The sequence below is a fragment of the Choloepus didactylus genome, chromosome X, assembly GCF_015220235.1.
Source record: "Choloepus didactylus isolate mChoDid1 chromosome X, mChoDid1.pri, whole genome shotgun sequence".
In the NCBI taxonomy this organism is placed as follows: domain Eukaryota; kingdom Metazoa; phylum Chordata; class Mammalia; order Pilosa; family Megalonychidae; genus Choloepus; species Choloepus didactylus.
The window spans coordinates 109,194,884-109,266,972 of record NC_051334.1 but is presented as its reverse complement, the minus strand read 5'-3'; the positions used below and the strand labels follow the sequence as shown (position 1 = coordinate 109,266,972).

The window sequence follows — 72,089 nt, the reverse complement described above, 5'->3', positions numbered from 1 at the left end:
ATTCCTTCACACCCTTGCCAAAACTTTTTATTTTCCATTTTTTTAAATAGCAGAATGTTTGAAATGTGCCTTGTGTTGGTATTGATTTGTATTTCCCTGATGTTCAATGATGTTAAGCACCAATTCATGTGCTTTTGGCCTTTTGTATATCTTCTTTGGAGAAATGTCTATTCAAGTCTTTTGCTCAACTTTTGAGTTATCTGTCATTTTATTGTTGAATTTTAGCAAATATTTATATAATCTGGATGTTAAATCATTATAAGATATATGGATCCCAAATATTTTCTTCTATTCTCTATGTTGTCTTTTTAATTTCTGATAAAGCACTTTGATACAAAAAAGTTTTTAATTTTGATGGAGTCCATTTATCCATTTTTTATTTTGTTGCTTTTGCTTTGGGTGTAAAGTCTAAAAAAGTTGCTTAAATCAGGGCTCTGAAGATGTTTACCTATATTTTATACTTTTTGTTCTTATATTTATGTCTTTGATTCATTTTGAGTTTTTTTTTTGTATGAGGTAAAGATACACTTTCATTTTTTGCATATGGATATCCAGTTTTTGCAGCATCATTTGTTGGAGAGACTATTATTTTCCACTGAGTGACCTTGACACACTTGTCAAAAATCAGGTGGTCATAGATATAAGGGTTTATTTTTGACCTCTCAATTCAATTCCCTTGGTTTATATGTGCATCCTTGTGCCAGTACAATACTGTTTTGATTAATCCAACTTTGTAATAAGTTTTAAAATCAAGATATGTCCATCCAATATCATTCTTCCCTTTAAAGAAGTTTTTGGCTATTTGGGGTTATTTTACCCTTCCATAGGAATTTGATGTTCAGCTTTTCCATTTCTGCAAGGAAGGTTGTTAGGGAAGTCACAGACATTTGTTAATCAGCCATCACCCAGACCTCACCTACCCCCACCTCCTTCTCTTAGGAAGTCACAAACACATGGTAATTGGCAATCCTCCAACCTTCTGCTACCCCTACCTTCTTTTCTATTGTGTGCCATTAGACAAACCTTAAACCAGGGCCTGGGAACAAGCAGCCCCAGATGCTTATCAGAACAGGAATTCTCACTGGCAAGCCCCCTCCCATTGAAGTGGGCTCCCTCCCCTTAATCTGTAACAAGAGAGTCCCCTTCCCCCTCAACCGGTAATGACTGCAAAGTAAACATTAAAGCCCTGAGAGGAAGGGGGTGAAAGTGTGCCGTTTTAGGGAGTGAAACTGTGCCGTTTTAGGGAGTGAGACTTGCGGATGTATGCATTAGCCAAGCTAACCATTCCAATAATTAACCATTGCACCAGCCTTGAGAAAATTTCTCAAGGTTGCTAAAGATCTTAAGCACCCATTAATTAGCCGTCAACTCTGCTTTTGTCAAAGTAGCTTGCTTGCATTTTCAGGATGTGATTTCTGCCTATATAAGTCTCAAGCACTCTCCAGGCGGCTGCTGCTTACTAAACTCCCTGCGCGGAGTGACAGGCAGCAGCCGCCAGCTAGCTGACTAATAAAGGCTCTTTTAAATTCCGTTTGGCTGTCTCATACCTTAACTCGCGGGCACCGTAACACCATGAAGTGGATAAAAACCATATTTAAACAGTATAAATTTATCTCTTCTTTAGAAGGAAGTGGGGCACGTGGAGCTGCTATCTATGGACCCCAATGTGGAGCAGTTTGCAACCATCCTGGGAGACCAGCTCTAATGCGGCTTCTTCCCCTGCTCTTTTGGACCCTTTGTACTAACTAAATGACAAGGAGATGTGCCCTTTCTGTACTCTTTATTCATACAATAAAGGGATCATTTGCTGCAAGTTTCTGTTGTGCCTTGAACCTATGATCCTGCAATACACCATTGTAGCAACTCTCTCCACAAAGGCTCCTGGAATTTTTATTGTTATTTTGTTGTCTGTAAATCATTTTGGGTAGAATTGGCATCTTAACAATGTTCAGTCTAATTCATGAATGCAGAATGTCCTTCCATTTGTTTAGGCCTTATTTAATTTCTTTCAGCAATGTTTTGTCATTTTCCATGAACAAGTCCTTTACCTACTTGATTACATTTATTCTTAGATATTTGATTATTCAGATGCTATAAGAAATGGAATTACTTTCTTGTTTTCTTCTTCAGAGTGTTCATAACTAATATACAGAAACACCACTGATTTTTGCATGTTGATCTTGTACCCCACCAATTTGATATATTTGATTGATAGCTCTAGTAGCTTTGTTATGTTTTCATGTTTTCTCTATATAGGGTCATGTCACCTGCAAAAAGGGAAAGTTTTGCTTTTTTCCTTTCCAATTTGGATGCCTGTTTTTAATTCAATTTTATTGAGATATATTCACATACCACACACTCATCCAAAGCGTACAATCAATTTTTCATAGCACCATCACATAATTGTGCATTCATCACCCTCATCTATTTTTTGAACATTTTCCTTGTACCAGAAAAAGTGAAAATAAGAATGAAATATAAAAGTAAAAAAGAACACACAAATCATCCCCCCACCCTATTTTTCATTCAGCTTTTTGTCCCCATTTTTCTACTCATCCATCCATACACTGGATAAAAGGACTGTGATTGAGAAGGCTTTCACAATCACACTGTCACCCCTTGTAAGTTGCATTGTTATACAATCATCTTCAAGAATCAAGGCTACTGGGCTGTAGTTTGTTTCAGATATTTATTTCTAGCTATTACAATGCATTAAAACCTAAAAAGTGTTATCTATATAGTGCATAAGAATGCCCACCACAGTGACCTCTCAACTCCATTTGGAATCTCTCAGCCACTGAAACTTTATTTTGTTTCATTTTGCATCCCCTTTTTGGTCAAGATTGTTTTAGTTTGCTAATGCAGCAGAATGCAAAACACCAGAGATGGATAGGCTTTTATAAAACAGGGGTTTATTTCACTACACAGTTACAGTCTTAAGGCCACAAAATGTCCAAGGTAACACATCAGCAATCGGGTACCTTTACCGGAGGATGGCCAATGGCGTCCGGAAAACCTCTGTTAGCTGGGAAGGCACGTGGCTGGCGTCTGCTCCAAAGTTCTGGTTTCAAAATGGCTTTCTCCCAGGACGTTCCTCTCTAGCAAGCTTGCTCTTCTTCAAAACGTCGCTCACAGCTGCACTCCCTTCAGTCTCTTTGAGTCAGCATGTTTTATATGGCTCCACTGATCAAGGCCCACCCTGAATGGGTGGGGTCACACCTTCATGGGAGTATCCCACCAAAGTCACCACCCACAGCTGGGTGGGGCACATTCCAAGCAAATCTAACCAGCACCAGAACGTCTGTCCCACAAGACCACAAAGATAATGGCATTTGGGGGACACAATACATTCAAACCGGCACATTCCACCCCCTGGACCCCAAAATGACATTATCTTTCCAAATACAAAATACATTCATTTCATCACAATACCACAAAAACTTAAACCATTTCAGTAGCAAAAGTTAAGTACAAAATCCCATCAAAATCAAATATAGGCGTGGTCAGTCCTAAGGCATACTTTTCCTTTAGCTTTGCATCTGTGGATTTAGAACAAGTTATATGCTTCCAATATACAAAGGAGGGACATTCACAGGATAAACATTCCCATTGCCATAAGGAGAAAGAGTAAGGAAAACAGGGTTAACAGGACCAAAACAGTTCCTAAAACCCACAGGACAAACTCCAATAGATTTCAAAGTCTGAGAGTCATTAACAGAACAATGTTGCATCCTTGGGGCTTGAGACAGCGGGAGCCTAACCCTTCCCAAGGGCCTTTTCAGCAGCCCTTTCCTCTCCAAATGCTTAGGTGAGTGCTCCAACATTTCCACACATTGGGGAGACCACCTTCTCGGCCCCACCCTCCTCAAACATCGGGGCTGCTCCCAGATTCCCTTCCATCTCCGGGGCACACGCTCAACCCCTTCAGAACAGTGTGGTGGCAGCCAGGCTCCCCCCAATTCCCTGGGAATGTGCTCCACCCTCTTTGGGACCTCGGGTGGCAAAACTCTTCCAGAGCATCGAGGTGGAATGCCCACCCTCGACCTCCGGGGTAAACTCACCCTTTCCATGCGTGTGGGCTGCTCCACTCTCCCAGCCCAAGGCCTCTTGACTCCAGACCTCAACCTCCATGGCTCTGTGTTTGAAGAAATTTTTCCTGCAATTTGTTCCTTGTCTGTCTCCTCCAGTCCAGACTGGCAGCGGCTCTGTCTATAAAGTTCTCGCAAAAATTCTGTTGGCTTTGCATGAAGCACACAGGGGTCAAAGCCATCAGACAATAGGAGTTTCCACAAATCCTTTCTGGATAATTCCATCTCCAATCTTGGCTTGTACTGAAATGGCGGCTGGGTTCCATGTTCAGTTACATCCTCACGTTGGGCTGTAGCTTCTGGGATTCCACCCACTGGAAGCTCGTAATTTTCAGCTTCTGGTCTCTTTGAACCCAAGAGTTCAGTTCTAAGTTTATCTCTTTCTGCTCGCATTTTACTATAAGCTGCAAGGAGAAGCCAGGTTATGTCCTCCACACGTAGTCTGGAGATCTCCTCAGCTAAGTACTCCAGGTTGTCACTTTTAAATTCTTCCTTCCATCTGACACCAGGACTCAATTTTGCCAAATTCTCTGCCACTTTAAAACAAGGATCACCTTTCTTCCAGTTTACAACAACACATTCATCATTTCTGCTCAAGTCCTCATCAGAAGTATCTTTAGAGTCCATATTTCCACAAACAGTCTCTTTAAAGCAGTTTTGGCCTTTTTTATCAAGCTCCTCACAACTCTTCCAGAAACTCCCCATTATCCATTTAAAAAGCCGTTCCAACATGTTTGGTATTTGCAAACTCAGCAGCAAAAGCACCCCACTCCTGGTACCAAAATCTGTTTTAGTTTGCTAATGCTGCAGAATGCAAAACACCAGAGATGGATAGGCTTTTATAAAACAGGGGTTTATTTCACTACACAGTTACAGTCTTAAGGCCACAAAATGTCCAAGGTAACACATCAGCAATCGGGTACCTTTACCGGAGGATGGCCAATGGCGTCCGGAAAACCTCTGTTAGCTGGGAAGGCACGTGGCTGGCGTCTGCTCCAAAGTTCTGGTTTCAAAATGGCTTTCTCCCAGGACGTTCCTCTCTAGCAAGCTTGCTCTTCTTCAAAACGTCACTCACAGCTGCACTCCCTTCAGTCTCTTTGAGTCAGCATGTTTTATATGGCTCCACTGATCAAGGCCCACCCTGAATGGGTGGGGTCACACCTTCATGGGAGTATCCCACCAAAGTCACCACCCACAGCTGGGTGGGGCACATTCCAAGCAAATCTAACCAGCACCAGAACGTCTGTCCCACAAGACCACAAAGATAATGGCATTTGGGGGACACAATACATTCAAACCGGCACAAAGATGTTCTCAATCCCATGATGTCAGGTCCAGATTCCTCCCCAGGAGTCATATCCCACGTTGCCAGGGAGATTTACACTCCTGGGAGTCAGATCCCACATGGGGGGGGGGTGAATACCTTTTATTTCTATGTTTTGCCCCCAAATACTCTGTCTGGAACAATGTTGAATATCAGTGGTGACAGTGGGCATCCATGTTTTGTTCCTGCTCTTAGGGTGAACATTTCCAGACTTTCACCATTGAGTATGATGTTAGCTGTGGGTATTTCATATGTGCCCCTTAAGGGGTGTTTCCTTTTACTCCGAGTTTACTGAGTGTTTTTATCAAGAAAGGGAGTTGATTTTGTCGAATGCCATTTCTGAATCAATTGAAGTGATCATGTGTTTTTTCCTTTACTTGATTTATGTTTTATATTACATTAATATTCTCACAATGAACCACCCTTGTATTCTGAAGATAAATTCTTCTTGATCATGGTTTATACAGATTAAAATATGCTGTTGAATTTGGTTTGTCTATATTTTGTTGAGGAATTTTACCTCTATATTCATGAGGGTTATTTGTCCTTAATTTTCTTTTCTTTTGATATCTTTATGTGGCCTTGGCATTAGGGTGATTCTGGCCTCATAGAATGAGTTAGGAAGTGTCCCCTCCTCTTCAATTTTTGGAAGAGTTTGAGTAGGATTGGTGTAAATTCTTCTTGAAATATTTGGTAAAATTCACCAGTGAAGCCACCTGGTCCTAAGCATTACTTTATTGGGAGATTTATGACTACTGATTCAATTTCTTCACCTGTTATTGGTCTGTTGAGATCTTCTATTTCTTGTGTCAGTATAAACAGTTTGTGCTCTTCTAGAAATTATGCATTTCATCTAGGTTATCTAATTTATTGGCATACAATTATTTACAGTATCCTCTTATAATACTGTTTATATCTTTGGGCTTCATTGTAATGTCCTCTGTTTCATTACTGATTTTAGTTATTTGCCTTCCTTTCTCTTTTTTTCTTAATCAGTCTAGCTAAATGTTTGCCAATTTTATTGATCTTCTCAAAGAACTAATTTTAGTTTCATTGATTCTATTGTTTTCTTAATTTTCTATTTGATTTATCTCTATTCTAATCTCTGTTATTGACTTCCTTCCATTCACTTTATGTTTGGTTTACTCCTTTTTCTTGTTCTTCCAGATGTGTGGTTGGTCCATTGATTTAAGATCTTTCTTTTTTTTTAACGTAAATGTGATAGCTGTAGATTTCCCTCTCAGTGCTGCCTTTGCTGCATCCCACAAATTTTGATATGTTGTGTTTTCATTTTCATTTGCCTCAAGATAATTTCTAAATTCCTTTTTGCTTTCTTCTTTGACCCATGGATTCTTTATAAGTGTTTTATTTAATTTACATGTATTTGTGAACTTCCATTTTCCCTCTTTTATTAATTTGTAGCTTCATTCTAATGCGGTCTGAGAAGATCTATTAATTAAATATTTTTATGTTTATTGAATCTTGTTTTGTGACCTAACAGATGGCCTTTCCTGGAAAATGACCCATATGGGCTAGAGAAGAATATGTATTCTATTGTGATTGAGTGAACTGTTCCATATATATGTTCATTAGGACTAGTGGTTAAAATCTTCTATTTCCTCATTAATCTTTTGTCCAGATATTTTATCCATTATTCAATGTGGTGTATCAAAGTGTTCTGCTGTTAATATAGAATGATTTATTTCTTCCTTCAAATCTGTCACTATTCAATATGATTGGGAAAGTCATGTGCATCACACTCCCCTTTGTCCAGTGTATGGATGGATAAGTAGAAAAATAGGGGCAAAAAAAAGCACCCAGTGTTATTTTTTACTTTAATTTTTCTTTTTTTACTTTAATTTTTATTCTTATTATTTTTGTGTGTGTGGTAATGAAAATGCTCAAAAATTAATTTTGGTGATGAATGCACAACTATATAATGGTACTGTGAACAATTAAATGTATGTTTTGTATGACTGGATGGTATGTGAATATATCTCCATAAAATTGAATTTAAAAAAATCTGTCACTATTTACTTCACTTATGTCAAGGATCTGACATTTTATATATGATATAATTATATGTAACATATATTTATATATAACGTATGTATAATTGTAATTTCTTCTTCTAGAATTGTCCTCTTTGTCAGTATGTAGTAGCCTTTTCAACCCTTCCTAAAACTCTTTGATTTAAAGTTTACTTTAACTGATATTAGTACAGCTACTCCAGATCTCCTTTTGTTACAATTTGCATGGCATGTTTTTTCTATTCTTTTTCTTTTTTCTTTTTCTTTCTTTTTTTTTTTATTTATCCTTTCTCTTTCAACCTAATTTTGCCTTTGAATTTAAGGTCAATCTTTAATAAACAGCATATAATTGGACATGATTTTTTTTTTTTTTTTTTTTTTGCCATTCTGCTGACCTCTGCCTTTTGACTGGAGGAATTTTTCTGCTATTTAGCCTTTTAAAGTCTTATTGATTGCTTGGCCCTCAATATTTCTACTACTGTATACTGCCATATTAATTTGAATTTTGTCAGGTGAACCATTTTGAATCCCTTCCTTTTGTGTATATTTTTCATATATTTTCTTTGTGATTAATATGGGACTTAATCCTAAATCTATAATATCCTAAATCCAAAACAGTCTCATTGAATTTGATAATAATTTAACTTCAATAGCATATGGAAACTATATTCCTATACCTTTCCATCCCCCACTTTTTTGTTGTATCTCTTACAAATTAAATCTTTATACATTGTGCATACAAAACCAGGTTGATCATTACTTTTTATGCATTTGCATTTTAGAATGTGTAAGAAATAAAAAGTGGAGTTACATAGCAAGACTACAAAACAATAGTGTATAATTATACATGCAGTAACTTTACTGTAAATTCTTATTTCTTTATGCCACATTGATCGAATGTCCTTTCCTTTCAGTCAGAAAAATTCCCTTTAGTATTTCTTGTAGAGGTCTAGTGGTGACCGACTCTCTCAGCTTTTGTTTATCTTGGAATATCTAAATCTTTCAGTCATTTCTTTCAGTCTTGCTGGATATAAAATTCTTGTTCAGCAATTATTTTTTCAGCATTTAAAATATTTTATCCCACTGCTTTCTTTAGTTCATGGTTTCTGATGAGAATTTGGCACCTAATCTAAGAGGATTCCCTTTTTATTATACATTGCATTTCATTTTGCTTGCAGCTTTTAGAATTCTCTCTTTCTCTTTGGCACTTCATTGAAAGCTTGATTAAAATGTGTCTGGGTGTGGATCTTTTTGAGTTTATCCAGTTTGTGGATCAGTGGGCTTCTTGAATGTGTATATTCTTGTCTTTTGTTACATTTGTGAAATTTTCTGCCACTATTTCTTTTAATATTCCTTCTTCCATTTCCTCCTTTTCTTCTCCTTCTGTGAAACACAGAATGCATATATTAATATGTTTTATGGTGTCCCATAAGTCTCATAGGCTCTGTTCATTTTTCTTCATTTTTCTTTTTGTTCTTCAACTTAAGTAATTTCAATTTTCTCATCTTCAACTCCCTGATTCTTTCTTCTGCTAGCTACAGTATTCTGTTGAAACCATCTAAGCTATTTTTATTTCAATTATAGCTGTCTTCAATTCAAATACATCTCTTTTTTTCCTTCTTATGACTTCTATCTCTCTATGAAGGTTCTCATTTTGTTCATATATCATTTTCCTGCCATTCTTTTCTTCTTTCTCTGCATTTTCCTTTAGCTTTCTGAGCATATTGAAGATCTTTTTTAAAGTCTTTGTCTGGTATTCCAAAGCCCAATATTCTTTGTTGATGGTTTGTGATACTTTATCTTATTACTTTGAATATACCACCATTTCCTGTTTGATTGTCTTGGAATCTTTTGTGGTACCCTGTACAGTTAAATATTTTAATTTGCTAATTCATGAATTTAGCCCTTGGGCCATCCAATCCATAAAATTGTATCCATCTAGTGATATGTTAGAGATTTCCTTGAATGCCAAGAACTAACAAAAACAAATCAATGCAAAAAAAAAAAAAAAAAAAAAAAAAACAGAAAACACCTTTCACAGTCTTTTCAAATTGGTTCTGTGTTGACTGGTGCTTTCCTTCAGTGTTTAGCCCTCTTATCAAGTAGATTAGCCCATGTTCAATGCAAGGGGTCCTCTGTGTCTTTTATAAGTGTGAATTTGTCCTGGGCATGCACTCATGACCTTAGATATTCTCCCACTTACAGAGATCCAAATGCCACTTCTGCTCCCTATGGAATAGACATCCCCCTCCTGGGGACTCTATTGTATGTAATGAAGCCAGTAATCCTTTGTTCCAGGCTGCTATGATTTGATTGTTTCTTACACTGCTTTAGCTGTCTGCAAACTGATTTCCATGTACAACTGGTTCTGGTACACTGAGTCAGAAATGAGTGCCAATGTTCAGTCTTTCAGGTTGCCACTCAGTACATTGGAAACTGAATGCTCACAGAAGTTATTGTACACCAAGCATAACAGAGGGGAGAGCAGAAGCCATCTTTGTACCATGCCAGGGAAGGGGTGGGTAGGGGTCAGCAAGAATGCAACAGTCTTCTATCATTTTCTAGTTGTGTGTTTTCACTTGGTGCTTGCTCAGTTACTATAAATCTTTAATTCTTTTTCAGAGCTCAGAGGACAAGTTTTTGCTAGTTGTTCAAAGATTCTGTGGGGGAAAAGATCCTTAGTGTGCTCATGCTGCCATCTTGGTCAACCCTCTGAAATAACAGGCTTTTAAGGAACAATGAGATTTACCTAAGAAGAGCAGGATATCTTATGAATATTGAAAAGGAAGCTTGAAATGCATGTTTATTATCTAGAATTGCCTTATAAATTCAACATAGTATTACTTCAATTTGATTCTTAGTATAATGAAATTATTTAAAAATTTATCTAATGTAGTATAAGATTTTAAAAAGCATGAGTCCAATTTTGGTCTTTTCTTTAAATTTTCCAAGAAGACTTAAATCCAATTCTGCTCAAACTCTTCCAAAATATTGAAGATGAAAGAACATTACTTAACACTACTGAACTCATTCTTTGAGGCCAACATCAACCTCATACCAAAGCTGGATTAATATACCACAAGAAAAGAAAACTACAGACCAATATCTCTTATGAATATAGATTCAAAAATCTTCATAAAAACACTAGCAAACAAGATCCAACATATATTAAAAGAAATATACACCATGATCAAGTAGACTTTATTCCTGTTATGCAAGGATGTTTCAACATAAGAAAATCAACTGATGAAATATACCACATTAACAGAACATAGGAATAAAAACAACATAATCATCCCAATGGGTGCAGAAAAGGCATTCAACAAAATAAAGCACATTTCCTTGATAAAAACACTTAGAAAATGATGAGTAAAGGGAAATTTCCTCAATATAATAAAGGGCATATATGTAAAGGCCACAGCTAACATCCTACTTAATGTTGAAAAATGAAAACTTTCCCTCTGAGATCAGGAACAAGCCAAGGATGCCTACTGTCACCACTGTTATTCAACATTGTACTGGTAGTTTTAGCCATAGTAGTTAGGCAAGAATAAGAAATAAAAGGCATCCAAATTGAAAGGAAGAAGTAAAAGTATCCCTATTTGCTGATGATGTGATCCCATATACAGAAAACCCTGAAAAGAAATCCACAACAAATTTCCTAGAACTAATTACTGAATTCAGCATAGTGTCAGGTACAAAAACAACATCCAAAAACCAGTAGTGTTTCTATATACAAACAATGAGAAAAGAAAGAAAAAAAATCAGAAAATATTTCCATTCACAATAGCTACTAAAAGAATCATATATCTAGGAATAAATCTAACCAATAATATAAAGAACTTGAATGCAGAAAACTACAAAATATTGCTGAAAGAAACTAAAGAAGACAAAAATAAATGGAAGGATATTCCATGTTCATAGATTGGAAGACTAAATATCCTTAAGATGTCAATACTACCCACAGCAATTTATAGATTCAATGCAATCCCAATCAAAATAGCAACAACTTTCTTTGTAGAAATGGAAAAGACAATCATCAGATTTGTAAGGAAGGATAAGGAGCCCTGAATAGCTAAAGCCACATTGAAAAAGATGAATGAAGTTGGAGGACACACACTTCCAAATTTTAAAACTTATTACAAATTCACAGTAATCAAAGCAACAAGATATTGGCAGAAGGACAGATATATAGACCAATGGAATCAAATTGGGAGCTCAGAAATCAAGCCTTACATTTATGGTCAACTGATTTTTGAGAAGGTGGCAAAGACCACTTCATTGGGAAAGAATCATCTCTTCAACTATTGGTGCTAGGAAAACTGGGTGTCCATTTGCAAAAAAAAATGGAGGACCCCACCTCACACCATAGACAAAAATTAACTCAAAATTGATCAAATATCTTAATATAAGAGCTAGAACTATCAAATCCTGGAAGGAAATGTAGGGAAGCATCTTCACAACCTTGTGTTAAGCAATGGTTTCTTAAACTTTACACCGAAAGCACAAGCGACAAAATATAAAATAGATAAATGGGACCTCATCAAAATTAAAAGAAAAAAGAAACTTTTATGCATCAAAGGACTGTATCATGAAAGCAGAAGAACAACCTACACAACTGGAGAAAATATTTGGAAACCACATATCTGATAAAAAGATTAATATCCAGAATATATCAGAAGATCCTTCAACTTAATAACAAAAAGTAAAACAACCCAATTAAAAAGATTGAATAGGCATCTCTCCAGAGAAGATACACAAATAGCCAAAAAATCACCTGAAATTATCCACATCATTAGCCACAAGGGAAATGAAAATCAGAACCACAATGAGATACAATTTCACCCTCCTTAGAATGGCTGCCATTTAAAAAAAAAAGGAAAATAAGTGTTGGAGAGGATGCCAGGAAATAGGAACACTCATTCATTGATGGTGGCAATGTAAAAAGAGGTAGCCACTTTGGAAGGCAGTTTGAATACTCCTCAGAAAGCTAAGTATAGAACTTCCATATGACCTGGCAATCCCACTGCCAAAAATAATTGAAAGCTGGGACTCAAACAGATATATGCACACCCATATTCATAGCACCATTATTCACAGCTGCCACAAGATGGCAGCAACCCATTATTCACCAAGCAAAGAATGGTTAAACAAAATGTGGTATATACACACAATGGAATATTATTCAGCATTAAAAAGGAATGAAGTCCTGATATATGCAACAATATGGGTGAACCTTGAAGACATTCTGTTGAGTAAAATAAGACAGATACAAAAGGACAAGTATTGTATAATCCCACTGTTTTGAAACAATTAGAGTGAGCAAACTCAGAGTCAGAAGCTAGAATATATGTTACCAGGTGATGGGGTGGGGATACGGAATAGGAATTGAAGGCTTAAAATGTACTGGTTTCTTATCTGGAACAATGGAAATGTTTGATGATGGATGGTGGTGATGGTAGGACAACATTGTGAATATAATCAACAGCATGGAAATATATATCTGAATCTGATTAAAGGGGAAATGTTAGACTTGTATATTTGTTATAATAAATTTTTTTTCCAAAAAAATCCAAGAAGCTACACTATACAATGAACCCTACGTTAAGCAATGGACTTTAATTCATAGTATAATTATAACAAGTGCTGTCATAAACTGTAACAAATGTTCTGCACCAATGCAAGGTGTTGGTGGTGAGGTGGTATTGGGAATCCTATATTTTATTCATGATTGTTGTGTAAAGCCACAACTTCTCTATTTAAAATAAAAAGCTTCTGTGGGGGGAAAGAGCACTGGTGTGGCTCATTCCACAATCTTGATGACCCAATTTCTCCTAAGTGACTCTGCATATATAATTTACAACTTGTTGTTTGGCTTAACCTTTTATTTTGGTTATTTAGTCATGCTTGTATATGTAGGTTTATATCATTCTTTTTTTACTGCAGGAGGGTAGTCACTCTTGGATATTCATTAATGTTGTTTTCAGTGCTTTGCTTTACAAACAATGTTCTGTATATCCTAAGATTTGAGTTGCTGAGTCCTAGGTGGGCCCATCTTCAAATTTATCACATACTGCCAAATTATTTTCCAAAGAGACTATATTTGTGCTTGTGTTCTCAGTGCTCTATATATTCAGCAACACTTGGTATGGTCAACCTTTATAATTTTTTTGGCTATTTGGTGAATGAGAAATTGCATTTTCTTGAGCTTTAATTTGCATTTTTCTGAAAAGTCTAAAGCTGAATATCTTTTCATAAGTTATTGTCCATTTAGAATTCCTCTTCATTCAGTTACCTATCAATATATTTCTTCCTTTTCCTATTAGTATTAGATTCTTATGGTGTTGTAATTAGTTCTATATTTGGAGTTTGGGATATTAGTTTTATGCCAATTATAAAATTTCAAATATTTTCTCTGAAATTGTGACATGTTAATTTTGTTTATAGTGTTTTTATTATACACAGCATTATTGTTGGTCTGTTTATCTGTATAAATTTATCTGTATATTTTGTAAGGATTTGAGTCTTCTGTCTTTTCAAAGAAATCTTTCTCTACACAAAGTTACATATGTATATATTTCTTCTAAAAGTTTCAAAGTTTTGCTTTTATATATTGAGATAGAAAATTAACTGGAATAGATTTTTGCATATAGTTTGATGTAGGGGCTTCTTAGGTATATTTTTTCATATTGCTATCCATTTTTCAAAACACGACTTATTGAAAAATTCACTTGTCAAATTTCAGTTATGGCACATCTGTCCTTCTGGACCCTTTATTTGTTTCATTCATATATTTGTCAGTTTCTGAGCCAACAATTCATTGCCATGAATACAACAGTTTTATCTTGATATATGTTAGGGAAAGTTCCTCCCACCTTGTTATTCTTCAGGTTTATTTCATTACTCTAGGTCCATTGTATTTCTATATAAATATAGACTCCAATTTGTTGTGTTCTGCAGGAAAATATATTAGGAATTCATTTTGAATCAAGTTGAATTAAATTTATGAAATGACTTAGGATGACTTGACTTTATGTCATTAATTCTTCCAAATCATGGATGTGGAGTTTGTCTGCATCTATGTAGGTTTTCTATAATGTCTTTCAATAGAATATTAAAATTATCTTTTAAAATGACTGCACATGTGTTTCCAAGTAATTTATTTGGATACTATTTTAAATGACATACTTTTAAATATTACAGTTCATGACCATTTGTTGTTACTGATTAGGAATGCAATTGATTTCGAAATATTGATTCCACATATTGATTCACCAGACTTTCTGAACACTTCTATTAACTCTAATAATTTATTTATAAATTTCCTTGGATTTTTTGTATATGCCATCTTCTTGACTGTAAGTAATGAACAATTTGTTTCTTCCTTTCTAACCTTTATACTTCTAATTGACCATCTTACTTAATTGATTAAGGCCTTCACTGTAATGTTGATTAGTACTGGTCATGGTATGTATCTTTGTCTCACTCTCTCTTTTTTACATGAAAAGTTTCTAACATTTTACTATTAAGCATGATGTTTACCATTAATATTTTAAATTTCATAAATAGATTTTCAAATATTAAATCATTTTTGCATTGATGAGATAAACCCAATTTGGTCATGACCCTTTAATATATGTTGCTGTATTCAATTACTTAAATTTAGTGGATTTTTGCATATTTATTAAGTGAGATTAGTCAGTATTTTTTGTCTTCATAATTTTTATTTGGTGTCAGAGCAAACACAGACTAGCCTCAAAAAATGAGTTTGGAGAAATTTCCTATTCCTCTAATTTCTGAAAGAGTTTTTCAGCAATTTATATGATCTGTTCCTCTAATGTTTATTAGAACTAACTTTTAAAAATCTGGGTCTGTTTATTCACATATTAGGGGGCTAGATGAAAGAATGTTAGCCAATGATTTGATTACTTTAATGGTTATAAGTCTACTCAGTGTTTCTATTTATTATTGACTTAGTTTTGAAGTTATTTTTTTGAGAAAATTGTCAATATTATTTTATGTCTATAAAAGTTTTGACATAAAATTTTCCTAGATATGGTTATGGTTATTATTTTATAACCTCTACTGCATCCATTATTATTCCCCTTTTTCATTCCTGTTTATTTATCCCTTCTCATTTTTTCTTGATATCTTGCAAAAACCCTGTCTATTCATGACTGTGAAAGAATCATATTTTTCATTGTTGTTTCTCCTTATTGCAACACTTTTTACTTCATGAATTTCTGTTCATATATTTACTATTTCCTGACACCCACTATTTTTTAATTTATTCTTTTGAAAATTTTTTTCAATTTTTCAAATTTCATGCCTATCCAATTATTATTTAATACTTAGTATTTTCTAGTACAAGCATTTAAGGCTATAAAATTCTTCTAAATTGTATTCTAGTTGCATTTCATAAAATTTATAAATAGATTTTAATTGTTGTTTAGTACTAAGTATTTTCTATTTTCCATTATGATGTTTTGACCTATGAAATATAGAACTGTTTTGTTTTTCTAAATTCCTAAATGAATGGTGCTATTTTTAGCTATTTTGTTTTCTAACTTAATTGTATCATTGTTGAGAATGTGATCTGTACAAATATTCTTACAAATTTCTTGAAACATTTATGCATTTCTTCATGTTCAATTTTCATAAATAGTGTATGTATGCTTGAGAAATGTGAGTATTTTTTACTTCTTGGTCACAGGGTTCTTCAGTAAGATCATAAGATCAATCTTGTAAATTGTAGTGTTCAAAATTCTATGTCTTTATCTCCTACCATTATTGGTGACTTGTCTGTTCCTTCTTTATAATTAGGTTAATTTTATATAAACCAAATCTATGCTATTAGGTGTATATTACATTTTATAATTATGTATTAGTCCTCTTGGTCCATAAAAAATACCTTTCCTTAGAATTCATTTTAATGAAAATAACAAAGATTAGTAAAGCTACAGCAGTCTTTTTCTTGGTTAATATTTTACTGATATATATCATTAACAGTTCTTTTGCGTTCTTTGTAAAGGATATATGGATAGATTTTTAAATGCAATTAAACAATTTCTGTGTTTTGACTGATACATGTAGTCCATTTGCACTGTTAAGATTATAATATATTTAGATTTATTTCTCTCATCTTATTTTGTGCTTTCTATTCACCCTGAGTTTTTCTATATTTTATCCCCATTAACATTTACTAAAATTTTTTGTGTATTAATTTAATTAGTAATACATATTTCCCTTCTACCATTTTGAAAGTATACTTTGTACTAATTTTATTGATTACACTTATAACACTTATAATGGTAATATGGATACTTCACTTAAAAATTTAATTTTAGTCAATATCCTTTTCATTCTATCAACCAATACAAGGATTTAAAAATACATTAACTTCAATAATCTCTTCCATTCTAGACATTATTTGTGGCCAATATTTTAGTTTTACCTTGTTTTCATATGCCTAATGTTTGTCATTGTCATTATCATTATCATTATATAATCTATAACATCACAATCATTTTATAATACATGTTTTTTAGATCAGGGGTAAAAAAAATGTTTTATGGAAAGGGCCAGGCAGTAAATACTTTTTCAGGTTCATTGGTGATACATCTTTTCTGCAATTACTAAGCTCTGCCATTGTATTTGTATTTCAAAAGCATCCATAGATAATACATAAATGAATAAGTCTGTTTGTGATCCAATAAAAGTTTACTTACAAAAACAAGCAGTGAAGAGTGACCTCATCAACATGCAATATAAGACATCCCCTGGAAAACTCTCCCCTCAGAATCAAAAATAAAATGATAAATCCAACTTGTCTAGAACTCTGGAGGTTGGTAGAGACCGGAGAAGGACTCCACAACACTGAATCAAAGACAAATAAAAATAATCTACAAGATCAGGTAGAAAATTTCTGTCCCAGACTTGCCAGTCCAGTCACCCCCTTCTCACTGAGTCCAATGCTGGTTGGGAGTCACACAGAGGCAGCACGACCAAGGGACTTCCTGCCATGGATACAGACAATAGGGCCACTCATGGCAATGAGTTGAAACCCCACACATATCCAGGAACAGGGAAACAACTTTTCAGAGTCAGTGTGGAACACAAGCTGCTGAGGTATTTTGCATACCAAAGGGCCCCAAGGGGAAAAAGGAGAGGAACCACATGAGAATTGTTGGTGAGACCTGCACACACTTAATCAAGTTTCTGTGGATGGACCACCTGAATGCAAAACACACTTTTTTGGATCAACCTGCCTTCTGGGATTGACTCCATCTACCTCCCTGGGGCAAGGTACCCTAAATGGGAAGAAACCAGAGGCAAAAAAAAAATGTCAGAGAATAAAAAGCAGGAGAAATTGAATCACTGTAAGACAAGACAGTTTCAAGAACTGAAAAGTATAAGGAAAAGGGGGCACTGAGTGAAGGAGAGATTTAAGCAAATCTTAAGACATGGGGAGAAAATTATGCAGAAAAATGAAGACAACATGTCAAGTTTCCCAGAGAAGGGACAGAGGAAAAGAAGCTTTCTCCTGGAGGTGAAACAATTGCACAAAAATGCAATCTTAAAAATTGAACCACATATTCAGGGCAAGAATCAAATGAAGAAGAGTTGAGATAATCTGAACAGTTCAACTCTGGCTACTCTAAAGGCCCAGAATGAGTTGTACAAAGAAGAGACTTAACACAAAGCCAATCAGCAAAAAAACCCTACACAAAGGGAAAAATGGACCTTCAAGGTTAACTGATCAAGGTCATTGGATGACCAATTATCAGCAAAATTTACAAGCCATACTAAAATTGAGGAAGATATGGTTCAGTCAAAGGAACAGATTAAAATTTCAGAGGAGACACAAAATTTGGAATAACTAACCAAAGAAGTTCAAACAAATCTCATAAATCATTCAAGGAGATGAAGGAAACTATGAATACAGAGCTAAAGTATATTAAGAAGAAAATGTCAAAGGGAAATATGAAAAACCCACAGCTAATATACTCAATGGGTAAAGACTGAAAGCTTTACCTCTAAGATAAGGAACAAGACAAGGAAGCCCACTGTCAACATTGTTATTCAACATTGAGCTAGAATTTATAACTAGAGTAATTAGGCAAGAAAAAGAAATGAAAAGCATCCAAATTGGAAAGGAAGAAGTAAAACCATCAATGTTTGCAGATGACATGATCCTGTATGTAGAAAATCCAAAAAATTTACAGCAAAGCAACTACAGCTAATATAGACTAGAGCAAAGTGGCAGGATACAAGATCAACATGCAAAAATTGGTAGTGTTTGTATACATTATTAATGAGCAATCTGAAGAGGAAATAATTTACAATATAGAGAAAAGGATTCAAATATTTAGGAATAAATTTAACCAAGGACATAAAAGATCTATACACAGAAAACTGCAAAAAAAAAAAAAAATTGCTAAAAGAAATCAAGGAAGATCTAAATAAATGGAAGAACATATCGCATTCATGGATTGGAAGACTAAATATAGATAAGATGTCAATTCACCCAAATTCATCTATAGATTCAATGCAACACCAATTAAAACCCCAACAATTTAAGTTGCAGAAATAGAAAAACCAATAATCAAATTTATTTTGAATGGCAGTGTACCCCAAATAACTACAAATATCTTGAGAAAGAAAAATGAAGTGAGAAGTCTCACACTACCTGACTTTAAAGCATATTACAAAGCCACAGTGGTCAAAACAGCATGGTACTGACATAAATTTAGGTATACTGACCAATGGAATAAAATTGAGTGTTCAGAAATAGGCCCTCTATTCTATGGACAACTGAACTTTGATAAGGTCATCAAGTCAACTCAACTGGACAGCACAGCATCTTCAAGAAATGATGCTTGGAGAACAGGGTATTGAAATCTAAAAGAATGGAACAAGACCCCTATCTCATACCATATAGAAAAATTAACTCAAAATGGATCAAAGACCTAAACATTAGAGCAAAGTCCATAAAAGTTTTAGAAGAAAATGTAGGGAAATATCTTAAAGATCTTGTGATAGGAGGTGGTTTCCAGGATCTCCTCAAAATAGAATACCTTAGTGCATAAAAGGACTGTGTCACAAAAGTAAATAGGCAGCTGAAAAACTGGGAGAAAACATTTGGAAATCATGTAACAGATAAGGGTTTAAAATTCTGAATATATGAAGAGATCCTAGAACACAACAACAAATGAGTAAACAACCCAATTAAAAATGGGGAAAAGACATGGGCAGACAGTTTTCTGAAGAGGAAATAAAAATGACTCAAAAACATATGATAAAAGATGGCAGAGTGGTGAGGTCTAGGTTGTAGTTACTCCTCCAGGGCAGTTGGTAGAAAGCCAGGAACTACATGGAACGTAGCCACAGAGGAACTTCAGATTGAACACACTCCATACAACACTCATGAATGTATGGAACAGCTGAGATCAGGTAAATCTGTAAATTCTCAAAGACGGGGGGCCCACATCCCTCCCTGCCAGGCACAATCCCAAGGGAGGAGGGGCAGTCTGTGCTGGGAATCAGGAGGGAGAATGAAAGCTGAAACCATAGATAAACTGAGAGCAGACACCAGAAAATCTGGGAGCAGTCAGCACAGAAGAAAGGAGATAGGGCTAGCAAAACAGCAAAAAATAGAAAACAAATAAAAACAGAGACTTTATGGAGTCAGGTGAACATAATATGGAGAAGGACAGGGCTCAAAGAGAATCAGACACATATGCAATTCCAGGGAGGGAGAGCCCTTGTCTGAAAAGCCAGCTTCTCTGCTTTCTCCATTGCTCCTTAATTGCCCTCAACTCCTGGTCTTTTAGCACTTCAATAGCCCATTAGATCCGCAAGACTGTAAATAGTCCATACTGGGCCCTTCCTTTTTTTTAATTTTTTTTTCTATTTCTAAAACAATTACTCTAAGAAGCCCACTACAGAAAGCCTCAAAGACTTGCAATTTGGGCCCAGGCAAGAGCAAAGCTAAGATAGCTCTGACAGACAAAGCGATAAGACTGGCGGCAAAGAAAGTTTGCTAAACACCATAAATTCCCAGCCATTTTGGGAGCTCAGGTCCCAGGGGTTGGAATTCATTAACTAGCTTCAGTCAGCCATGTCCCAGACTGGGTTAGGGTAACCTGGAGAACTAAAGGCTCCCTGCCTCCTTACACTGGTGGGGGAACTTTGGGCTGGCAAGCACCACCTGCTGGACAGCATAGGAGAAGCACAAAGTCTAAAGGCCTCACAGGAGGGTCTTATTTTCAAGGAAACTCCATACCCTCCTCCTGAGACCTGGGCCCCTCTGGACTAGGAAAACCTGACTGGGGCTGACAATATCTGAGGAGATCACCACACAAAAAGGCTACATAGAGGCAGGGCAAGAAACAGAAAAACAAGAGGTGAAAATCTCTGATCAACTAAACAGAGTCTAAGTTAAAGGTCTAGAGTAAGCTGAACTACACACAAAAGACACAGTACTCCCTCCTCTTCCCTGGGCTTCAGGTGGAATACCCTGGGGCTACAGAATGTGTCTACCCCTTCAATTCAGATCCCCCATGGTCCCTCTCTGCTGTGGACCCACAAGTCCCTGGGATTGGTGGAGGGTTCCTGGCACTTCCATGTGGCACCCCTGCCTCTAGTCTGTGCACACCACAGGCTTCTGTGGAGGAGATGTTTGCACCATCACAAGCCAGCTGAATCCTGAGTTCCCTCAGGGAAGCTCTCAGCCACAGTGATGTGAAGAGGATTCTCCCAGCCAGCTGCAAAGATGGCTACTCTGGGTGTGGAAACTACCCACTTCTGTGATTGTCTGCCTGCTGCAGCAGACTATCCCCGGCATGTGGGCTCTTAACTACAGGTGTGCAAAGGGTTATCATGCACACCAGATACTGAGGTGGGTGCCCAGGGCATGGAAGGCACTCCCCACAGTGCTCAACTGCAGGACCAGCTGCTGGTTCCCCAGCAGCTTTCCGAGTCTTAGACTAACTCACCTCCAAACAGTCTCTTGGTTTCTCCCTACTGTGCTTGACTGCAGTTCCAGCTGCCAGTTTCCCCATGGCTTTCCAGGTCTTAGACTAAACTGCCTCTGAACCAAGTCTCTCAGTTTTCTCCCCACTGTGCTTGACAATGACTCTGGCTCAGTTGTACACATTGGATGGATTGTATGGTGTGTGAATAAAACTGATTGTTTTTACAAAATGAAGGAGTGTTCAAGACATTCACAAATATAAAAAAAAAAATGTGAGATTTCTTCACCCAGATTCCACTTTACAAGAGAAACTAAAGGGAGTTCTTCACATTGAAAGCAAAGGTCAGTAGATTGTAGCTTGGAGCAGTATGAAGAAATGTAAATCTCCAAAAAGTTAACAAATGAATAAATGCAAATCTCATTGGTATTGTATCCTCGGTATGTAAATTTACTATTTCCTGTAAGATTTAGAATACAATGGTATAAGGCATAATCATATTTCTATGTTATGGACATGCAAGAGATAAAGAGATAGTATGTGACACAAACAAAGTAAATAGGAGAAACAGAGGGGTATAGGAACAGAGACAGTATAAAGTATTGGAGTAAAGATCACATTATTTCAAACTAGTAGGTTAATCAGTTAAGCTGTTTAATACAAACCCCAGGGTAACAAAAAAGGATGCATTTCAAATACATACAGAAATAGAAATGAGGAAGGGATCAATCCATTACATCACAAATTATAAACTATACACAAAATAAAGCTGTAATAAAGGAAAAGGGGAAAATTATATAAGAAATACACAAAACAAAAGAGAAAATGGCTGAGGTAAGTCCTGCTTTATCAGCAATTACACTGAAAGTAAATTGATTAAACTCTACAGTCAAAAGCAAAAGAATGGTAGCATGGATAAAATAGTATGCTCCAAATATATGTTATTTATAAAAGACTTACCTTAGACCCAAAGACAGAAATAAGTTGAAAGTGAAAGGGCTGAAAAATATATTCCATGCGAAGAGTAACCAAAAGAGAGATGGTGTAGCTATAGTAATATCAGACAAAATAGATTTTAAGTCAAAATCTGTTACATGAGACAAAAAAGGACACTATATATTTAACAAAAGGGTCAATCCACCAAGAGGAAATAACAATCAGAATCATTTATGTACTGAATTTCAGTACCCCAAATAAAGGAAGAATACATAGAAAAAACTGAAGGGAGAAATAGATACCTCTACAATAATATTAGTTGGGGACTTCAATATGCCACATTCATCCATGGTTAGAACATTTAGACAGAAGATCACTAAGGAAACAGATGACATGAACAATACTACAAATGAACTAGACCTAACAGACATACAGAGCATTTCACCCAACAACAGCAGAACACACATTCTTCTCAAGTCCATGTGGATTATTCTCCAGGATAAACCATATGTTAAGTCACAAAAAAAGTACCAAGAATTTTAAAAGTTTGAAATTATACAATGCATTTTTTCTAATCAAAATGGAATGAAGCTAGAAATCAATGACAGAAGGAAAACTGGAAAATCCACAAATAAGTGAAAGTTAAACACCCAAAGTGTGAGCAACCAAAGAGCAAATAGACAAATGGGATCTCCTCAAAATCAAACACTTTCGTACATCAAAGGACTTTGTTAGAAAAGTAAAAAGGCAGCCTACACAATGGGATACAATATTTGGAAACCACATATCAGACAAGTGTTTAATATCCCGAATATATAAAGCAATCTTACAACTCAACAACAGAAAGACAAACAACCCAATTAAAAAATGGGCAAAAAACATGGACACTTTTCTGAAGAGGAAATACAAATGGCTCAAAAGCATATGAAAAAATGCTCAACTTCACTGGCTATTAGGGAAATGCAAATCAAAACCACAATGAGATACTATCTCACACCTACCAGAATAGTCATTATCCAAAAAACAGAAAATTACAAGTGCTGGAGAGTATGTGGAGAAAGAGGAACACTTATTCATTGCTGGTGGGAATGTAGAATGGTGCAACCACTCTGGAAGACAGTGTGGAGGTTCCACAGGAAGCTAAGTATAGATTTGCCATATGACCCAGCTATTCCATTGCTAGGTATATACTCAAAGCAACTGAAAGCTAAGACACAAACAGACATTTGTAAACCAATGTTTATTGCAGCATTAGTCATGATTGCCAAGAGATGGAAGCAGCCCAAATGTCCATCAATGGACGAGTGCATAAACAAACTGTGGTATATACACATGCTGGAATATTATGCACCTGTAAGACAGAACAGAGACATGGAACATATAATAACGTGGATGAACCTTGAGGACATTATGTTGAGTGAAGTTAGCCAGAAACAAAAGGACAAATACTGTATGGTCTCACTAATATGAAATAGCACTAATGAGCAAACTTTGAGAGTTAAAAGCTGATAACACAGGCTACCAGGAGATAGAAAGAGGGTAGAGATCAGGCATTTGATGCTGAAGGACTACAGAATACTCAGCAGGATTGATTGTATAGATTCAGAATAAATAGCATAATACTGTGTGATGGTAGCGCAATATTGTAAGTACACTGAACAAAGAGGTCTGTGAGTAAGGCTGAAAGAGATGGAATAGGGGAATATATGACACCAGAGGTAAAGATAGGTGATGAAGACTGGGACTGTATAACTTGGCAAAAACTGGAGTGGCCAATGACTGTTACCAACTGTACAAATATAAAAACGTTCTCACATGTGGGAGAACAAATGAATGTCAACCATGCAAAGTGTTGAAAAAGGGATGGTATTTTGGAAAAAACGTATTCAAAGCAAACTGGAGTCTATGATCAACAGTAACATTGTAATATGCTTCCATTAAATGTAACAAAGGCAATATGCCAATGCTAAGTGTATATGAGAGGGGGATATAGGGGAGGAATATGGGATTCTTGGTAGTGGTGTTATTTTCTGTCCTTACTATTATATTGTATTGTATGATGCTTTATTTTTTTTATTTTTATCTTTTTTATTATTCACCAAAAAAAAAAAAAAAAAAACACTTTTTCCTAATAATATGTTCAAGTGCTGATTGTGGTGATAAATGTACAACTATGTGATGATGCCATGAACAACTGATTGTACATTGTGGATGGCTGTATGTTATGTGAATATATCTCTCTAAGATTGTAAGAAAAAATATAAATAGAGGTAAAAGTGCTGGTGAAAACATGGAGAGAGGGATGTACCTATTTACTGTTTATAAGGAGGCAGAATGGTATAGCCTTTCTGGAGGTCACTGTGGTGGCTCCACAAGAAGCTAAGTATGTGGGGCCATAAGGTCCTACAACCTCATTATGGGGTATGTATTTGGAAGATCCGAGAGCAGAGACATGAATGGACACTCGCACGCTGGTGTTTATGGAGGCAATGTTCATGATTTGCAATGGGTGGAGGTGGCCTAAGGGTACACTGACTGAGGAACAGAATGGTGAATTGTGATGTAGGCATACAACAGAATATTGAGTAACTACGAGAAGGAGTGAAGCTGTGAGACCCACAAGGATGTGAATGAATCCTGTAGACAGCATGTTGAGTGAAGTACAGGAGAAACCAAGGGAAACACTATAATGCCTCACCAATATGGACTAACTACAATGTGTAAACTCAGAATTGAATCTTAGAGCACAGCCTAACAGGGAAATTATTATTGTAATGGTCCCTAGATTGCAAGCTCTTACAGCAGTCCAACTTATTCCTGAATTGTAATGGCTATCTCCAAACTCTGAGATGTTGATCCCTTGGTGTATAACCCGACTGGTCTCTGGAGCATTGGGTATCTGTATTACACCTGAAACTCAGAGCTAGAGCTCAGCAGATATGAATATCAGTATTAACACATAAAGCAAGTGTTAAAAAAAAATGCTGAAATAGAGCCCAGACTTCAATTAGTGATATGAATAAAGCAGATCTGGTTAAGACTAGAGCAAATCAGGCCAAAGGGTAAAGGTTGAAACTGACTGTGTTCAAACTTCAACTTCCATGTGAGACCAAGGGAAGATATGTTTATTTGTTATAGGATCTATATTTTCTAAACAATATAACTTCTGCAGTCAGTTTGCTCAAACACTACAATTGCATGGAACTTTGAATAGGAAGTGAGCTATGGTAGGTTTGTATAGATTAGAATGAAGTAGCAACACATCCTAAAGTAATTTGGGTGGAGAATAAAAATATATATTCAGGGCCCCCCTGAAGAGCTGGGGGAGAATGCAGAGGTGTTGGTCTTACTCACCTGGATTGTTGCTGATGTTCTCATGAACACTGGGGACTGACAGCTTGATGTGCTGAGCCCTCTGTCTTGTGGCTGGCCCCTGTGATGTTTGTTGCTGCAAGAAGAGGCTAAACCTGCTTATAATTGTGCCTAAGAGTCTCCCCATGAGTGCCTCTTTGTTGCACCGATGTGGACCTCTCACTTTAACTAAGCCATCTTGGCAGGTGATCTCACTGCCCTTCCCACTATGTGGCACCTGACTCCCAGGGGTGTAAACCTCCCTGGCAACACAGGATATGACTCCTGGGGATGAATCTGGACCCAACATTGTGGGATTGAGAACATCTTCTTGACCAAAAGGGGGATGTGAAATGAAATGAAATAAAGCTTCAGTGGCTGAGAGATTTCAAATGGAGTTGAGAGGTCACTCTGGTGGACATTCTTACACACTATATAGGTAACACTTTTTAGGTTTTAATATATTGGAATAGCTAGAAGTAAATGCCTGAAACTACTAAACTCCAACCCAGTAGCCTTGACTCTTGAAGATGATTGTATAACAATGTAGCTTACAAGGGATGACAGTGTGATTGTGAAAACCCTGTGGATTGCACTCCCTTTATCCAGTGTATGGATGGATTAGTAGATAAATGGGGACAAAACCTAAATGAAAAATTGGGTGGGATGAGGGGGGTGATTTGGATGTTCTATTTTTTTTATTTTTTACTCTGATTCTGATTCTTTCTGGTGTAGGAAAATGTTCAAAAATAGATTGGGATGATGAATGCACAACTATAAGATGGTACTGTGAACAGTTGATTGTACACCATGGATGATTGTACAGTATGTCAGTATATCTCAATAAAACTGAATTTAAAATAAAAAAATATGAAAAGATGTTCAACTTCACTAGCTATTAGGGAAATGCAAATCAAAACCACAGTGAAATATCATTGCGTACCTATTAGAATGGCCATAATCAAGCAAACAGGAAACTACAAGTGCTGCAGAGGATGTAGAGAAAGAGGTACAGTGATTCACTGTTGGTGGGAATGAAGAATGGTGCAATTGCTCTGGAAGGCAGTTTGGTGGTTCTACAGGAAGCTAAGTATACAATTGCCATATGATCCAGTAACTCCATACAGAAAATAAAAATAATTTACTCAAATGAATAGAAGGCTAGGAATTGAATGGACATTTGTAAACTGATGTTTATAGATCATTATTCATGATTGCAAAGAGATGGAAACAGCTCAAATGTTCATCAATGGATAAATGGGTGAACAAACTGTGGTATATACATACAATGGAACATTATGCAGCCATAAGACAAAACAAAGTCATGACACATAGAACAATGCTGATGAAACTTGAGGACTTTATGTTGAGCTAAATTAGCCAGAAACAAATAGACAAATATGGTACGGTCTCAATAAAAAGAATTAACTGTAATGAGCAAACTCTAAGCATTAAAGTGAAGAACACTGGGTATCAGGAGGTAGAGAAAGAGAAGAGATTGGATATTTGATGCTGAAGGAGCAGAGTATGTTCAGCAGGGTTGATTTTATAGATCCAGAAATAGATAGCACAATACTATGTGATGGTAGCACATTATTGTAAGTATAATGAACAAAGTTGAGAGTGAGTATGGTTGAAAGAGAAAGGCTAGGGACATGTATGACACCAGAAGGAAAGATGGAGGATTAAAATATGGGACTGTATAGTTTAGCAAAACCTAGAGTGGACAATGATGGTGATTGTGCAAGTTTGGATGTATTATGCCCCCCAAAATGCCATATTCTTTGATGCAATCTCATGGGGGCCAACATATTAACAATGATTAGATTGGAATCTTTGGATTAGGCTGTTTCCATGGAGATGTGATGCACATAACTGTGGGTAATACCTTTGATTGGATTATTTCCATGGAGGTGTGGTCCTGCCCATCCAGTGTGGGTCTTGATTTAATCACTGGAGTCATATAAAATAGCCCAGTCAGAAGGATCCCAGTGCTACAGCTTAGAGAGACACTTTGGAGATGGCTGTTGAAAGTAGACTTTTGCTAGTCCAGAGTTTGCCTGGGAGAAATTAAGAGAGCACTCCAAGATGCCTAGAAAGAAACATCTTGGAAGAAAGCCAATTTGAAACCAGAGCTCCAGAGTAGATGCCATCCATGTGCCTTCCAGTTAACAGAGGTTTTCCAGACACCATAGGCCATACTTCAGTGAAGGTACCCAATTGTTGATGCCTTACCTTGGACACTTTATGGCCTCAATAATTGACTTTGTAACAAAATAAACCCCCTTTATAAAAGTCAATCTATTTCTGGTGTTTTGCAAAATAGGCAGCATTAGCAAACTGGAACAGTGATTAAATATACAAATATGAGAAAGTTTTTATACGAGGAAGAACAAGTAAATGTCATCATTGCAAGGTGTTGAAAATGGGATGGTACATGGGGAAAATACACTCAATGCAAACTAGGGTCTATAGTTAACAGTAACATTGTAATATCCTTCCATTAATTGTAACAAAGGCAATATACCAAAGCTAAATGCCAAAAAGCAGGAGATATAGGGGAGGGGTATGGGATTGTTGTTGTTGTTGTTTCTCTTTTTATTTTTCTACTCTTAATTTTTTTTTAATTTTTTTCCTCTTCTTTATTTGCAGAAGAAATGGAAATATTCCCATATAAATTTTGGTGGTGAATGCATAACTATGTGAGTATACCAGGAGCTATTGATTGTTCACTTAGGATTGATTGTATGGCATGTAAATAAAACTGCTTAAAAAATAAACAGAAATAAATATGTGCTGCAAAGATGGGGAGACAGTGATATACCTATATACTGTTGGTAGGGAAGTAGAAGGGTGCAGCCCCTCTGGAGGGCAGTGTAGTGGGTCCACAGAAGTCTAAGTATAGGGTTGCCATATGAGCCTGCAACCCTTTATTAGGTATATTCTTGGAAGAACTGAAAGCAGGGACCTGAGTAGGCATTTGCACACTGGTGTTTATGGCAGTAGTATTCACAATTAGCAATGGATGAGGTGACCTAAGGGTACATCAACTGATGAATGGAAGGGTGAACTGTGGTGTATATACACAATAGTATAATTAATGGATTCAAGAAGGAGTTAAGTTGTGAAGCATGTAACTAGGTGAATGAAACCTGAGGACATTATGTTGAGTGAAATAAGCCAGAAACAAAGGGACAAATATTGTAAGGCCTCACTAATATAAACCGACAATGATGGGCAAAAGCTAAGAATTGAATTTGGGAGCATAAGTTATCAGGGGATACAATGTGGGCAGAGATTGGAATCAGTGATGATCCAGTGGATGGGCAGATGCATAATAAAATAAAGAATATATTTATGTATTCTTCCAAGTACATATATATGTGTGTATGTATATATATATATATATATATGTGTGTGTGTGTGTGTGTGTGTGCATATGGGAATAAGTGGTAAGGGATGTGTTTGGGTGTTCTTTTTTATACTTTTTGGAGTAATGAAAATATTCTAAAATTGATTGTAGTGATGAGTGCACAACTATATAATGATACTGTGAGCCACTTATTGTATACTTTGAATGGATTATTTGGGGTGTGAATATATCTAGGTAAAATTGCATTTATTTTAAAAAGAAGACAATGCATGAGAATAGAGAAGAATTTGAAATCATAAAAAGAAACATACAAATTATGGGTATGAAAGACATAACAATGGAGTTTTAAAATATGCTAGTGGCATAAGACACCCAATTTGAACAGGCACTGGAAAGAATTGGGAACTAGACAGAACAATTGAAAATATATGGTCAGAAGAACAGATAGAGAAAAAGATAGAAAAAGTAGAGCAGTTCTCAGGGATTTGAGTGGCCACAGGAATTGCACAAAAATACATGCCAAGGATGTTGCAGAAGGAGAAAAGAAGGGAAAAGGGGCAGAAAAATATTCTAGGATATAATGGCTGAAAATTTTCAAACTCTTATGAAAGTCATAAATATACAAGTCCCAGAAATGCAATGTATTGGAAACAGAATAAATCCTCAATAGACTTACTCTGAGACACATAGTAATCAGAATGTCAAATGCCAAATATAGTGAATTCTGAAAGCAACAAAAGAAAAGTAATTTGTCACATATGAGGGATCCTCAATAAGTCTAAGTGATGGTTTCTAATAAGAAACCATGGAGGGGAAAAGGCAGTGGTAGGGTGTATTTAAGGTACTGAAATAGAAAAACTGCCAGCCAAAATTATTTACCCAGCAAAATTTTCCTTCAAAAAATGAGGGAAAGTTTAAAATATTCACAAATAAACAGAAAGGGAAGGATTTCATCAGGAAAACTGTAAGAATTTCTGATGGGAGTTCTGCAGGTTGAAAGGAAAAGAAAGGAGCAAGTGACTTGTAGTAGTGTGAAGAGATGAACATCTGTAACAGTAAGTAAAGGGTCCATGCAAAACTCAATAGTGTTGTATCTTCAATATACAACTCTGTTCTTTCATTCCTATAAAAGTCAGAATACAATTGAACAATAAAAAGGTGCATTTCCTGATAATGGACACAAAATATATAAAGAGATAATGTGGGACAAAAACAACATAAAAAGAGGAAACGGGGCTATGGGAGCAGGGAACATGTGTGCTATTGAAACCAAGTTGGTATCTTTTCAAATTAGTAAGTTATAGATATAGGTTGTGTAATACAAACCCCAGGGTAACTACAAAAATATATTAAAAACATTGAGAAACACTAATGAGATAAGAATCAGTCAAATACATTGCAAAAGTCAAGTACACAGAAAAGGAGTTTTCAATAAAGGAAAAGACAGAAAGAAAAAAATATGACATTTGAAAAACAAAAGACCAAATGGATGAAGTAAGTACTTTCTTTAGGGTGATGACACTGAATGTCAGTGGACTAAATTCCTTAATCAAAAGAGTTGGCAAATGGAGGCAGGGCAAGATGGCAGAGAGGTGAAGTGTGTGTTTTAGTTACTCCTCTGGGGCAGCTTGTAGATAGCCAGGAACTGTGTGGAACAGATAGAGAAATCTGTGATCAGTCACACGTAATATAACAGTCTTGAACACATGGAACAGCTGAGATCAGTGAAACCTGTAAGTTCTCATGGCCAGGGGGCCTGCACCCCTCCCTGCCAGACACAGCAGACTGTTTTGTGGCTGGTTTCTTGAGGGCGGACATTGGTGCTGGGAACCATGAGGGAGGCTAAACCTGGCCCCAGTTGCAGAACTGATAAACAAACAGACTGCTGAACAAAACTCTATCCATAAACTGAGACCAGACACTGGAGAATCTGGGAGCAGTCAGCCTGGTGGAGAGGAGACAGGGCTAGCAAAAACAGGAAGAGAAAAAAAAAGCAGAGACTTTTGGAGTTGGGCATAAGTGTAATACAGAGAAGGGCTGGGCTCAGACAGAGTCAGGCATATATGCAAATTGGGGAAGCCAGTGCCCTACTCTGAAAAGCCGGTTTTTCTGGTCTCTCCTTTACTCCTCAACTGCTCTCCAACTCCTTAATGTTTTGCATTTCAATAGACCATCAGAACTGCCAGGGAGGAATTAAAGTTGTCTCAGAGTAACTAACCAGTAGGAAGAGATAATAAGACTAAAACACTTTTCTTTAAATAGCCTATACTGAGCCTTTCTTTTTCTTTTTCTTTTCTTTTTTTTTTTTTATCTTTTTCTCTTTTTTTAAAAAAAAACTATTCTAAGTGGTCCATTACAGAAAGCTTCAAAGACCTGCAATTGGCCACCAGTCCCAAGCAAGAGCAGAGCTAAGATAGCTCTGAGACACAAAGCAATAAGTCCAGTGAGGGAGAAAATTCCCTAAAGGCCATAACTATCACAAGGAAAGGAGGGCATGGCCCAGCTCCAGTGGCAGCCCTCCTTTGGGGAACTAAGATGCCAGGGGCTGGAATTCAGAAACCAACTTCAGTCATCCATGCCCCAGACAGGGTTAGGGTCACTATGAGAACTAAAGGCTCCATAACTCCTTACACTGAGGGGTAGGGGTGGGAGCTGTGGGCTGGCAAGTGCCACCTACTGTACAGGAGAGGAAAAGCACAGAGTCTAAAGGCTTTGCAGGGGGGTCTCATTCTCAGGGAAACTCCATATCCTCCCCCTGATACCTGGGCCTCTCTGGACTGGGAAAGACTGACTGGGGTTGACCATATCTGAGGAGACCCTCTCACAAAAAGGCTACATAGAGGCAGTGCAAAAGACAGAAAAAACAAGAAGTGAAAAACTCTGACCAACTAAATAGAACCTAAGTTAGAAGTCTAGAAAAATTGAACTGAACACCAAAGGTATGAGAACACTTAAATAGAAATAGAAGATCTCAACTGGCTTATAACAAGTAAAGACATTAAATTAGTAGTCAAAAATCTGCCAACAAATAAAAGTCCAGGACTAGATGGCTTCACTGGTAAATTCCACCAGACATTAAAGAAGAATTAACACCAATCCTTCTCAAACTTTTTCGAAGAACTGAAGAGGGAAATCTTCCTAACTCATCTTATGAAGTTAGCATTACCCTAATACCAAAAACAGATAAAGACACTAGAGGAAAATAAAACTTCAGAGAAATTTCCCTTATGAACATAGATGCAAAAATCCTCTATACAATACTACCAAATACAATCCAGCTGCATATTAACATAATTTTACACAATGATCAAGTGGGACTTATCCTAGGAATGCAAGGGTGGTTCAACATAAGAAAATTAATCCATGGATTATACTCCCTTTACAGAATGGAGGAAAAAATCACACGATCACCTCAATTGTTGCAGAAAAGGATTTTGACAAAATCCAACACTCTTTCACAACAACACTTAGAAATATAGGAATAAAAGGGAACTTCCTCAACATTATAAAGGACATATATGAAAAACCCATAGCTAACCTTATACTCAGTGGTTCCCTGAGATCAGGAATAAGACAAGGATGCCTGCTTTCACCACTGCTCTTCAATATTGTTGGATATCCTTGCCAAAGCAATTAGGCAAGAAAAAGATTAAACGCATCCAAATCAGGTAGGAGGAAGTGAAATTATATCTGCTTGCAGATGACATGATCTTTTATATAGAAAAATTCAAAGAACTTATAAGAAAAGTACTAGAACTGATAAATTTAGCAAACTTGCAGGCTACAAAATCAACAGGGAAGTATCAATTTTGTTTCAATACATCTCCAAAGAGTTTTTCTTAAATGGAAATTAAAAGAACAATCCCATTCACAATAGCTCATAAAAGAATAAAATACCTAGGTATAAATTTAACTAAGGGGATGAAGGACTTGTACACTGAAAACTATAAAACCTTGCTGAGAGAAATAAAAGAAGATTAAATGAATGGCAAGATATCCTCTGTTTGTGGATAGGAATACAGCATTAAAATGTCAATATTAAATAAAGCTATCTAGAGATTCAACACAATAACTATCAAAACCCCAGCTGCCTTTTTGGCAAAATAGAAAAGCCTATTTTGAAATTCTTATGGAATCACAAGGGGGCCTGAATAGCCAAATCAAACAGCAAAGGAAGAAAAAAAGTTGGATCTCACACTTGCTGATTTCAAAACTTACTTCAAAGCCACAGACATTAAACAATGTGGTACCAGTATAAAAATAGACACAAAAAAATTGATTAGAATCAAAATTTCAGAAATAATCCCATACTTCTACAGCCAATTGATTTTTTACAATGGTGACAAATACATTAATTGGGGAAAGACTGGTTTCTTTAACAAATGTTGCTGGGAAAACACATGTAAAAGAATGAAGTTAAACCCTTACCTTACACCATGTATGACAATTAACTTTAAATAGGGTCTAAAAACAAGAGCTAAAACCATGAAATTTCTAGGAGAAAATATAGGGTGGAACCTTCACATCCTTGGATTTGGTAGTGAATTAATAGATATGACACCAAAAGCACAAGCAACAAAATAAAAATATGTAAATAATGAACTTCATAAAAATTTAAAACTTTTGTTCATCAAAGGACACTATCAAGAAAGTGAAAAGACAACCTACAGAATGGGAGAAAATAATTGCAAATCATATATCTGAAAAGGGTTTAATTTCCAGAATATATAGAGAACTGCTACAATGCAACAAAAATGACATTATCTCTATAAAATTGGGCAAAGGACTTGAAAAGACATTTTTCTAAAGACATTATACAAATGGCCAATAAGCACATGAAAAGATACTCGACATATCAGGAAAATCAAATCAAAACCATAATGAGATGCCACTTCACTCTCACTAGGATGGTTATTATTTAAAAAAGAAAAAGAAAAAAACAAGAAAATAATAAGTGTTGGTGGGGATGCAGAGAAACAGGAACACTTCTTTGGCAGTAGTACTGTAGAATGGTGCAATTACAGTGGAAATCAGTTTGTCAGTTCCTCAAAAATTTGAAAATAAAACTATCATATGACCTGGGAACCCAATGCCTTGGTATATATCCAATAGAATTGAAAGTAGGTGCTCAAACAAATATTTAAACATCAATGTTTATAGTGGCATTATTCCCAATAGTCCATAGGTGAAAACAACCCAAGTGTCCATCAAGTGATGAATGGTTAAACAAAATGTGGTATATGCATACAATGGAGCATTATTCAGCTCCAAAGAATGACTTTTTGATGTATTCTACAATATATATGAACTTTGAAGACATGTTGAGTGAAATAAGCCAAACAAAAAAAGATAAATATTGTATGATCTTACTTATGTGAAATACCTGGAAGAAAAAAACTTCATAGAGTAAGACGGTGGTTTGTAGGTTACCAAGAGCAGGGGAGGCAGTCCAAAAAAAAGTTGTTATAGCTGAAGGGGTAAGTAGTTTCTCCATGAGGTGATGAAAATGGAGGGGCAATGGGTGTCAATAATGGTAGCACAATACTGTGAATATAATTAATACCACTGAATTGTACACTTGAATGTGGTTAAAAAGGGAAAGTATGTGCTCTGTACTGGTTACTACAATACAAAATTTAAAAGAAAATGCAAAAAAAAAAAGACAGTTTGGTATTGGCATAAAAATTGACATACAGACCAATGGAACAGAATTGAAAGTCCAGAAGAAGATCCTCACATCTATGGCCAATTGATTTTTGTAAGGGTGCTAAGTACATGGAATGGGGAAAGTATAGTCTCTTTAACAAATTATATTGGGAAAACTGGATATACACGAGGAAGAATGCACATGCAAAATTTAACTCAAAATAGATCAAGGACCTAAATATAAGTGCTGAAACTATAAAACACTTAAAAGATAACACAGGGGCAAGTCTTCATGACCTGGGATTTGCTAATGTATTCTTAGATATGACACCAAAAGCACAAGCAAGAAAAGAAAAAAAATAGATAAATTTAACCTCATAAAAATAAAAAACTTTTGTGCATGAAAGGACATTATCAAGAAAGAGAAAAGACAACTGATACAATGGGAAAAAAATAGTTGCAAACCATATATCAGGTAAAGGCTTAATATTTGACTATGGAAAGAAATTTTACAGGGCAACAATTAAAATACAAACAATCCAATTAAATTTTGGCAAAGGACTTGAATACAGGCATACCTAGGCAATATTGCGAGTTTGGTTCCAGACCACCAAAAAAAAGTGAATATTGCAATAAAGCAAGTCACGTAGAATTTTGGTTTCCCAATACATATAAAAGGTATGTTTATACTATGCCGTAGTCTATCGTGCATCTTCAAAAACCATGTACAATATCTTAATTAAAATGTGAGCCCATGCTGTTGGAAAAATGATGACTACAGACATGCTTGATGCAGGGTTGATGCAAACCTTCAATTTGTAAAATAAACATGCAATATCTGTGAAATGCAATAAAGCAAAGAACAATTAAACAAGATATGCCTGTAAACATTTTTCCAAGGAAGATATACAAATGGCCAAAAAGTATATGAAAATATGTCTATATGATTAGTCATTAGGGACATGCAAATCAAATCCACAAGATACCACTTCAAACCCACAAGAATAGCTATTATTAAAAATAATGGGAAATAAATTTGGAGAAGATATGGAGAATTTGGAACTCTTGTCCATTGTTGGTGAATATATAAAATGGTGTAGCCACTCTGGAAAGCAATATGGCAGTTCCTCAAAAAACTAAATATAGAATTAACATATGACCCAGCAATTCCACTTCTAGGTATATACTCAATGGATGTGAAAACAAGGATTCAAACAGATACTTGTACAACAGTGTTCACAGCAGCATTATTCCTAATAGCAGAGGTGGGAAAAAAACAAGTGTCCATTAACAAATGATAAACAAAATGTGGTACATACATACAATGGAATATTATTTGGCCATAGGAAATACTGAAGTTCTGAGCGATGCTGCAACATGGTACCTTGAAAACATGCTCAGTGAAATAAGGAAGATACATAAGAAAAAATATTGCGTTACGTCACTTCTAAAAGATGTCTAGAAATAGTGTATTTGCAAAGACAGAGAGTAGATTTGAGGTTACCAGGGAATGGGGAGAGGGGAAAAGGGAGACTGTATGTATAAAAATATACATCATAAAATAAACACAAAATAATATAAATACTGTTCTACGAATAAGTGGATAAATACTTAGTCAAAAACATGAAGGAAGAGGTCCATTGCATGGGAAAAATGATAAATGTTAACAACTGAGAGAGAAATTTGAGCTATTTCAGAATTCTTTTACGACAATGTCCTCCATCAAGTAAAATGATCTTCCAAACTGAAAAATCTGGAACTAACATCATAGAAAACATCATAGAGTTTCTACTTAAAATCCAATAAATGAGGAGGCTGTAAAAAGCTTCTGGTGGCATTAAATGAGTCTCTATGTCCCCCAGAAGCTGCAGATATGATATCAGTGCCAAAGTAAATAACAATTGAAGACTCATGTTAAGCAACAAATAAGCATAATCATTCTTTCCTGAATTTCAAAAATGGAATAAAAGAGAGTTTTCAGAAAATATAGACCAAAATTGCCGGTTTTAACTTCCAATGAGAAATCTAGAAACCAATTATTAAAAAGGTATTTTATAAACATTAGAAAAGAATGGGGATAATCAGTAGTAATCAATATGGGTTCAGTGAGCAAAAAATAGACTAAGCTAAATGGTTCCTTTCTTGATAGGATTGCTAGGTTGCTGGACCAAGATAATGGTTAGATGTTGCATATCTTGATTGGAGCAAAGCATTTGGCAAAGTTTCAGATTATAATCTCATTGTTATACATTGTAATATGACTTAGATAGTTATACAGTTAGGTAGATTGAGAGCTGGTTGAACAGCCTTACCAAACAGCATCAATAAATAATGATCAATGTCAAACTAAATGAAGTCACTTGTAGAGTGCCATAAATTCCTTAGGAGACAGATTATATGTTTGCCTGTTTGGAAAATGACCCTAAACTGGGGGGTTTAACTAATACAAATGTATCAGAATAATCATTCTACATGATATTAACAGACTACAGCAGTAGATGGAATACAATTAGGTAAAAATTCAACTAATACTTTAAACCAAAAGGAAGGATTTTATAAGTATGTTAGAAAGAACTGGATTGATGGCCACTTGTGCCAAAAAAAAAAAGGAAAAGAAAAATATCTGGAGCATTTAATTAGTCACAAACTCCTTATGATCCAGTTTTAAGTTGATGGTAATCATTAAGACTGGTCAAATAGCCTAGTTCTCCCCTCCTTCCAGGTTCATATTAGGAATATACATCTGCACTCTCTTTGAATTTGGGTGAGGACACCTGTTTTGCTTTGGAAACGTTAAGAACCAGTACACAATTTGCCACCTTCCCTTTTCCTGCCTTATTGATCATGGAAGTATGAGTGATAGTGGAATTTCTGTCAGTTTGGGTCTCTGAATGACTGTGATGAGCAAAGTCCTCCCTGTCAATCCATACCGAATATTCAGTTTGATTGAGAAATAAACCTTTAATGCTTCGAGTGACTGAGTTCTTCATTAGTTCAGCATAATGAAGCCTGTACTGACAGACTATGGCCTCTACTCCAATCCCAAAATAAACCAAAGCTAATTTTAGTCTTCTTTATAAAAAGATTTATATAGAGGTAATGATATAAATTAATCCCTCCCTACTGTGCCACATTAAAACACATCTGAATTACTGATTTAATTTGAGTATTACAATTTAAAATGACCTTAAATAAACTAGTATGAGTTCAGTAGAAGGCAACGAGGATGGAGATAATCTAGAAAAAATATACGTATATGAGATGAGAAATTCTTAAAAGAACTGGAAAGACATAGAAACTACTTTCAAGTACTCTGAAGAATAGGAAAAGATTAAAAGAAAAAAAAAGATAAGATGGATTTTGTGTAGGTCCAGAGAGTACAATGTGGACAACACTTCTGAGTTTAAAGAATCCTTTAATGGCTTTCCATTGTCCATAGGATAAAATCTAAGTTCTTCAAGAAAGCACAGAAGACATTTTTAGATACTTGTCACTTGCCTGTTTCTTTAGCCTCAAATTCTACTGTTGTCCCATGATATGCTTTTTTTCAGCAGAACCAAACTTACAAGAGCTCCCAAATGTGTCATACCTTTAGTGACATTCCTTCAACCTGGAATACTTAACCTCTCCCTCTTCAAGAATCAATCCAACTACACCTTCCCACTCCCTTACTTTCTGCCAAGACAGAATTAGCTTCTTCACCTTTCTGTTCCCAGTAGCACCTGTGTACATGAGAAAGCTATAGGAATACAGATTTTGGTATAAGTACATCTTAAAACAATGAGGTTGCTAATAATCATGAAGCTTTGAATTAATTATTACTGAGATTATTCAAGGAGAGACATTTCTACTTAACAAGGGTTTGAATTAGATGACCTCCATTGTCCCTTCAAACTCTTAAGTATTTATGAGGACTTTTGCAACTTGAGGTTGATTGTATTTGGTCCAATGTAAAGATTCCATGGTGAGGTGAAATGTCTTCACCATAAGGAAATATTAGCATTAAATTAGTAGTGTTTAGTGAAGAGTTCTTTTGAAGACCTAATCAATATTCTGATCCATGTGACATTCTGCTTTTTTGAGTTAGTTTTTTTTTCTGCCAAGATCTTTTACATGAGGTGGGAAATATTTTGATGCAAAATTGGCTTTTTTTCTCAAAGTCTAAATAAAAAACAATAGCAAAAGTTTCTTGCATCTCTATGAAGATTTAACTTTTTATTTTGCTATATATCTTAGCCTACCTTAACTCATTTAACCTTAATGTAAATGTCATGAAGTCTGCAGAGCAGAAATTACATAATGATTATGAGATTTACCCAAAGACATGTAGCTAGTTACATGAAGAACTGGACTGGGATACAACTGGTCCCTCATACATCTTCCTAATTATGTTCTTAAAAAAGACACATTATAAGTGGAAAGATATGTTCCTAGATGAGAATACTAAATGTTGTAAAGATTTCAGTTCTTTCCATACTCATTTTTTGGTGTAATGCATTACAATTAAATTACAAATGAGACTTTTTCCCCTGTGGTTTCTTTCTTTTTTGATTTAAAAAAAAAATTATTATTATTATTTTTAAATAAATTCAGTGTTCACATTTCTATAAAGATTTCACACAGTTTGAGGAAACTCTGCCCAGGCAGGGGTAAGTAAGCAATGCTTTTCCCTGCCCACATCTAGTTTAATTACCCACCCTTATACTCTGAGGTGCCAAGAAAAGCGGCAGCCTTGTGGAAGAGTAAATATATGCCTGGCATGCAGTCATGGGCAACGAGGTTAGTAAGCTTTCGAAAAAGCAGAGGGGAAGACTAGCTTACTGCAAAACCTTATTAAAAATTATTCATACACTTAAACGTGCACCTGTCAAGACGTGAGAAGAACAAGAGCTTGGAGACATCTCCACCAGGCCCTGAGGGCAGCGCCCTGGGGTGGGGGGACGCCCTGACTCTTCAGCTCCAAGCAAGAGAATCATCCAGCTTCCCAGTCCACGTCTGAATCTTTCCTCTAAAACCTGTGCGGAGTCTTTGACTGCAGGCACGGAAGCACAAACTTTTGACTTGTATGCAAAAAAGTTACAAAAACAACTATAATATAAAAGTTTTGGTAATATAAGCTCATCTGTTCAAGCCCACCTTGAAAACACGTTAACCGATATTTAGATACTACAGTGAAAAGATATCTTAACATACTTCCTAAAAACATCTGAAGTAATCCACTAAGATTAAGTGTGTAAAAAAAAAATCAATTCCCTTTGAGGGCACTTTGTCCAGTGAATGGGGTGGGGGTGGAGGGGGGTGTGGCGTGGTGCAGAGGGCCGGGCTGGTTAATGCTTCAGCCATTGGTAAGCTTCTATGGAAGCCTTGCTGCGGTCCCCATAGTCATAGAGGAGCTCCTCCCTGGCCTCGATGTCCCAGGACGCAATGATGATGAGATGGGGCATGCCGCGGATGTCGTGCAGTTTGGTCTGGCAATTCCCACATTTGCTGTGGTTGATCAGTTGTCTCAGGCGAGTCGTCTCTCTAGTTGTATCCACGCTGTACGTTTTGCTCAGATACTGAAAATAGTACATTTAGCAGCCCATCGAGGGGTCTTCCGCATACAGAGCCTCCCGCTTATTGGCGTCGGTGATCTCGATGAGGTCCGGGTGGTATTCCACCACAAACTCGCCCGCCCCGGGAGAACTGCTTGGTGGCAATCATTCCCCCGCCTTTGTCATCGATGAAGTCAATCTTCATTCCTTCCTCCGTCCCACTTTCAATCAATTCGTCTATTCTTTTCCTTTCTTCAGACTGTAGCGCAGCTTTGCTCTTCCTGGAGATCCTTCGGACAGGGTAAAAATCCCTGAGTTTGCGGTTCGGTTGGGTTTTTCCTTGAGCTTTTTTCTGAGGGACCTGTTTGCCCTTGACGGGCTTTTTCAGAGTTTGCTTAGTGACAGCTGCATTGGGAGAATCAAAAGACGAGCTGGGAGTTTGGGGAGGTTCTGCTGCTTCAGATGTTTGGTTTGGAAAAGGTGCCAGGGGGCCTATCCTGGCGTCTTTGATCTACTGTTCCACGGACTTCATGGCGCTCAGTGTTGGCGTTCCCAGTGTTTCTTTTCTCTTCTCGCTTCCTGCAGATCGCGGCTATTGGTTTCTCCTGTCATTTGACTTCGTGATGTGCAACTGAAGGGGAGAACGCATTCCAGAGGGGAGAACGCATTCCAGAGCATTTGTTCGTGCTCACGTAGGAATAGATCTTTGATTGCCCGGTAAATACATTCTCCTGCAGCCCAGCCAGCCCCATGGAGGTGCACTCCGCGCCCTTGCCCTAGCAGCCGCCTCGGCCGGGCCACTACGGCTGCAGCTGCTGCTGCCGCCACTACGAGCGCCAAGCGCTGCCGCGGCGCCCCGGGAAGGGCCGGCGGCGCCCCACGTCGCCCCTTTCCCCATGGCCTGCGAGGCAGGGCCCAGCACCTGCGCGCCGCGTCAGCCCCGGGCCAGCCCAGGACAGAGTGACGCAGGCAGGGAGGCGCCCATCGCTCCCGGCCACATTTCTTTTCTTTTTTTTTTTTTTTTGTAACGTGACAGAATTATTCTAAAAATTATTGTGAATAGTAAAAAGGCAAGAATACCTAAGAACTAATTAGGGGGAAAGAAAGAGGAAAGGAGAAATCTATCAGTCATTAAAATTTATTTAAAACATCTGTATTAAAAACAGTATGATACTAGTGAAAGAATAACCAGATCATTAGAACAAATTAGATAACAGAAAACAAACCCTAGAACTTATAAGGAGTATGTGGTGAAAGTGGACTATCAAATTATTGGAGAATGGAAGGATTAATTCTAAAAAATCTGCTTGGGTAATTATCTTTTGAAAAATAAGAGAAAAACACTCACCTTGTTGCTATACAAAATAAACCCCAAGAGAGCAAAAGAGATAATAATAACATACTCAATCCAGAAAAACAGAAATATATAGCTATCAATAATAATAGCTACCATTTTTATTCAGTGCTTACTATGTACCAGAGAGTATTCAAAGAGCCTTACAAATATTATATCATGCAATTATTACCACAACACTGTGAAGTAGGTACTATTATTGATAGTCATATTTTACACATGAAGAAACTGAGGCCCAGAGAGTCAGAAACTTGCTTGAAGGTAGCATAGCTAATCAGTGTCAGGAGTAGAATTTGAACTCAAGCAGGTCTAAGTCCCACTATATTCTACTATTTCAAGTATCTGATTTGGGGGAGAACTTTGTAAAGTCAGGTGCAATTGAAGGATAAGATAAATCTTACTATATAAACATGCAAAACCTTTGTAGAGCACAACTCATAAACAAAGACAAAGAGCAAAGTCCAAAAATCAAAGTAAAATAAGGATTAAAAGAACAACATGGATTGGAGATGAAAAAAACATGATATCCCAAAATGGCCAAGGCTCTTTTCCAACAGAAGCAAGGGTAGAGGTGGGATCCTGTAAAAATGTACAGGGACTGGGATTTTTCAAATTATACATGCACCCCCCCAATCCTGATTCTCTGATATGTGTTCTATGCCTCACCTACCCCCACTTCCTCCCCTCCCACCCCCAACCGGCATGTGTTACCCAACTTCCTTGAGAATCACTGTAGGGTGTAAGACAATTATAAGGAAATGTTCTGTACATGTGAATAGTTCAGATGAAAACACACTGAGAACTGTTGAATAGCATCATGCTGTCTTTACATAACTGTTTTTATAGTCAGCCTGATGTTGGTTAGTGTGATAGGGAAAAAAGGTCAAATTGAAAACACGCTAACCTGGTGGGTTTTCTGATCACCCCTTTCCCCCATCCTACACCCACCATTCATGTACACATTAGCAACTCCATTTAAAATCATAGAATGGCATCACTGATATTCCAGGTACCTCCACTTTCTTTATGTATCTGGGCCATGAATCTATTGCCATGTAGGGCTGAGTCATCATCCTAAGTTAAGAAAGATTTGATGGCATGTGATTATTTATGTAGCCTGGTGTATATCACTTAGATTTGTCTCCAGACTCCACTTCGTAGACTGAAGCATGTTGTGGATGATGGTGGTTGGGATTCACTGTAAGAAGGGGGGAAAGCATAAAGGAACAGCTTTATTAAAAGATTTGAAATATTTTGGAGTATTCACATGCAGAAAAAAATCTACATTTACATAGGAAAGAATCCTTCTCTTCATTTCTACACTGATTATAGGGTGATTCAGGAATACTGAGGAATCCAGAGAACATGCACCATTATGGTATGAATAGTAGTACTGAGCAGATATGCTAATGAATCCTGTCAGAGACAGCAGTGCCCACAGGGAGTTGCTGGTGTCCAGTAGAAGTGATCCTCTCTGGGCACAAGAAAAAGCAGTAGTGTTTATTCTTGGGAGGCTGAAGAGACAGAGCATAGAGAACACAGAAAATACAATCAACCATCGAGAAGATGAACTCATGAGCATATATGAAATGTGCCTAGGAAATTTCAGAGAAGTTGGAACATGAGGGCAGTTAACAAGGAGTCTGGAAGTACTGCATTAGCAGGTCCAGAGAAAAGCCAACAGATCATGGGTTAGAGAGAAGTATATAAATAATCAACAACTTGTTAGTGGGAATTTAGCTAAATAGCCTGTACTACTTTCAACTTTGAACTTAAAATTTAAGGTTCCCGATATTAGGCTCAGCTGAGACATCAAGCAAAATCCTGACTGACTTCTTCCATCAGTATGTGTCCGGCGCTGCCCCGCTCGGTCCCCGGTTCCCGGCCGGCGAGGGGAAACAGGGAAGGAGAGAGAGAGATGCAGACTGCGCGAACTAACCTGGTCATGAATCACGACTCGAACCACACGGCAGTTGTGAAAGCAAGCCCTTTACTACAGCTAGATGAACATTCTGTGTTACTGGTTCCCACACGGGGCACGGCGCCTCGTGGGAGAGCAGCCTCGATGTGGCCGTCAGGCACGGCTCCTTGTGGGCTGTCTCACCCTACCCCGTCCGGGTAAGACCTTTTATACACAATTAACAACCAATAAGCTTCTAGGCTAGTATCGCGTATACAGGATTTCGATTGGTAGGAGCGGGTGGCGGATACATGCGTCACTATGCGGAAACAGGATGCAGGCGCCATCTTGGCTCACTCGATGGGCGGGGGTAACTCTAGAGCAGGCTGCAGCGCATACGCTAGGCCCGATTCGGGAGGCGGCTTTCCACATCTCCCCCTTTCTTATTTATTTTTGACCCAGTGTCTCCAGTGATGAGCGTGCTCCCGTGAACCCAAATGGTTCACAACCTCTTTGGTGCTTTGGGGAGTCTGGACTAGGCCTCAGCCATCCAGCGGCGGAGCCTCTAGCACCAACCAGAATGCTCACGTCATATGGAGACCGGAGAGTCCGTAAGCTGGAAGCAACGTGACTCTCCCTGCAGTGCTTTGCCTGGCAACTGGGGAACAACGACGGGGGCAGGAACAGCAGTAACCAGAGTCGGGGGTGTCACTAGGTGTCTCTGTGCAATGGCTAGGGTCCAGTCTGGCCACAACTAGGACTCTGCCCTAGAGACCCACCTGAGACAAAATTATGACTACTGGTGTCGCCTTTTACACCCGAGAAACAGCCATGCGATTCGCTACAAATTTTGCTCCAAAGCGCCCCACCTGAGGCGACCAGGAAGGGGTATGGTTAATAAATCGGTCACTATCGGGGGTAACAGAGGTGGGAGTCATAGCCATCATAGTGGTAACACGCAATTGCTGCTGCGCTTGAAACAGGCGTTCTAGCAAACATTTAACAACGACTAATCCCACCAATAATCCCACTACAATGAGGATCCAATTAGTTAAATTGGGCCAAGAGAACCAGGAAGAAACACTGTGCAATAGTTTCTGTAGAACCTCGCCTAACCCGGAGAGATCGACTTTAACGGGTTTTAACTTGATCCCCCCAATTGTGTCTAAACTAGATTCCACCTGTTGGGAGAGATTAACAAATTCAGGAAAATATGACCTTTTCAGCCAATCAGAGACTCTGGAAATGCTTCCGGTCACGTTGGCCCTGACAGGAGTGACACAGAGTTTAACCGTAAGCCACCGGGTGTCACATGTTTGCTGAAGCACTCTCCAGAGTCCATCTATTTCCAGTCCAAGTTCATCTATCTCCGCTTGGAGTTTCTGAATGGCCTGGAAATTTAAGTTCAGCATCTGATTGTGGCGGCGTAGCACGTCTCGGGTAAGGTTGACCAAGCCATTTACCGTTTCCATCGTTATGGCGAGCTGCCGATCTGTCCATGCTTGTAGCACAGCCTGCCCGATCGTTGGGACAAACAAAGAGGAAGCTACACTGGCAGCATTCGATAGCCATTCTTTTATGCCTCTTGGACGCCTAGACTTAGAGAAGGGGATATTGTTAAGTGAAACAACTTGAGAAACAGGGCCAACCCAGTCGGTTGCCTTGACGGGGAGCCAGACATAACTTGGGCGATACACTAGGATAGCGGGGCGGCGAGGCATCCGGGTCTTTGGAACGGTTGCAGACTGTAGGAGCAAACCCCGGAAGGAAAAGGCACCTTTGAGTCTCCTTTTTACTCAAGATCCCTTCACAAGACTGGCGGCTCTTCCCTGTAACGTTAAGAAATTCAAGCAAGACTCCCTTACTTAACTCGCCATTACCAGTTTCACAAGTAGCATTCGCCGCAACTGTGGTGTTGACAACCTTGACAGAGAGGTTAGCAAAAGAGAGGATCAGTGTGTCATTGGTGAGGGGGAAGGACTCGTTGAAGCTTGTGGAGGAAATATAGTTCCACTAAAAAGAAAAAGGCAGATTAGAAGGATTGCTATAGGAGAGCAAAGAACAGAGTTACCGATCCTCTTTTTGGGCAACCGCGGGGTGGTCAGTCCTACTATTATCGTCTTGTCGGTCGTCGCCATCATCAGCAGGGTCGGAGGCTTGGTCTAATGGTTCAGGTTGTATATTCGTTGGTGTTTCTGACAGCTGTTCCTTGGCTTCTTCAGGTGATGTCACGGTTCTCACCAGTCTTTCCGGAACCCACACTGGTTGACGTCCTGGTTCCTGGGGAAAAACACAAACAGAGCCTCTGGCCCAGCTGAGCACCGGGTCAGGGCCTTTCCACTGCCCCGACAGGACATCCTTCCAACGGACTAGACCTCTATGCGGAGGACTCGGGGTGGTGTGTTGCAGGGCAGGTGTCATTCCTTGTGAATTTTCGTTTAAAAAATTATATGTGAGCAAGGCTACAGACAGTCGAGCTTTTGGGGACAGGCCGTGGCCTATACCCTCTTTCTGTTTTTTAAGCAAGTCTTTGAGAGATCTGTGCGCTCTTTCAATGATTCCTTGCCCCTGAGGGTTATAGGGGATGCCATGTTTTAATTGGACATCCATGTTGTCACAAAATTTTTGGAAGGATTTACTAGTGTAGGCAGGCCCGTTATCCGTCTTTAACGTCTTTGGCTTACCCCAAGCTGCCCATGCAGCAAGGCAGTGTGCAATGACGTGGGAGACTCTTTCTCCTGGTTCAGCAGAGGCAAATAAAACTTGGGAGCATGTGTCCACCGACACATGTAAGTACTTGATCTTACCATACTCTGAATGATGAGTGACATCCATCTGCCAAGTATCCCCTGGGGTGAGACCCCTAGGGTTGACCCCAACCGAGGGGACTGCTCTCTGCTCTGCACAATTGTTGCAGGCTCGGACAATATCTCGAGCAGCTGCACGTGGTATGCTGAACCGCTTAGCTAGGGTACCTGCATTGATGTGAAACTTGGCATGGAATTCTCGGGCTTGTTGATACGGTACCAGCGTCGGAAAGATGTGCAGCTGTCGAGTGGCTACATCTGCGCTATGGTTCCCCTGGGCCATAGGGCCAGGCAAACCTGTGTGGGCTCTAATATGGGTTATGTAAAAAGGGTGTTGCCTGGTCCATATAACCTCCTGTAGTTTGGCAAAGAACGTCCTTACTGTAGAGGAATGTTTAACAATGCCCACCGTTTCTAAAATTTGTACAGAGTTCACAACATAAGCAGAATCCGAGACGACATTTAAGGGCTCGGAAAGGCTTTCCAGGACTGCAATGATAACCTGCAGTTCTACCCATTGAGGCTTTTGTGGTTGGAAGAGCACTGTTTTAGGAGTGTCCCCCTCCACACAATGCGCCCCTGTTCCAGAGCTGGAGCCGTCCGTGTATACGGTGGGGGCGCCTGCTAGTGGCCTAGGAGAGGTTACTTTGGGAAAAATCACTGGGTGCCGGGTGACAAACTGCAAGAGAGGAGCCTTAGGGAACTGATTGTTAATGGGACCAAGAAATGTACACCGGAGAATGGCCCATTGATCTATGCATCCGGTGAGTATCTCAAGCTGCTGGGAAGAATAAGGCACCCTGAGATTTTTGGGCTGCTGACCGAAATGCTGCACAGCCCTTTTAATGCATTCTAGGGCCAAGTCTGCAACCGCTGTAGGATAGTGCTCTAGGACTTTTTTGGGGGAAACTCCAGGGTGGACCCAGAGCAGCGGCCCCCGCTGCCACAGTACCGCAGTGGGCTGTAATTCTGTCGGCAGCACGCAGGCTTCAAAAGGCTCATCAGGGTCTATTCTCTTCAATGCAGCGCCACTGAGCGCCTGTTCCACCTGGCATAGTGCTCGCCTTGCCTCTGGAGTGAAGCTTCGAGGTGAGTTTATATTAGAATCCCCCTTCAACAGGTCGAACAAAGGTGTTAGTTTGACATTGGGTATTTTTAGGTATGGACGGATCCAATTGATATCCCCCATGAGTTTTTGTAGATCATTGAGAGTGTGTATATTGTCTAGCCTGAGAGACACCTTTTGGGGGGAAACATGAGTGGGTGCGACTTTCGCCCCCAGGAAAGTGGTAATGTCAGTCATTTGGATTTTTTCAGGGGCAATCTCTAGGTTAGCTTCTCTAAGACTAAGGACTAAATGTGACAAAACTGTTTTAAGAAGATCTGTGTCTCTATGGGCTAAGAGAATGTCATCCATATAATGGATGATTTTCACTTGAGGGAACTGCTGCCGAGTGCTAGCTAGCTTCGCAGCGACATACAGCTGGCACATGGTAGGACTATTAGCCATGCCTTGGGGCAGGACTGTCCATTCAAAGCGTTGACAGGGCTCCTCTTGATTACTAGAGGGCACAGTAAAGGCAAACTTAGGGGTGTCTTCAGGGTGGAGCGGAATAGAAAAGAAGCAATCTTTCAGATCTATGATGAAAATCGACCAGTGCTCCGGTAATGCCGAGAGGAGGGGCAGTCCCATCTGAACGGGCCCTAAAGGCTCCATGCAATCGTTAATAGCTCTTAGATCATGTAGCAGTCTCCATTTACCAGATTTCTTTTTTATTACGAATATAGGGGTGTTCCACGGTGACGTGGAAGGGGCGATATGGCCCTTTTCTAGTTGTTCTGATACTAGGGCGTGCAACGCTGCAAGTTTTTCCTGTGGCAAGGGCCACTGAGGCACCCACACCGGAGCCTCGGTTTTCCATTTTAGTTTTATAGGTGTGGGTGGGAATCTCTCCTCAGTGGCCCCTATGAAAAACCCAAGCCTCGTCTGTCAGACTTGGGGGCAGCTTGTATAGGCTCCGCACGTCCGTGCAGTGAAGCTCCTAAACCCTTGCCGGGGGTATACCCCATTTCTTTTAGCAGTCGCTTAGAGGTTGGGGAGTAGCCGCTAATTAAAGTAACGTCCATTTGGGTCAGAATGTCTCTTCCCCACAAAGACACAGGCAGGGCTAATACATAAGGCTGGAAACTGCCTTGGTGTCCTTCTTCATCGGCCCAATGAAGGGCAGCTGCACTGAGCATGGGCGCTGAAATTTGGCCTATTCCTCTAATGGGCTCTTCCGCCCTGCTCGTTGGCCAGGTGGGGGGCCATTCTTGTTGTCTTATGATAGACCGATCGGCCCCTGTATCGAGCAGGCCCAAGAAAGATCTGCCTTGCACCTTAATGGTTAGCATAGGTCGAGACTCCAGGGACATATGGAGTCCCTCAAAAATCGCTCCACTGGATCCGAACCCTTTTTCCCCTCTCTGTCTGATTCTGCTTGGAAAGACTGCATGTAAGCTGGGTAAGAGCAGGAGCTGCGCCAGCTTATCACCTTCTGCAATGACTAAGGTGCCCCGCTGAGATTGAACCATAACTTGGGCACGGCCTGTGAAATCTGAATCTACAAGTCCTGGTATAACTGTTAATCCTTTCAGGGCCGTGGATGCTCTTCCCAATATGAGCCCTACAGTACCAGCCGGTAAGGGCCCCTTGAAGGAGGTCCCTACTAACTGGACACCCATGGAGGGGGTTAGTACGAGTCTGGAGGTGGCACAGAGGTCCAGTCCTGCTGAGCCGGGGGACGCACGAATTTGATCGGATCCTGTGTTGTCGAATGGCATGCAAGGGGGTCCGTCGAAAGGGCGGACCCCCTCTTCCCGTTTTTTGGAATCTGCTCGGGGCGGCCAGAGAGGCGTCTACCCTGCGCATCGAAAACCGATTTACAGTCTTCTGCGCGGTGGGGGCCTTTGTGGCAACGGCCACACGGCCTGGTTGCTGCACCTGGTTCGCCAAACCGTTGAGTGGCAGGGGGTTGACGTCTATTGGGACAATCTCTCTTAAAGTGCCCTGATTGGCCACAGCCATAGCACCCGTTAGACTTTGCCCCTAAGGTTCTCGGGCTTTTTGTAGCCACCTGTAGGGAGCTGGCTAGCATGGCAGCTAGACCTGCATTAGTTAAAGGGCTGCCAGCATCTCTACAGAGCCTGACCCACTCTGTCAAATTTTTTGCTCTGTTTTGTGCCAGGATAACTTTGCACTCCTTGTTGCACTGCTCAAAAATCATTTGCTTAACCACAGTCTCTGCTACTCCTGGATCTGAGAAGATTCTCTCAGCTGCGGTTTGCATCCTGGCTACAAAATCCGCAAATGGTTCTGTGGGGCCTTGGTGTATATTGCTGAGTGAGGCCTGAGCCTCTCCCTCACCTGTTAGCTTTTTCCAGGCACCCACAAAACAGCGGAAGATCTGGGCATAGACCTCTTGTGGGAAACCCGTTTGGTTCTGGGCATGGGCGCCTCTCCCCAACAGCATGTCAGCATTCCACCCGCCACGTCTCCCCGCCGCATTCCTTGCGGCCTGCTCTTCAGCTAACTCCTCAAACCATGCTTTCCAATCTATGAATCGGCCTGACGGCAAGCAAGCACGGGCTAGCTGAAAAATATCTGCGGGTGTATGATTTAGAGCAGAGAGGTTCTCGATCATGTTCAAGGTATAAGGGGCATTGGGGCCATACTGATGGACGGCCTGCCTCAATTCCCTCAATAGTTTGTAATCATATGATTCGTGCCGATTGCCACCTTGGGGATTGATAATAACCGGGTACATTTCTGAGACTGGCTGCGGCTCAAGTGGCTGGTAGCCACCCAGCATGCCAAAAGGTCTAAATGTTGTGAAAGGGTTCCATCTCCAGAAATGTCTCCCACCACTACCTAATGGCAAAGGGTCCTGAGGGCCTGTATACTCGGGCGGGGGGTACGGCAAAGGTTGCCCCTCCCCTGACCGACCCATCGGGGTTTCCGGGTCTGGCAGCAAAGGATAATTACATTTACTGGGCATGGCCACTAGAGGGAGCTCTCGGCAAGGTCCTTTGGTGGGACCGCCCAAGGCGTCAGTTGGGAGCTGGGGTGTCCCTGGGGGTGCAGCGGTAGACATTGGCGGGGCGGAAGGCCGCACGGGTGTGGCGGGAGGCTCCTCCCACTCAATTAGCGGGGATGCTTCCGCCTTCTCGTCAGTATCGCTATCTGACTCTGAGTCAGAGTCACTGGACTCCGGCGGTTTGCCCTTACAGGAGCCGTCCGCTGACGAAACTGACTGGGTTTCTTGGAGCGCGCACCGTGCTTCTTGCAAGACAGAGGACGGGCTTAGGCCGGTAGCCGATTCTAGTTCAAGGACCGCACGGACGGTCTCCCATATGGGTACTAGAATCGGGTCCATACACACGCCCGTCTGGCGCGCTCGGTCTATGTCGCGACCGAGCTTCATCCAAGAGGGTAGGCTAAGGCTGCCGGTGCAGGCAAACCAAGGGGCAAAAGTATCAACATCATCAAGAAAACGCTGAAGGGAGCTTTTCCTGACCGAGATACCCCGTTGTTTCAAAAGGTTCTTTAAGGGAGCTAAGAGAGGTGAACTTCCGGACTGCCCCATGATTGCAGTCGGCACTATACTTCAGTCACTCGGAGAGCTCTTCCGAGTCCCCCGGGGTCACCTGAAAACCCACGGGCCCTAACTATCATGTAATAAGACGCACTCACCTTCTCGCGTTGATCAGGCGCGGGAAGTCCGCCGTAAGCTCGACGCGCAGCGCTGCTCTCCTCACAGAGGGACCGTCGAGAGCGAGGCAGGAGGAGGAGCTTCCCCGTACGGGCCACCACTTGTCCGGCGCTGCCCCGCTCGGTCCCCGGTTCCCGGCCGGCGAGGGGAAACAGGGAAGGAGAGAGAGAGATGCAGACTGCGCGAACTAACCTGGTCATGAATCACGACTCGAACCACACGGCAGTTGTGAAAGCAAGCCCTTTACTACAGCTAGATGAACATTCTGTGTTACTGGTTCCCACACGGGGCACGGCGCCTCGTGGGAGAGCAGCCTCGATGTGGCCGTCAGGCACGGCTCCTTGTGGGCTGTCTCACCCTACCCCGTCCGGGTAAGACCTTTTATACACAATTAACAACCAATAAGCTTCTAGGCTAGTATCGCGTATACAGGATTTCGATTGGTAGGAGCGGGTGGCGGATACATGCGTCACTATGCGGAAACAGGATGCAGGCGCCATCTTGGCTCACTCGATGGGCGGGGGTAACTCTAGAGCAGGCTGCAGCGCATACGCTAGGCCCGATTCGGGAGGCGGCTTTCCACAAGTATGTACACACAAATCACTTTTTATCTTACAAAAAGTGCTTTCTCTGCCATAAGAAAGTCTAACATCTGTTTGAAAATATCATATAAATTGTTAATCTCATGATGATACTGTAGCAGCTGTATCGCAGACCCTCTCACAAAAATGAAGTAGATTTTCAAGCAAATCAAATTTTGATTTAAGTTGAATTTTGGAATTTTTAGAGAAGTGTTTTATTTGTGCTGTTAATGTGTTTTTCACATAGGAAAATAATAGTGGGTCAGTGAATATTTCTGTTTGATGGCTTTGCCAATGCAAAAATCTCAGCATTTCAAATGGTTAATAATCCCAGGAAATTTCAGATTAATTATGTTCCTTTCACACCAATCTATTAAAGAGTTTGAAGTGAAAAATGATTAAAGAGCCCCCAGTGCTATCATTCTGCTGGATTTGTTTTTAAATTGAAGTTTTAAATTAATTAAAAAATATTTGATGAATTTGAAATCTCTTCCAGTAATTGCAAACATGACTTGCTTCTTCATGTTTTGCAAAGATTTTAACATTGCCTTCATATATATGAATGGAAGCTCAAAGAGGGTATTGATCATTCCAACATGAATATGAAGATTCTATTTTGTTCTCCTATGGCTACCCCTTTGCCTTCTAGAAATTTCTATTCTTCCCAAACAATAGTAAAAAAAAAAGGAGAGAGTTTGCTGGAGATAGGAACTTGTATAAGGAGCAAGAAGGATGATGTTTAAGGTTTGGGAAGAAGTTTGTAGGAATATTAAAAAAATACCAAGCAGAACTCTTAAAGCCCTTTCTGCCAATTTCCATGCAGCCCTTCATCCTGGCACCATTCTAATGCCTGCTACTAGCTCTTAAAGCCTGTGGTGGAAAATAGGAAACAGGAGAAGAGGAAGCTGGAGAAATTCAGGTCTAGACTTTCTAAGTCTTACTAATGGAAAAATTATCAGGAAAACATTGCAATAGTGATTGGGCAATTTTTATTTCTTGGTTTGTTGTTTTAAGTGTCATTTTTATTTTTATTTCCTACTTTGATAACACATTTCAACAATCTCTGCTATTTTTATCCTATCAGAGTAGACATTGAATGTGCAGACACTCAAACAGGGAAGCTGGAGAAAAGGAAATAGCCAGAAAAATATTTTATTAGAGGAAAGAGCACTGGACCCAGCTACCAGGAAACAAAGTTTTATTTCCTCATATGCAAAATGTACAAAATAATATTGGCCATATCAGTATTGATATTGTGAAGATCAACTGAATCAACCAAATGAAGGGTGTCCAAGTGTTTTGAAACCAATAAAAATCTATAAAAAGTGTTGCCATATTAAGAAAGAGAGAAAAAAGGGCAGAAGAGCCAAGGGTCTTGACATTTTCCTCGCTCCCATTCAGTTTGAAAAATGTAAGGGGGGCAAATAAAAGTTGTTGATATATTATAAATGAAATTTGAAACTGTTACAGCAGCAACGAGTACACATACACATGCATTCATAGTACTTATATATTTTTCCTATAAATGTTGCCTCTCAACGATCTGTTAACCAGGGACCTTTGAATTCAACTAAGTTTACATTATGGAGAACAAAGGACACCACTCTTGGTGGGGGGGGGGGGGTCATGCTGCTGTTATGTTGGGCCTTACATCCAAGATTTTTTGTATTTTCCTAGTTATGGACTCTGATTACTGATCATTTTAAAAATACTCTATAATGAATGAGCTGTTTCCAGAAGGCTTTAGTTTTTCCCCTGAATCTTTAAAAGCCTCATGTTTCAAAAAAGTTGCACACACCTAATCAACTCAGTCATTCCCAGACACAGGAAAATCCTCTTCATAATGCTTCACATTTTCTTTTTGATATATTATTCTTTGGATACTTCCAACGTAGTCTTCATTGACATTGTCTAAACATAAGTTTTTCTTAAAATATATACACATAGGCCATTTCAAAATTCCAGACAGCAGCATAAATGATGGCATAGAGCATAGACTCTGGAAGCAGATTTAGGTTTATCATCCTAACTCTGCCATGTATCAGCAGTGTGACCTTGGGAAAGTTATTTAACTTCTCTGAACCTCACTTTGGGTGGTGATAATACCTATCTCCTAGGGCTTATGAGGTTCTTTAAAGATCAATATGCTAAATTTATACTGCAGGGTCTGGCACCTAGACGGTAACTGCTAAATGTTATTATTTGAATACTAACTATAGATTAGATTAAATAATGAGCAGGTTTAATTGCTTAACAGATATCCTTGGTAAATAACCCCATTTTTGGATTTAAAATCCATAGTGTCTATTGTTTATATGCATTCATGTGTATCTCTTTGTAGGTGCTATGACTATTAGTTTCTTAACTTTACAGTTCAAATTAGCAGAAAATTATTGAATGTATATGAAGTGATAGTCACTGGTTTAAGTGCTGAGAAATCAAAGATGAATAAGCCAGGGACCTTGCACTTGAGGAACTCTTTATGGTCTAGAAGGGAAATCACTCATTTTATCTATCTTAGTACAGAGAAAAATATTGATGATTATCACCCAAATTATGTCTACATTTTGATAAATGGCATCTAAGATTGCTCTTTATTTGTTAAAGTGTAGAAAAAAGAAAAATATCCACTTTTTGCTTTTCATTAATCTACTTCTATGTGTGCAGACAATGAACATCAGAGGGACAAGGCACTCAAAACATTATATTATAAATTCTCAGCATTTCTTCTGTGTTTTTATTGCTTTTTTACATGTCTTGACATTTTCACGTGAATAAAATATAGTCACATAGTCAAGTTGTTCTCAGGCAGGTCTATAAAGGAAAAAAGTCATCCAATAAACATAAAAAAAGGTAAAGGAAAATGCTAGAATCCAATCCACTGCTGATATAGGTTTGAGTGTTCTTTTTTCACTTTGATTCACTTTGATTAAAACTGCAGGCAATGGTGCATTTGAGGAATATTACTTTGCTGTAGTTATTCACCTAGAAAATATAGAGTTAGACCAGTTATGGTGATCACAGGTCACTCAGCTGCCTTAGATGACTAGAAAATCCTCTAAAGGATAACTGTTTATCTAACTGATCAGATTATAAAGGTGTTCTGTTAGATCCTTGATCTTGGTGTAGGAATTTTAACCCTTTGACAGAGCCCAAGGCTAGTTGTAGGCACCCTTTGGGTATCATTTTAACTGTAGAGTTCTGGGCTGTGAGTGTGGGGCTGGTCCAGGTTCCTTCTGATATAGACCAGAGGAATCCTTATTACTTCACCTCCAGATTACAGCCAGTCTCCAAAGAATCTCGTAGTAGTGTAGGGACTAAGAATGTATATTTTAGAGCCAGGCTGTCTGGGTGTGAATCTTGGCTCTGCTACCTACTGTCTTTGTGAACTTGGACAAATTACTTAACTTCTTTGGACCTCACTTTTCCCAAATGTTTGACAATAATGGACCCTACTTCATAGGATGGTTGTGAGGTTTAGAAGAGTTAATAATCATAGTATGCTTAAATTTATGCCTAGCAAGTGGAAAGTGTTGATGGATTTTATTAGAAGCCTGATTTGGCATTTAATTGAAAATGTTCCTGTCTGGATAAGTAATCAATTTTTAAAAATCAGTTTTAATCTGTCAAGCATCAGGAAGGTATTTGGTACTCAACCTATGGTCAGCACTATGCTAGTTGCTGAGAAAGAGAAAAGTGCAAAGACCCTGAGGCTGAAAAGAGCATGAAATGAGCATGGCAGGCATACTCTGATGTAGGCACATTTCTGAAAATGAGGAACAATGAAATACTCCACATTTTAGAAACTGTTCTAAAAGGGTGGTTTGTCTTTCTTCCTCCCTCCCTCCCTTACTCCTTTTCTCCCTCTCCTTCTCTTTCACTTTTCCTTTCTATCTCATGCAGGTTGAATTGTGGACAATTATAAATCTGTTGATAAATTCAGTGTCTTTACCAGTCACTTTAATTGAATAGCTGTAGCTGGGTATTACTTGCAAAAGTTTTACAATAGCTTTCTATGTAGTTATATATATATGGATGACTTTCCATAACTCTTTTCACCCTATGCGTTGAGGACCCTTCTTTAAAAATGCAGTATAGGCACATTAGGTATTAGAAGTTACTGTACCACATGTATTAATTTCTGTAAAATTTCTTTTCCTCAGATTTGGGAGATGCAGTTGTGTTTGTTTCATTCCCCATATGTTGGGGATCTTCCTCCTATGTTCTCCAAAACTTACTAATGACCCTCATCCCATACTTCTGACAGAAATTTGATGTGTTCACATATTTTGATTATAATCAGCCTCTCCTGTGCTATTTCACATTTTATACCTGTCACTGCTGAAATTGATTTATCTCCCAATGTAGATGATTCTCCCTTCGATCTTCAAGGCATAGGCAAGAATCTTTCTTATTTGTTTTTAATCTCTGTCTTATAAGGTTACCAGATGAGTTGTCCTTAAATTCTGATGTGGAATAAGGACTATTTTATTTGGTATTCAAACAGAATTAGCTCCAAAGATGAAGTGGGCCAATGAGATTCAATGCAAGCACTCCTCAGTATATTCTAGTGCATAAGAACCAAGAAGCACTTGCCTCACTTGTGATAAGGAAGGATATGACAATATGAGATTGTGGAGAGAAATGATTACCTCTCCTGTTTTCCTGAACAAAATCCTGTCATAGTCTACTGAAAAAAAATTAAAACTCTGCCTTTTACATACACTCAGACATAAATATCTGACCAGAATATATTAAAATCTTATCTAAAAGCACCTAATAATAATAAACAGTTTTCTCAGTTTCTGTGTTATTGTCAGTACCCTTTCCAACGAACAACATTGATTTCTGAAATATTTGAATTTCTATGTGTTGGAAATGGGGAAGGGTGTCAGAGTTCTTTTCCCATGGGAGCTTTGCTCAGTGCTTATTTGAACTGTGACCTGCTTAAGCTGCCTGGAAGTGTTAGTATTTTTTTTTTTTTTTGATCTTTAAAATGGAGATCCAGAATGAAGGACAATGCATCAGAATTACACCTTTGCATTGCCGCAAATGAAAAATATCAGGAAGTATATTTTTCACAACTTTCACCCTTTATCAGATCTTCTTAATAGTGAAAACTTATCCATAAAAAAATTACTTTTTTTCCAGTAAAAATTGTTCTATGCAAATTGTGCACCCCAAATCTTGGGACTCTGGCTGGCAGCAGCCAGATTTAAAGTCTGTGAATATATCAAATATGAAATCCTTCTGAAGATATTGGGTTTGGTGTTTGTGTATGTTCTTGGAGGAATAAAGTAGTGACTGGAAATAGTTTGGGTACATTTGTAAATGGAATTTTTTTATAGGGCTAAGAGCAAAGTTTTAAACAGTGATCTCATGTTTAAAAAATGAAAAGGGAGTGTGGGGAGGTAGGGTGAGGAATAATTATTCTTGTTTGGGATAGAGTCTTTTAATTGTTAGATTCCTTTGACTTCCATAACATAGTAAGAACAAAGAAAGGCTTAAGTATGATATCATAATGAATAAGTATTGTCCAGTTTTGAAAACAACAATAAATTGTATTGTCAAGACATTCAATTCCTGAATGTGTTCTTGTTCTCTAGACTTTTGCTGCTTCTTCTGGGAGCCATGGTGCCCCTTGCATTCCCAATGCCCTTCTTACCTAGCTAATTTCTTATCCTTCAAAGGTCCTGACTTAAACTTCAATTCCTCCAGGAAGCCTTCTATGGCATCCCAAATTAAGGTGAGATGTCCTTCTATGGCTTCCACAGCACCTTCCCTAGTTTAGCATATATGACACTATGTTGTAATTGCTTATTTCTACATCTTTCTCCCTAATTGTAAGCTCCCTGCACTATAAAATAATAACTACTATTTATTGAGTGTATACTATGGGCAATGCACTGTTCTAAGCACTTTATACATTTTATATTATTTATTCCTCATAATAATGAGGTAAGTATTCTCATCAATCCATTTTACAGATGAGAAAACTCAGGCACATAGAGGTTTCATATCTTGCTCAAGACTACACATCCAATGAGTAATAGAGACAGAATTTGAATCTGACTCCAGAGTGTAGGCTCTTAATCACTATTTTATACTGTCTCCTTAAGGGCAGAGGCCATGTCTGGCTGCTTTACTCCTATATTTTCAGACACTAAAATAGTTCCTAAGTACATAGGAGTTACATAATAATAAATACAACAACATGTTTGTGGACTGCATCAGTGTATTCATGAAGAAAAGCATTAATTTTTATGCAGAAAGTGATGCTGTTGCAAACTAACAAGAATATAACTGGCTCTTGATTAACCAACCTCCTGAAAATAAAGTCAATCCATCTAATTATTAGATTCTTTTTTTTTCAGAGAATAGCACTTTTTGTGTTATCTCTGGTGAAAATGAAGACTCAAATTTCTCATTTTCTGTATTTGCAATCCTAAAAAGATTTTTAAGACTTTACAGTGTATCATGTTCTGAAAATGTTTGCATTATGTTTGTTTAACTATAGGTTGTATTTTATTTGCACTTTTGAGCAAACTAGATTGGAAGTCCTCAGGGTCAGGGAATTGTGTTCTCTTTGCCTTTGCACACCCCAAACCCTAGCAGTGCATGCCATATCTGAACATCTTGTGGATGGCAATTCTCCTTTTTTAATAAATTAATGAATAAACTAATTAAACTTTCCTCTTGGCGTATTTTCAACAACAATTTTTATTGGCCTCTGATTCTTACTTCCTTCTCTTTAGTGACATTTTCAGGGGATTTTCTCAGCTGTTTTGATTTTATATTAGATTCTAATATTTTGATTCAAATATAATATAATATTATATATTATATATAGTCTAATCTATATTAGATTCAAATATAATATTTTGATTCCATACTAGATTCTAATATTAGCCTTTGGCAGCTGCTCCACTCACATCTAAAAGTGAACACTGTCTTTGCATAAAACTTTTTGTGTTTTGTCTTTCCAATTTAATCAATGTGTACAAGGCATGGAGAGAAACAATGCTTAGAATGTGGACCTCAAGAGAGAAAACCTGAGTCAAAGGCTCAGCATTGGTAAGGGCTGGACCAGATGAAAGGACTGTGCTAGGAACACTGCAGGTGATGTTTGCTTTGACTGATGGACAGTTGAATTCAGGTGAATATTTTCATATCAGAAAGCAGAAAAGCAAATAAATACACAACTTCCACTCTCAATTATCCCAAAATTTGCAATTTCCTCTAACACAAGCCTAGTTTTGGATATACCTGGTTAATGGTTATATATGCACACACACACTCACACACAAATTTGTTTAAAATAAATATAGTATATTTGTGAACATAACTCTTAGAAAATGTCAGAAGTTAAATATTTGGCTTGACATTTCCCATAGCTTTGAAAAAAATGGTTGCTTCATGAATCCTAGCTAAATTGGTTCTGCATGAATTATTGCCAGTTCAATATATGGCAACATTGTGTGGCATCTTAGAGGAAGCTGATGATACCCCAGAGAGACAAAATTATCTAGTGGAATATGTCACTGGGTGACAGCCAGAGAAGAGATCAGATGGTCATTGTTTCCTGTACTCAAAAATTGCCTGGCATACTTTAAAGCAAAGCCATCACTAATGTTGATATGCCAACATAACTTAATTTATGATCTTATGAGCTATTGCCCTGAAATCATTGTGGTTTAACAACAGACACTAGAAATAACCAGGTAGTGCAGCTTACAAAGGCCCTGAAACTTTTGTGACCCTATGAATAAATGTTATGGACAAAAAGAATTTCCTCCTAGGTGGTCCTAGAAATAGGATCCAATTACCCCTAAACCTCACGCTGAGATTGACATCCATATTAAGAAAATAGCAGAAGCAATTTGTTATATTAGAAATTGTTTGTATGAAGATTTCTGATTTTGTTTTCTTGCTTCTCTGTTAGGTTTTCTTACTCAATGAAGTTGTTGTCGTTTAAAATTGTCCTTAGAAAACGAGTACAGATCCTTACAATATAGTAAATAGTCACATATTGGGGCACTCTGATGACTCTACATAAATATATTTAAGTCGTATATATATAGAATTAAATTAACAAGTTAAAAAAAACTTTGTACTATTGACATTAAACAAACTTTTGTAAATTGTAGATAAGCATATCCACTGGAGCAACAAAATATCAAATATATGTGAAGGTCAACTAGCAGTGACTTACAGCTTATTCCAAAGATGTCCACAAGACACTTACTTTTCTTTTAATAGCCTAATTCATTTTTTTAGTTTTATCTGCAAACCTATCTCCACCATCCAAAAAAATGTCATTCAACCAAAAAAAAATTAAGGTAGCATATTTGACTAATTTCTTTATACCTGTCTTCTCAAAATTTTAATACATTTGGGGAATAGGTGCTTTTCTTTTTTCATAAACAAGACACCCACTGTGGGTTTCAGATATTATATTAAACTCTTTTAAAGCAATGAGGAAAAACAATGAATCTGAGACTCGTGCGTATGAGACTCTCACCGTCACTTGGTTCAGCACACAGCATGTGGTTTGGGGGAGAGTTCATGCTTGTTGATTTCGAAGGGCGATAAATGAAAAAAAATGCAGAATTTTCTTCTATGATGTTATGATGTGAAACCCTATAATCTTGAGAGCTATAGATTATAAAGTTTTGCAAAATCTTGTACAGCTTTTGACACTACCTGTGAGGGTACAAAAGTTCAGTCAGCAACTGCAAAGACTGAAGTAACTCAATTTAATTCAATTCTGACTCTTAACTACCTAGAGTTAGGCCAGACTCTACAATTGTAAGGGCAAACCTATGTAAGATTGCCCTTAAGGCAACAGTAGCAAGTTCAGAGACCCAGGTCACACACACTTCTGACCAATTGGCCACAAATTCTGGGGTTTCCACTACCCCCTTGGGTTCACTAATTTGTAAGAATGACTCCAAAACTCACTGAAAGCACTACACTTACAATTATAGATTTATTATAGTAAAAGGATGTGAATTAGAAGAAGCCAAAAGGAGAGGCACATAAGGAGAGGTCTGGGAGGGTCTCAGATGCAAGATTTTGTGTTCTCTTCATGTGGAGTCAGAATGTATCACCCTCCTGGTGCAGCAATGTCGATATCACTCATGGAAGCTCTCCTGAGCTTCAAGTGTTCTGAGTTTATATGGGGTATCATTTCTTATGCGTGATTGGTAAAATCAATCTCCAACCTCACCCCCTCTTCCAGAGATTGGGGAAGTTGGGCTGATATGACATGGCTCAAAACCTCAACCCCCTAATCACATGGTTGGTCTTTCTGATGTGGCCAACTTCCACCCTAAGAATACAGGAGTAGCTGGTCCTACCCTATAATCTTACTAACATATGAACTATGAGGTGTGGTACTGGGCCCACAATGAATAGCAAAAGAAATTCCAAAGGTAAATGTTGCTTCCCAGAAACTGGGGTCAGAGACCAGCCAAGTTTTTCATTATACTACATAGGTTAATGTCCTTTTCCTCTAAGGAGCACTGAAATGATTTGAAAATATTTTTTTTTTTTTTTGTATTCTGTGCTTTAGAGTAGGTGGTTAAAACCTATATACTTTGATTTGGGGGTGTATTACTCAGGTTAGGCCAGATACATGTCTTTAATGTCCTTTCATTTACTGATAAATAATAGCAACAACAAAAATTGTGGGAACCATAGAGTAAATGTTTCTTTTCCATTCAACCACAAGTTGAAAGGTTAGTTACAGAGAGAACTTCATTTTAATCCCTTGACACTTTAACCCAATTCCTTGGAGTCTAGAATCTTGCATCAGTGTTACAAGTGATATTAGGTGCCAATCAAGTTAAGAGCCACTATGTCACTATACAGGGTATTAGAACAACCCATGTGAGAGTACCAAGGGAGCAGAAGAAACTGCCTTTTAAAAGGTTTTCAACCTTGGGAAGACGGTTGCTGCAAAGGAGAGGCTAGGCCTCCCTGTATTTGTGCCTAAGAGTCTCCTCCTGAATGCCTCTTTGTTGCTCAGATGTGGCCCTCTCTCTCTGGCTAAGCCAACTTGAAAGGTGAAATCACTGCCCTCCCCCCTACGTGGGATCAGACACCCAGGGAAGTGAATCTCCCTGGCAACGTGGAATATGACTCCCAGGGAGGAATGTAGACCTGGCACCGTGGGACGGAGAACATCTTCTTGACCAAAAGGGGGATGTGAAAGGAAATGAAATAAGCTTCAGTGGCAGAGAGATTCCAAAAGGAGCCGAGGGGTCACTCTGGTGGGCACTCTTAGGCACACTTTAGACAACCCTTTTTAGGTTCTAAAGAATTGGGGTAGCTGGTGGTGGATACCTGAAACTATCAAACTACAACCCAGAACCCATGAATCTCGAAGACAGTTGTATAAAAATGTAGCTTATGAGGGGTGACAATGGGATTGGGAAAGCCATAAGGACCAAACACCACTTTGTCTAGTTTATGGATGGATGTGTAGAAAAGTAGGGGAAGGAAACAAACAGACAAAGGTACCCAGTGTTCTTTTTTACTTCAATTGCTCTTTTTCACTCTAATTATTATTCTTGTTATTTTTGTGTGTGTGCTAATGAAGGTGTCAGGGATTGATTTAGGTGATGAATGTACAACTATGTAATGGTACTGTAAACAAAAAAAAAAAAAAAAAAAAAAAAAAAATCCATCTCAAAAAAAAAAAAAAAAAAAAAAAAAAAAGGTTTTCAAATATGCTGCTGTATTTTTTTATAACAATACAATAATGTTTGAGTGATGTGGTAGTTTTTACTGTGTTACAGATATAAGAAAGAAAAGGCTATGCATTCTAATATATATTCTGATATATATATCAGAAAAAACTAACAGTAAACATATTTAGATATATAGATGACTGGAGGAACCATTGGGAAAAATAATAGCATACAGTAAGAAGATTATTTTATTCTATGAGAAGAACACTTTGGAAGTTTGGGGGAAAAACTATAAAATGAAAGCTACTTTTAAATTCAGTAAGGAATGCCTATTAGTAGGTAACCCAAACTGGTATTTCAAATTAATGATAAGCTCTGTTTGAAAATTGCAGAATCATGTTATAGTTGCATGTTGATTAGCAAATTTCTAGATAAAGAAATTTTAGGGAATTAATATATATGAATTCATTAGACCTTGCCCTGTATAAACCAACTATAAGATGTAGAATACTATTTGACTGATTTAGGCAAGAGTATATAAGGAGGTTAAAGCTTTAACTAAAGTACTGTGCTTGGACAGTTCTACACTGATCATTAAAGCACAAAGACAAATCAAGAAGGCCCTCATGAACCAACTGAAGTTCCCTGGAAAAGGTTGCTTCCCCAACTTCCTATATGATGGTGAGATCTAAATATATAGCAGTTCTAATGAGAAATTTCCTTGGCATGTCTCAAAAGCCTTAATAAACATTATATATAATACTAATTAAGTCCTAGATCATAAACATTCTCATATTAAGCTATGTTTATTTGATACAGTTCTACTTTAAGTAATTGCTTAGAGTAAATGACAACTGGACATGCAAAAACATATTAAGTTTAACGAGTTGAAGACGGGGTAATTTGAAAGCAAGGAGGAGAGAAGCAACACTTAAATAACTCAATGAAATGAATCCTCAAGGAAAAGATAAAAGTGTAGCTGACTGAGATTACTACAACTGACAGAACAGCTTTTCTGTAGTTCTGAGGATTGCTCTTTTTGAGAAAAGGCCCACCTTATATCCAAGAAAGAGAGTTGACATTATCCTGGTCTCCTTAATTATTAAGAGTTGCTAATTAAGCATGCTCAGTGGGCAGGGAGTCTTGGAACTAAATTGAGCCATGAAAACTACTATAAACCCCTTTTGGTCTTTCTAGGTATCATACATGAGTAGCAAATCCTGTCAATAGTATCTTCTTCAATGATAAAAAACAACCCCAAGATACAGTTAAAATCTTTAAAATGACCTTTGTGACCTACAGTATTAGCTGAAACAAAAAAAAAGTCTTGGTTTATAGAGGAAAGAAATATAAAACTTATGGATGGGGCATGTGTGTGGGAGGAGAGGGGAGAGCAGTTATCATCTCTGTCGTCATTCAACCTGTGAATTACTTTTTCTGGCTGTTTCTGATATACTCCCTCGTAAATCTATCCCAGATCAAGCTCTCGGCCAACATAGTGGCATCTCCAATTTGACAACACCAATAAACTCAGTTTAATTCTTCCCCCTTGGTCCTGGAGAGCCTGGGATGACCGGGTCCACCTCAGGCTTAATGTAAAGTGAATTTCCTCTTTTAAGGGAGATACAAACTAGCTTATGTTTCCCAGGACTTCAGCATCAGCTCAAGTGTCAAGGCTAATAAATGCGGTTCCTCTCAATTGAAACCTGATTCATCTTACTCAGCAAAGTAGCTGATAATTTTACCACTGTGCAGATATTAGATATCCTCACTGTAGGAAAAAAAAAACTGTATTAAAACAACAATAACAACAATTGGTGGAAGATTAAATCATTAGAAGTGTTGAGCCAAAATAGCACAGCTAATCAATCAATCATAAGTTGTTGAGTAGAATGCTATTAGACTGTGTTAACAATGGGCTGATCATAAAATCATGTCTTAGGAGCTATGCATTAATATGGATTAACTCAGTCTTGCATTCACATAATTTACATTACTGTCACTAGAAATGGTGTCAAAATTATGACTCTAACGTCCCTGTATAAGAATTTTAATAAATTATACAAAATTTCATATTATGTGTACTTTCAAATTATACTTAATATGGATTTGATTTTAAAATTAATCTCTAATTAGGAAAGAGCAGACTGAAGTGGCAAATTTTTTATTGAAAAAATAAGTCTTTTAAAATTGTCACCTCTTTGTAATTTGGTATATTTCTTTCCAATATTCATTTCCATCCTAAACATGTTTTGATGCTGCTTCTTTTTTTCCAATTATACAATGTGCACGAATTTATATTTTTTCCATTTATATTTTCCATTATATTATGCCCATGCTTTCAAGTCCTCAAAAACATTATTTCCAATGGCTGCATAGTATTTCATTGAAAGGATGGCATCATAGATTACTATAGATTACTAAAGCATTCCTCCATCATTTGCTTCCAATATTTCACTATCATAAACTACACGGTGATGATCATAATTGTGCATAAAATATATTGTGTTTAGGATGACTTCCAAAGCATTATGTCCTAGAGATGAACTTACTGAATTATATTAAGATCATTTTTAAGACTACTAATACTTATTTCCAAATTGCTTTCCCAAAGAATTTTACCAGTTTATACTCCTATTAACAATATATTAGGAAGCTTGTTTCCATACCAACGCTAGCACTGAGAATTTTAGTTATTTTAAATAATTGCTAATGTGCTAAGTTACAAAAACAATTTCATTGTCTTAATGTGCATACCCTATATTACTAGTGAACTCAAATATTATCAGTACATTTGTTTATAAATCACTTATATATTGCCACCTAATTCACATTTTTCTGGAAGTCCACAGGAGGTATTTCATATATGCTCATATTTGCTAGTCTTATTCCCTCTTTTGTGACTAATAGGTGACACTTAACAAATATGCATATTTTTTGCATTTAATAATGGTGATTTGATCTGAGGCAGGCAGACTTTAAAAAGCAGAATAGCTACTTTTTCTAATCAAATGCACTGATACTAAATGTGTTCTTGAAAACCCCTTTGGGAATTTGATCTGGAAATTTCAGTAAGGATACATTGTCTAAGTAAAAAACAGTCCCTTTGGAATATTTTAGTCTTTATAACTCCATCCTCAAAAGGAAGCTTGGAGTATATGTGTATGAATGACTAGAAAGGGAAGCAGAAAAAAAGAGGGTATAATTTAATAAAATTTTAACCATTAATATATTAAATCAGTAGTTTAGATAGAACCTGAGCTTTTTATTTTACCCAATTATTTCACAGGTTTCAAGGTTCCTTTCATGTGTATTATTGTTCCTATATTATTAAAATTCATTATCTGGCATTTATTCAATTTCCACAATCACTATTATTTGCTGTCTGGTTTAAGCTCTCTTCATGTCAGAGTTACCTAGGTGTCAGTGATAAGTATGATAGAAATAGAAAACAGCAGGGTGAGGAATTAAGACACTTCATTGACTGTTTGACAGGTATTCTAGGCACAGAACAGGTAATAATTAGAATTGTTTAATTAGTTTCTGAATTTTGAGATGAGGAATAGTAGCAAAACTGAATAGTACTAATGAAAGACAGAATTACTATAATCAAAACATTCTTTTCTCCAGATAAAAGACTTTCAAAAACAATAAGTGTACTGACTTTCTTTTTGTATAGCAGAAATAAGAGTTGAATTATCACATTGATTAAAACCAACCAAGTTCTGGCCTATTTCTCATAATTAAAGGTATTCTTTAATGTTAGTAAGGAATTTAAGAGATTAAGGCTGAAATTTCTCACCTAAAGAAAATGCTGTATTGGAGCAAAAACACTACTTTAGGTATATCACTGTGGAAGTTTAATAATTAGCTGTGAGGGGCTAACATTCAGTATATAAGGTAAAAGAAGAAAAACACTAAAAACAATCAAACCTGGAGAGCACAATACTGTGTTTCATTTCTTTATTCTGAAATTCTGAACAGGACAAAGATCCCCCTAATTTATTCATTATTTCTTAAATCTAACATTATAACACAAGCACGTTTAGATTCTATTAAATTCAACTATACACACCTCATGTGGCTGGATCTTTGATTTATTTATCATTGTAAGAACTCCAGATTATATTACTTATATAATTTGTTTAGTAAATAACTGTTCACTGAAATTTTAGACAGCTATCAGAATAAACTAGCAACTCCAAAAAATGTCCTGGTATGTTTTCTCTCTTCTTTTTCTGTTGCCCAATTATGAGTATGTGTGAGTGCATATGTGTATGCAGTTTCCATCTTCAGGGCCAAACAGCTGGGGCTTTCCTCACTATTAAGAGTCAGCAATCACCAAACTCAAGTTTTGAAAATTGCAAAATGGATGGAATTCTCAGGGGTGCTATGTCACAGAGCATGTGGAATTTGAAAGCAAAGGCAGATGGAGCTCAGGAGAGAGACAGCTTGATGATGATGATGTTAATGATTAAATGGAAATTGAATGAGGGGACACTGAAGGGTGGAGAGAGCTGGGAAGCTATCAGCAGGTCACAGAAGACAGGAAGAGAAAGTCTCAGAAAGTTTCTGTGGAATAGTCCAGCTATCCTTAAGCAATAAGCCATAGGCAAGAATCATAATGCTTTAAGAACTCAGAAGTCCATGGACAATAGATGTGTTCACTGCCCTGATTAGTGATGGCAGGAAAAACAGATGGCAGGTTAACCCCTTAGGTAGTCAGGAATGGGAGCCACCAGGGAATATGTGGCAGCTTCATTTAGTGAGATCCAGACAGGTGGCAAACAGCTTGAGCTGGGTTCTTTGTGTTTTTAAAATAACAGTATTAAAATGCCTACTGGCCCTAGCTTCACTTTTTTTTGGGGGGGGGGCGAGTTATGTCAAGATATTCATTCTCAATTTTGCATTGATATTTTTCCCTGTTTCCTGTGACTCCTGCAGCCATAATCCTTCTCTGAAAGATACAAAGTAAATAGTTTAATGGTGAACCAGTTAGTTCTTCTATAAGGTGGACTGACTGCCCATGCTCAAAACTTACCCAAGTCACCCCCATGCTAAGCTACAGTAGCCTTCCTCTGTAAATTGTGAAACTCAAAAGCAGCCTGAAGCATGTAGGTGTAATGGCAGGTACAGTCTGTGGGTAACACACCTGTTGTAATTTGTGTATTGTTTGAAATACTTAAAAAGGTTTTAGGGAATATTACCCTTTAAAGGCAGACAAGGAGATGCTGGTGCATAAGGTAAGAATACAACCTATGCATTGCTCCAGGTATTTTTTGATTTGTGGTTACTTCAACTTTTATGGCTTGATTAGTTTTACATTTAAGTGAAAACATACTTTAAGTTCTGTAAAGCAAAACAGGAATTATTTTTGCTGTACAATCACAAGGGACTAGATTTCCAACCTGAACATGTTTCTCATACTTGGTGCTTGTGACACAATATTTGACAGGTTCAGAATATTTGACTTTCTCTCTACTTATAATAGAAGAAAAGGAAAAACAAGTTAGAAAAATAATGCCTTAAATAATAGCTGAACAAGGTCAATTTTAGACCAGAAACTCTGTGGTGTATTCCAAAACAGTTGTTCTTCTTAGACAAGAAAGATATTAAGAGGCAGCAAGGAAAAAAAGCAGGAAATAGTGGACTTGAAATTAACAAGCTCTCACTCCATGTCTATATGTGGGTAAAGTACACCTCATTAATAGGAGTTCCTCCCAAGAAATATGTTTGGGATATGTTGGGTTAAACAAAGTTGAAATTTTTTCCTTGTTGCAAGATACCTCAGAGCCTTTTATATGCTTAAGCACATTATGAAATATCAAAAAGTGTGTATACAATATTAGCTAAATTTATAGAATAATATAGAATCCCTTGGCCCTCTTTGTTATTTCATGAGATAATGAGCTGCCAAATGCTATTTGGGAACTGCTAGGTTGACCCATCCATGTGTCATATCTAAACAGAAAGTATGTGAATAGCAGTTGGAAGTCAGGTAAGACAAAAATATGGTGAAAATGAAGGCATCATAACATTTTTCCTTTGCTCTAACAGAGCAATTAGGCAAGAAAAAGAAATAAAAGGCATCCAACTTGGAAAGGAAAAAAGTAAAACTGTCTCTGTTTGCAGGCAACATGATCATATATATAGAAAATAAAAAAAATTTCAACAAATTAAAAAAAAACTACTAGAACTAATAAGCTAATTTTGCAACATTGCAGTATACAAGAGGAACATACAAAAACAATTTGTGTTTCTATACACCACTAATGAACAATGTGAAAAGGAGATCAAGAAAGCAATACCATTTATAGTAGCATTTAAAAAAATAAAATATCTAGGAATAAATTTACCCATGGAGGTAAAAGACTTGTACAATTGAAACCTCAAAACACTGTTGAAAGAAATTAATGAAGACAGAAATAGGTGGCAAGACATCTCAGGTTCATGGAATGGAAGATTTAATATTGCTAAGATGTCAATATTACCCAAAATGATGTGCAGCATCAGTGCAATCACGATCCAAATTCCAGAAGTCTTTTTTGCAGAAATGGAAAAGTTGATCCTCGAATACATATGGAATCACAAGGGAACCCAAATAGCCAAAACAATTTTGAAAAAGAAGAACAAATTTGGAGGACTCATACTCCCTGATTTCAAAGTGCACTACAAAGTAAAACAATTAAAAGAGACAAAGAAGGACACTATATATTAATAAAAGGGTGAATTCATCAAGAAAACACAACAGTCATAAATATTTATGCACCAAGCCAGAGTGCCCCCAAAATTCATGAGGCAAACACTGAGAACACTGAGAGGAGAAGCAGATAACTCCACAATAATAGTTGGGGACTTCAATACACCACTCTCATCAATGGATAGAATGTATAGACAGAGGATCAACAACGGGAAACAGAGATGTTGAATTGTATGATAAATGAACTAGACTTGACAGACATTTATAGAACACTACACCCCACAACAGCAGGATACACGTTTTTCTCAAGTGCTCATGGAACATTCTCTAGGATAGACCACATGCTGGGTTGCAAAGCAAGTCTCAACAAATTTAAAAACATTGATATTATAAAAAACACTATCTCAGATCATAATGGAATGAAGTTGGAAATAAATAACAGGCAGAAGATTGTAAAATTCACAAATACATGGAGACTAAACAACACACTCTTAGGAAACCAGTGGGTAAAGGAAGAAATTCCAAGAGAAATTAGTGAATACCTTGAGGCAAATGACAATGAAAACACAACATATCAAAACTTATGGGATGCAGCAAAGGTGGTGCTGAGAGGGAAATTTATTGCCCTAAATGCCTATATTTAAAAGAGAAGAGAGAGCAAAAATTGTGGAATTAACTGTCCACCTGGAGGAAGTAGAGAAAAAACAGCAAATAAACCCCAAAGCAAAGAGAAGGAAAGAATTTAAAAAGATTAGAGCAGAAATAAATGAAACTGAGAACAGGAAAACAATAGAGAGAATCAACAAAACCAGAAGCTGGTTCTTCAAGAAAATCAACAAAACTGATGGACCCCTAGCTAGGATAACAAAAAAAAAAAAAAAAAAAAAAAAAAAAAAAAAATCAGAAATGGGAAAGGAAACATAACTACTGACCCTGCAGAAATAAAGGAAACAATGAGAAGATACTATGATCAGCTATATGCTAATAAACTGGACAACTTACATAAAATGGACAACTTCCTAGAAAAGCATAAACAACCAACATTGACCCCAGAAGAAATAGATGACCTCAACAAACCAATCACAAGCAAAGAGATTGAGTTCATCATCAAAAAGCCCCCAAAAAAGAAAAGCCCAGGACCAGATGGCTTCACATGTGAATTCCACCAAGCATTCAAGAAAGAATTAATAAAAGTCCTGCCCAAATTCTTCAAAAAAATTGAAGAGGATGGAAAGCTACCCAACTCATTCTATGAATTCAGCATCACCCTAATACCAAAATCAGACAAAGATACTACAAAAAAAAAAAAAAACAGAAAATTATAGACCAATCTCTTTAATGAATAGAGGTGGAAAAATCATCAACAAAATACTCGCAAATAGAATCCAGCAGCACATTAAAAGAATTATACATCATGACCAAGTGGGTTTTATTCCAGGTATGCAAGGCTGGTTCAACACAAGAAAATCAATCAATGTAATACACCACATCAATCAATCAAAGCAAAAGAACCATATGATCATCTTGATTGATGCAGAAAAGGCATTTGACAAAATTCAACATCCTTTCCTGTTGAAAACAAGTACTGCAAAGGATAGGAATAGCAGGAAACTTTCTCAATATGACAAAGGTAATATATGAAAAACCCACAGCTAGCATCATACTCAATGGGGAGAAATTGAAAGCTTTCCCTCTAAGATTAGGACAAGACAGGGATGCCCACTGTCACCATTTTATTCAACATTTTGCTGGAAGTTCTAGATAGAACAATTAGGCAAGAAAAAGAAATAAAAGGCATCCAAATTGGAGAGGAAGAAGTAAAACTTTCACTGTTTTCAGATTACATGATTCTATATGTAGAAAACCCAGAAAAAATCTACAGCAAAGCTATTAGAGCTAATCAATGAATACAGCAAAGTGGCAGGCTACAAGATCAACATGCAAAAATCTGTAATATTCTTATGCACAAGTAATGTGCAATAAGAGGAAGAAATAAAAAAAAATCCATTTACAAAAGAATCAAGTATTTAGGAGTAAACTTAACAAAGGCCGCAAAAGACCTACACAAAGAAAACTAAAAGAAACTGCTAAAAGAAATTGAACAAGACCTAAAAAAATGGAAGTCATACCATGTTCATAGATTGGAAGACTAAATATAATCAAGATGTCAACTCTACCTAAACTGACTTATAGATTCAATGCAATACCAATTAAAATCCTAACAACTTACTTTGCAGAAATAGAAAAACCAATAACCAAATTTTTTGGAAGGGCAAGGTGCCCAGAATAGCCAAAAATATCTTGAGAAAGAGGAACAAAGTGAGAGATCTCACACTACCTGACTTTGAAGCATATTACAAAGCTACAGTTCTCAAAACAGCATGGTACTGGCATAAGGACAGAGATACTGATTCAGTGGAATCAAATTGAGTGTTCAGAAATAGACTCTGGCATCTATGGACAATTGATCTTTGATAAGGAAGTCAAGCCAAAGCAACTGGGACAGAGCAGCCTCTTCAGTAAATGGTATTTGGAGAACTGGATACCCATTTCCAAAAGAATGAAAGAGGACTCCTACCTCACACCTTATATAAAAATTAACTCCAAGTGGATCAAAGACCTAAACATAAGCACTAAGACCATAAGATTCTTAGAAGGAAACGTAGGGCAAGATCTTAAAGATCTTGTGATATGATGTGTTTTCCTAGACCTTACACCCAAAGCACGAGCAACCAAAGAACAAATAGATAAATGGGATCTCCTCAAAATCAAACACTTTTGTACAACAAAGGACTTTGTTAAAAAACTAAAAAGGCAGCCTACGTAATGGGATACAATATTTGGAAACCGCATATCAGATAAGGGTTTGATATCTGGAATATATGAAGCAATCTTACAACTCAACAACAGAAAGACGAACAACCCAATTAGAAAATGGGCAAAAGACATGGACAGACACTTTTCTGAAGAGGAAATACAAATGGCTCAAAAACATATGAAAAAATGCTCAACTTCACTGGCTATTAGGGAAATGCAAATCAAAACCA

General features: G+C 37.9%; 1 pseudogene; it reads right to left on the bottom strand.

The window, feature by feature from the left end:
* Nucleotides 1-40,048: 40,048 nt before the first annotated feature.
* LOC119523616 lies at nucleotides 40,049-41,049 on the bottom strand (annotated as a pseudogene).
* Nucleotides 41,050-72,089: the final 31,040 nt, after the last annotated feature.